The sequence below is a fragment of the Onychostruthus taczanowskii genome, unplaced genomic scaffold (assembly GCF_017590055.1).
Source record: "Onychostruthus taczanowskii isolate IOZ18803 unplaced genomic scaffold, ASM1759005v1 scaffold52, whole genome shotgun sequence".
NCBI lineage: Eukaryota > Metazoa > Chordata > Aves > Passeriformes > Passeridae > Onychostruthus > Onychostruthus taczanowskii.
In genome coordinates this window covers 6,199,699-6,271,787 of record NW_024502791.1, presented here as the reverse complement: position 1 = coordinate 6,271,787, position 72,089 = coordinate 6,199,699, and the positions used below count along the sequence as shown (strand labels likewise).

Here is a 72,089-nt window from a genome sequence, read left to right as displayed (position 1 = left end):
GCACTTTACAGATGCAAAATGATTTGCAAAGCAATTTGCATTATCTACATTGCCCAAATGATTAAGGCAAAGCAGAGAGAGACCTCACACGTACTCCTGGGTCACTTGGAATGAGCCAAAAAATGTCCTGCACATAAGCAGTAAACACTCTTAAAAGCAGAAATCTCTTTGAAGCTTAAGGGTATGCCCTTCTCTGCATATCTTGTATGCAGCATCTGTCTGTGCTGTCCCAAACATGCAAGCAAGGATTGCTTTTCTTTTGCCTGGACATGCTGTACCCGCAGCTGCTGTCCAGGACCTGGGCCCCAGGACCTTCCCTCTGGGCACAGCAGGACTCACTTCTCCCCCTGCCCTCCTGGCCAGATTGCACATGGGTGAAGCTTGGTGCCTTCTGGTCAGTCAGTGCTGCCTCTGGGGTGTCCTGCACAATACTTGTGTCATTAGGAATATTTTCTGTGGCCATGGCCACAGACATACACACAGCCAGGCCCTTTGCTGGGCAGGAGCAGTAGATATAGAGGGCATCCCAGAAAATGGTTTGTGATTTCTGTCAAAATAATGCTAATAACAGTAAGTAGGAAATCCTATGAATCTGTGTAGACCAGATCAGATAGTTTCTGTTTGGTATCAGGAGCTGCTGGTTGTTTTTTGGTCCTAGAAAGAAAGGCAATAGTGCTATTAGGAAAGTTAACCATGTTATTAATATCCCACAAAAGGAATCGCAATAGCAAGAAAAAAAAAAAAAAAAGAGAGAGAATGTTTGTAGAAAACATGCTGCTTCACTTCAAGATAAAGTCAGGCGCATTATTTCAGCATCATGGCTGGTAACCAACAGGTGATTCCTATAGACTCTTTGGTTTGACAAAGAGTCAATTGGCTGCATTTATTGTATGGAAAGCATGAGGCACAGCCCCAAAGCCAAGTCATGTGTAGTACAGCAGGGCTCAGCACAGGCCTGCACTGCTCTGCTCAACTGCACATGGATCGTGTTCTCCTCCAAGTGCAAGAGCCTGCCCTGTAGGACCCCCAGGGCTGTTGTTCAGGTGGTTGTTGTTGCCTGTGGAATAAAGGGGGTAGCAGGCTGTGTACATCTGATGAAGTCATCATGTTGTCCATGTGCCTTTCCACTACATGTTTCTTCAAGCCTGCAGGCTGACCGGCTCTCTTAGCATGCCGAAATTCAGCTCAAGGTACAATGGACATCTTATTTCAACAGCACATCCTGCATCAGACTCTGAAATCCTGCCAAGCCTTATCAGTGAAGTGAGCCAAGAATCTCCAGAAGCATCAGCAGCTATGATAAGGCCAAAATTCTGCTCATTTGGCTTCATACAAGTTAGTGCACTGAAGGGTGTAAAGGCAAATGCTTTCACTTGGTTGGTGCTCACACCTAGCATAGTAAGTATGCTTCACTGGGGATTGTTACCTGTTTAATGTGGGATATACCAAGATGTATTGGGTTGTGAATATTCTTTAAAAATGCATGTATTTCCCATATTTATCTGTTGACCCATAAAACTTTAAAGAAGTTTCCTTAGAACACTGATACCTCGGGAGGGTTATTGCTTAGATGGTTGTCTCCAAATGTACAAAATGCATTCCAACACAAGCTAGAAATCTTCAAGAAAGGGATATTTTCAGTAAATGGCAACTGAGATGTGAGTTCTGCTTATTGTAACTCACTTGAGTAGTTCTAGATTTTAAATTTTTTTGTACTGCAAAACTAAAAGTAAAATCCAATATACTGTTTGATAGACAGATTTAAATATTTGAAATCACACAGATGGAATTTGTTGCCATTCACAACCTGACTGCTGTAATTCATAGATAAATTCAATCAGGTATTTTCCCCAAAGCTTATTAATTGATCTGAGTTAATGAATGTGAGCTTTTGAAGTGTTTTTCTAGGTCAGGGTCTGAGTGCACTTAAATAGTTCATTATTTGTCCTAGCTGAAAGGGTACCTGAAGGGGCACCTGCAAGGATCAAATAGTCATGTTTTCGCCAAGGTAGTCTAACAGACCAGTCTTATCTTGTCCTCAAGGTGACACCTTGCAAATTAATTTCTGTGAGATTATTAACGTTTTGAAAAATAATGAATTAAGGTTGTTTTATAAAATTTATGCCAGGGGAAAAAAAAAAAAAGCTGACTATTTTAGGGAAACAGTTTATGAGAGATTTTCAGATAGGTCTTCAAACATACCATGGGAGACTTAGTAATTTTGAAATCCCAGAAAAGAAAAAGACTGTGTGAGGTTTAGATACCATCAGCCTAATTTTTTTACTCAAAATTTAAAGATAACTTTATGCAGAAAGGTCAAACTCTGCAAGAATTTTTCAAAAGCCATTTCTTTCCTGAAATAATTAAATGTAAATTTTAAAACAGGTCACTGGGGCAAGCTATGAATCCAGATTGCAGAAACAAGAGTTTGGGAAGGGCTGGTAAAATTCAAGTGTTTAATTTGTTAAAGCTTTTGCAAATCTACCAAATGGTTGGATGGAGGTGTTACCCATACAGGGGTCACATACAAAATGAGCATTATACCACCTCAGATAATGCCTGCTTGAAGGAAGAGATTCCATATTAAAAATATATTCAAATGCCATCTATGACTGGTCTTTATACAGTAAAGCAAAGGTAGCATTCGGTTCCTGAGGAGAGCAGGTGGAGAGATGCTCTGGTAAAGCTGCTGAAGAAGAAAGAGTGGTTCAGTCAGTGAGACCTGAAAAAGCCCCATCTCCTGAATCAAATTTCTTTCCATGAGGATTGCTTTAGTAGCAGTTCTTGCTCATACAGTTCTGTAAGAGCAATAAATAGAATATAAATGTTCTGTAAATAGAATTGTCAGAGCAAATTCCTGGTAGTGGGAACAGCACTGTTAACATTTAGTCCTAGTGCTGCAATGAAAGATGAAAACCCCTGATACTTTGTGGAGCTTGTTATTGAGATATAATTTCCCTAATCCTAAAATGAAGAAAAGAAAAAGACAAACGAATGAGATAGGAATGACTTAACGCATTATATTCTTCAGGATTTGTGAACTTCTGAAAGATGTCATCAGAAACTGCTTTGGTATGAATATATAGGCAAACATCAAAGTGACTGCATTATCATTTATTTCCACGTATTGTTAAAACTTTCAAGCTTCATTGAAAGACTATGACAAAACTGATGATTTCTGCTTCTGAAGTACATGGTAGTTTTCTGGGGCAATAAAAGATTTCTGGCCCATAAGGATCATGAAGGGCAAGCAGAACAGATAAGCTTGGATGCAGACATTTTATTTCAAGGGAAAAACAGATTTTTTCAAGAGAGAACAGCTGGATGAATGGTCCATTAATAAAACCTGTAATATGATAATTTTGTTCTATAGGGCTAATAATCACATCCTAGATAATTTTTAATTACACAAAGCATGCATTTATGAAAAGGTTACAAGAAAAATGTAGATACTTTATAAATATCATGGATTCTAGCTGTTTATGGGTTTAATAAGTTTTTCTCTCCCAAAGTTCAAGACATGGCATTAAAGGAACAAATATTATTCTGGGCCGGTTTTGAGAGCCATATTTAACATTGCTTATACTGACTGATCGGTGACATTGGCACAGTCTGATACAAGAAAAATTATGTGCTTTTCAGAGTAATTTACTTTAGAGAGATGTCACAGTCTGGTCCTTAGATTAAATGAATGGGCATTAGCTGTGCTTCTGCATATTGTCTTCCAGCTTCGTTTCAGCTATGAGGAAACCAGAGGATGTGTTTGAGACCACTCCACATGACGAACCAAAGCACAGCCAGTCAGAGGAGGGGGAGAGTTGCTTTCAATTTTAGTTGCTCTATATCTACAGAAATATGCTGTTGTAGATATAACCCGTGACAAGAAATGGGTTAGGGGCTTTTTGCTCTAAAAATGTTCAGGTGCACATAGCATGACAAATCTGAGGAATGATGTCTATCTGCTGGACATAAATTGCTGAAGCAGAGCAGCAATTAAGGTATTGTCTCTGGTGGAATATTTTTAGCTTTACCTTATTCCTTTGTTTTCAAGGACATGGCATTTTATTTAGCTGAGCTGGACATCAGTCACTAATAGCTTGTTTGGACTTGCTCCAAATGTTTAAGAAAGTGCAAAACCTTCTGGAACTGTAGCTACCAAGGGACTTCCACATCATGTTACCTGCTTTGATGGAAACAGAGTGAAATTATTCTGTGATTGATAGTTGTTCACACCATGACTAGAAACACCTGAAATGCTGACATACATTCTGAGTCCTTGGGTTTGTCCAGATTGAAACTAGAAGTTTAAAAAGTCTGAGTGATTGAATCCATCAGATCACACCCCATATTCAGTACAATAAACATAAAAAATTCAAATATTTAAATTTTGTTAAAGAGATAGAGAATGCAACCTTGTGTAGAAAGTTTTGTAACATAAATTGTAGCCCTCTCTATTGCCAGACAGAAGTGAGTAGTATTTCAAATAATATTAATATTTCTAATCTTTTGGTAGATCAGAGGAACCTGAGACGATTTAAAGAATCACTCTTTGGACTTGAATACTTGCAAATATTTTCAAGGTATGTAAATTTACTTTTCAGAGGGAGCAGCATAATGGGTGGGTATTTAAACTGCAGGTGTAATGTTAGCACCAAATTCAGCAAAGAGATCCAAAATAATCTCTCCCCACTCTGAAATGCACCTCTGGCATCTCAGATTTTGAAGGAAAGACATCTTGTGCAGGGATACACATTTCCTCAGCTGACAGACCATCTCTGTGATGAACTCCTCTCCAAGGCTATCAGGGAGCAAGAATCTCTGTAGTGTCATGTTTTTGTCCCTTTGCTTCTGTGCACTTGCTGCACTTTGACTGCATTTTAGAAAAGCAGTGTGGTGGTAGACTTTTCTTTTCTTTTTTTTTTTTTTTTTTTTTTTTCCCCTTGGGCCCAACCTCCTTCCCCTTCATCCTTCCCATCTGACAGTCACAGAGCTGTCTTAAGGAGGAAGAATTGTTCTGTGGAAATCCCTCCTGGGGTGGTTTGTCACACTCAGTGACTCAAGCTCTGTGTGGATCGCGAAGAGGGAGTTGTGCCGTTCTTTGTGGGACGGTACACTCTTATTTTTCCTAAAAGAATTACAGTTGCCTAAAATAAATCATTAACATACATGAAGTTATTCAAATTTTCATGTAGAAGGGCAGACTTAACTATTTGAGCAGTTGGGTTTTTTTTCACCAAAAAAAACCTGATTCAAACTTGCTGCTTAACAGAGGTAGGAAAAGATGCCCTTCCCCTTATTTCAGTCCAGGCTGAGCATTTGAAGTCAGTAGCAGAGCTGATGAGATAGTTGAGTTGTGGGGACAGGAATGTAGTTCCCGCCTCTGCACATGGATATGACAACACTCAGCTCTCAGAAGCCAAGGGCACAGAATATTCTGAATTTTTCCTGAGCAGCTACTTCTTCTTCCCTTTGTACTGAGTAATCTAATATGACATATTTACTGGCTCGGTAACAGCAGTGGGAGTTGTTTACTTTCCCATTCCGTACAAACATTTTCAAGATGAAAAATTAAAATGTTTAATTTCAAAATTGCCACAACAAAATGTTTTCACTCATTCAAATTTTTATCTTCAGCATCTTTTAGCTTACTGAACAAGGTTCATTAACCTGATATGCTGTTAAAAATTCTGAATACTTAACCAAATACTCAGCTGCTACAGTAACCAGGTTCACTCCCATAAATTTTCAGTTCAGAAAACATTAGGGAAGTCACACTGAAACAGAATCTGAAAGCAGTTCCACTGTATTTGCACTCTGAGGGAGGAGTCTTTGTGCTTATCTGTTTTCCATGTGCACAGGACAGTATTTTCATGCTATTAAAAATATTATGTATTGCTGATGTAATCAGACAGGTTTGAACATGACCTACAGTTGGATGAAAATGGGTTTAAGGATTGCTTTGTGTGAGGGGCAGGTTTATGGCAACAGGAGTGTCACAGCAGAATTGCTTTAAGCAGAAAATAAAAAGGAATGTAGGAGATTTTTATCTTGAGCTGACTTCTGCATTTTTTCTGGATATGAGGTTAGTATTGCAAATTCTGCTACAAAATAAGATGTCATGAAGTAATATTTCTGAGCTTGTCTTCTCTACCCTATTTTGATAAGTACTCATCATTTGGATTGGGAAAAGTATATGCCAGGCTAAAGCAGGAAGTGCCTCATGTGACCCATACATCTGCAATTTACAGGTGATCCTGGGTTTCATGGACATGAGCTATGAGATGAAACTAGAAATGATAGCCCAGACAGTGCAGACATTGCATGCCCTTAAATGTGACAGGTTTTAAATAAAGAAAAAATCTGACAGCAGATTTAAAACCCAGAAATTGTGGAGCTTAGTTCAATTAGAGGCAGATTTCAAACAGTATTTAGAGCCTTAAATTTATCTGGGCTTATGGAAGCATTTGATAGATGCCAGTGCAATTCACTTTGGAACATCTTGAAGGTCTATTGCATGCCAACAAAAATCATGAACCTCATCAAAGTTTTATGCCAAGGTTCTGCTTGAACAGTTAAAGTAAAAGGGAACTTGCATAAATGGGCTAATGAAACTCTCCTGTCAACCATACACTCATGCAAAATCCCACTGTCAGACACTGACTTTATTACAATAAAAAAGAGGAGTTAATATTATATTAAACAAGTATGGAAAACCAGAAAACACTGTACCAGAATACTAAAAGGATACTGTCAGCACTAGCCTTCCAAATTACTAGACAAAAGCTTTGAGGACTGTCCCTCCCTACAAAAAAAAGACAAAGATACCGCCAATATAATATCATCCAAAAATGGACCTACTGAGCAACTGCTCCCGCTGTATCACAACAGGAGATAATGACATCCAGACAATAGCATCTCACTAACTCACAGGAGGATGCCAAGCGAGGGCAGACACCTGAAGCAAAGAATGTCATCAAGTACCAAAGCAGTACCTGGCCTTCAGCATCTTAAACAAATTTTCATCACCAATAGCCTAGACTATAAGTGTCCCAGGTTGTCCCTACATCCAGGAAGAGGTGTGCTTCATAATGTATCATGTACTTTTCTCTTCCTATCTCTGGGGACCTGCTGGAGGGCACCAATCATCCCTATCTGTTGGCAGTTCCAGAGTTCCTCACAGTGGGAACTCAGTGGTGTGCAGATGTAGTGGCACCCAAATCTTTACTCCTCCTAATGCATTCAGGATATGACCATGGAGTTGCCATGAAGAGAAGACCATACTACAGACCAAAGTGTGGCTCTCAGAACATGCCTCCAAGCCCTCTGTTCAAATGCAGGTGTTGGGAACACACTGATGGCAGAAGCACGTGTCTAAATGACCTTGAAAGCAAATGCTTCAGTAAAGATCTGGAATTGGACAGATTAACTGTACAAAGAACACTGAGACTAAAAGGAAATAGCAATAAGTGACTCAGAAAAAAAGTAAAGAAGTGTACTGTAACTGTATCACAGATAAAGACACAGCAGCTGCTAGAAAAGGAATGGATGGGACAAATAGACGCTACATTGGCACATAGCATGCAATTCTTAATCCAAACAGCCAGCCAGAGACTAAAGTTTTGTAGATTACTCCAGATAACTGGAGAACCTAATGTTTGTGTCCAGCATTTTTCTTGCTCTGCAAGCTTTAGTTCATAAGAATGGACAAGTTATTCTTTTCTTGTCCACAACAAAGGTTGTCTCAGCCACAGTAAATATTTTTATTTTCTCAGTACAAGGAGAAAAGGAGTTCCTGGCTAAGGAGTTCTCTTGGCCAGAAGCTACAAAGACTGTTGCTGACTCTTTTTCTCATCCAACAATACTGCCTTTGCATTGTTGCATTGCCCTACAAGCTTTCTCATACCACCCAGTTCTCCCTCCCCCCACCATCTCCCACTCACACACAGAGAAACCTGCCTGCGTAGGACCATGCTCAGCAAAATTTGTATTTCCAAGTGCTTTGAAATTCCTGACTTGCCTTTGCCTTTCATGCAAAAATAGTGATTGGTGGTTAAAGAGTACTATTTGCCTTCAAACTTTCAGGGAAGAATTTAATGGCTTCTCATAATCACTTTATATAAAGTGGTGGTGCCCAACAGCTTCAGAAAGTTGTAACACAGACTGCAATAGCAGATAGAGTTGACCTTGTCTGAGATATAAGGATATCTGATAGTGCAGAATTTCACTACAATTCATCTGTCTAAACATGCAGATAGGTATCAGGTGGGATCGACAAAAATGCTGGCACCTACATTACTTTACAAAGCTACCCCTGAGGACCTGATTCAAAGCCATTGTAGTCACAGAGAAAGTACTATTGACTTTATTAGGATTCAGTTGAGATTAACGTTGCACACTTCTTTGCCACCCTTTGCTGTCTCCGTTCCTGTGATTTGAATTGTTCCCTCAAGGCATTGCAAAAAAAGGGATGGAAATGTTAGCAGCAATGCATGGGAAGTTGAATACTTATCCTCCTCCTTTGGACAGTATCAGTTTAACACAAAAAGAAAAGTACTGTTTTAAAACTAGAATTGTTCTGTTCATACCATTTAAGTGCTGTTACATCTTTGAAAAATATCTAAACCAATAATGAAATATTTCAACTTGCTGGAAAAGGAATAAACATGTATACCGCTTACTTGCAACCTAAATAACTGGAGAGTAGGGTGACTGAAAATCTTTCCCGTATTCCTGCAGCAAATATCATGTCCATGGAAATCATGTGCAAGTATTTGATTTCCTCAAGACTGCAGAATATATAAAACCTGCCTTCAGTAAATATTTCCCAATATATCAAAATGCCTGATGACAAGAAGTTTATGTCAAAATCTCCTTTTCTAGCTGTCCTAGGCACCAAACCAAATACATTAATTAAAACCTAACTGTATCAAGCCACCTCAATAAATAAGGGGACAAGTTTTTTGTTGGGTTGGCTTTTGGGTTTCCTTTGTAATTTTTTAAAATTGATTTGTTGGTTGGATTTTTTTAAGGGTATGTGACTGGAAAATGTCTGAATTGGGCAGAGAAAAAAAGATTAAAAGGAAGACAGTATGAAAAACTAAGAAACAGGAGCCAGTTACTTTATAATTTTGTAGTGTTGGAGAGAGGAGAAGGATGATAAATTGAAAGCAAGTGTAGAGGTGCATGACTGGTCTGCAAAGGAGAAGGCATGATGTTGGACTTCAAAAGCTTAAACAGGTTGGTTAAAGAGGAATACTGTGTACAGAATTGCTCGGTATCAGACCTAATGTCTGTCCCAAGCTCATTGCTATGAAATCTTACCCACAATGTCACTAATGTGATTGAAGACTTATTTCCAGCATCATCTCTGCAGAAACTCTGATCAGAACATGCTAGCGATATTTTGATACTTGGTTTTCTACTTTCAGATGGAAAGGTAATCTGCCTTTTCCTCATATATTTAAGAAAAAAATAGAGTTTCCATTGTGGAAATATCTAATTTTCTTTCAGTGATAGATCTACGAGGTTATTAAATTACTCAAAAATAGATATGTCAGCTTTTCTAAAGCTTTCACCATTATCAAGATCATTTAGCATTCACCCCTAAGAGTGAATAGAAGTTTTTACATTCTTTGGTTTGCTCTTTGACATATGTTATGACAAAATTATGACTTCCTCTATATACAATGATTGTAGGGATTTTAAGTGTTGAGAATGGTTTCAATACCATGGCTGGATTTTCCTCTGGTAATTGAAAAATAAATCCTGCTCTTCCAGAGCAGATGAACTCTGTACAACCTCTCCAGAAGCTATGATCTCCCTGAGGAAATCAGATGCAGAAGGGATTCACTCACAGTTCTGGCAGTTTTGGAAAGCATAAACAGGTATTTTGTGGAGTCAGAATTAAAGTCTTCTTTTTTAAGGATGTATTTGAACACAAGATTTTCCAGAGCAAAGTTCAAGTGGAGAAGTGCAATTGAGGCACTCAGATCAAGGTGCTGCAGAGATACAGGTATGGAGGCTCACACCCAGGCCAGGTTACTGGGAGACAGAAACAACATGGTCAGACTGGTGAGAGCAGGACAGCCCTAAGTTCTGCAGGAAGGTATTTTCCATAGAGTTCACTAAAGTCCCAGTTCTAACCCTCACTAATTTCCTTCAAGGCTGAGAAGGTGTTGTAAAGGAAAAGATGCTGATGGGCATGAGACCTAATCAGTCAAAGTAGGTGAAGGGCCTCTAGGTACTGTCTCCATTAGGATGTAAATCCTTCAACTTTTTTAAATGTGAGAAAATTGCATTTAATTGATACATAGGCTGAAGACCTTTCCTGGTGACAGTCTTTGCACTTAATGTGCCAATTTCAGTCCAGTATCAAAATCTAAAGTTTCTCAAATCTGCTAAAATCCTCTTAAAAAGTCATGATTTTAGGATCACTCTTTCTTTAGCTATCCCATGGCCTGACTTGAAGTCAAAGTTTGTTGATTCTACTTTTTACGTACTAAAATAAGGTATTAATCCTGTAGTACAGATCAAGCAGTGTGCTCATAGTCTGTATTAAAGTGACCAAGGTGAAATTTGATTGCACTCTGATCATTTACTTCAGGGCAAACACCTTCACGTGAATAGAACATGTAGAAACTGTTGGCATTAGCTGTTAAAAACATTCAAATTCCCTCCAGTAGGTTAAAAATTGGCCTGAAGGAGAAGCTTAAATGATGAAAATGTTTTGAATTGCTCTACACTGATAATTCAATATTTATTCACACTAACAGCTGGATCACATGCAGCAACAGATCTGAAACACAATGCAATTCTCTAGCACAAGTATTCCTACAAAACACTGTGACACATAACCATGAAAATGAAAAATTACTCAAACCACTTATATAATTAAGAAAAAAATTGTAACTATGAATTTGTGCTGAAGGAGATAACTGTTTATTTGTTGAAATGAGAAAGAAATGCTGGCAGCTAATACAGTGATTTTATTGGAGTTAGATGAAGAAATGTGTCTGGATATGCCATACAGGTATGTGTCATCAGCCTCACTGTAGACTGACACGAAGTGTTTCCTGGATATGCTTTTATTTAATGCATATTCACACAAAATATCTCATACTGGATAGCTAGCATGAGTTATTTTGTCATCTAATCATGAGAATATTGACATTTGAGATCAATGTTGAGTCAGCTTGTTTGCTCTGCAGTTCCCTCATAATGTACAAAGTGAAAGTGAAATAAGGGAGGAGAAAACAAAATGTGTTATGAAAAATAACAAGTAAAATCGTTATGTACAAGTGATGGGTGGGCAGGTATGTGGTGATGAGCAGACAGGAATGTGAGGATTCAGGAAGAACTAACTGTCTCAAAAATACTCTTCCTCACGAATTTAATACATCAATCTCAATCTTCCAATCATAGAATAGAATGGCTTACGTTGGAAGAGGCTTTATAGATAAAATAGTTCCAACCCCTGCCATGGGCAGGGACACCTTCCACTAGACCAAGTTCCTCAGGGTCTCATCCAATCTGGCCTTGAACACTTCCAGGGATGAGGCAACCACAACTTCTCTGGGCAGCCTGTTCCAATGTCTCAGCACCCTCACAGAAAGGATTTCTTCCTATCATCTAACCTAAAGCTGCTCTCTTTCACTTTGAAGACACTCTCCCTTGTCCTCCTTGAAGAGGAACTTGTAAGAAGTTCCTCTTCATCTTTCTTGTAGGCTCCCTTCAGGGCCTCAAAGGTCACAATTAGGTCATCCCAAAGCCTTCTCTTCTCCAGGCTGAAAAATACCAGTTATTTCAGCATTTCCTCATAGGAGAGGCACTCCATCCCTCTGATTGTCTTGGTGGCCTCCTCTGTACTTGCTCTAACAGGTCCACATCCTTACTGTGCTGGGGATCCCAGAGCTGGATGCAGTGCTCTGGGTGGGGTCTCACCAGAGTGGAGCAGAGGGGTAGAATCCCCACCCTCACCCTGTTGGCCACGCTGCTTTGGATACAGCACAGGGGGTGTTTGGTTTTCTGGGCTGAAAGTCTGTAACATCAGCTTGGGGGGTAGTGGGTTAGAGAGAGAGACCACTCACCCCAGTGTTCACGTGGCAACAGGGAGAGTTTGTCCTCAAGCCCTTCCTTAAAAAAGGCATTGGAAAAGCCTGGTCTGGATATTTCCATTGGTCTGATATCTATGCCCCTTTAGGTTCTGGCCAGTGAAGTATCCGCAGCCTTGGGAGGGATGTGATTGGGCAAAGCCCCTGTCAGTCAGCCCAGGGGCTGGTTAGTTTGCCAAGCACAAGCCAGCTTGTGCTATGATGTGTGACAACACGAGTCTGCATGGCCAGGTCATGTCAAGGCTGGCTCATCCATCAGCACCCCCAAGTCCTTCTTGGAGGGCTGCTGTCCATCTGTTTATTCCCCATCCTGTGTTGGTACTGGGAGTTGCCCTGACCCAGATGCAGCATCTTGCACTTGGTCTTACTAAACAAAAGATATTCCCATGGGCCCATTTCTTGAGCCTGTCCAGATCCTTCTGGATGAATCGTGTTTTCAGGAGCATCAACTGCACTACTCAACTGCTGCTGACATCTGAAAATTTGCCAAGGGTGCACCCAATCCCTTCATCTCATGCTCCAGTTTGTAGTGTTTCATTCAGCCAACATGCATTTTCCGTTCATTTACACTACAAAAGAGTTTCATATTCTGAAAAACAGTTGTATTGTATAACTACTGTGCTCTGCTGTAGGCATGACAACATATTGCCATGGAGAGACAAGACACAGAGGGAGAGGGAGAGAAGGAGACAGAAGTTATAAATTATTTTAGTTATCAGGAATTTATTATCAGGAATTTATAAATTAATACAATTTTAGAATAATTTTCCCCTGAACAATATTCAGTATATAACAAATCACAAAAGATCAGAGTTAAGAATACTTAGAGGAAGACTCAGAAATTGGAGGGAAAAAACCCTAAAAACTTCACAAGGCAATGAGGTATTAAGTTCTCTTTGTGTGCTATCCTGATTAGTTTATCTTTCATTTCAATGGTCTTTGGTTCTGGAGAATTTCCCTTGTCATTCAGTCACTGTCTTTGGTCATCCTTCTCAAGCTTACACTTAGTGAAATGTCAACTCTACCTCCAGACCAAGAGGACTAGTTAGGAGGATTGCCAATGAGGCTTAGGCTCTCTTATGCCAAGTTTGCCTTTAAAGTCCTGTCTGAGCCCTCTGCCCTGTAGCAGAATCAGAAAAAAAAAAGTGTAGGTAGGTATGAGAACATGATTGAGCTTTTATTTTTCTTTTTGAAAAGAAGAACTGCCCTATCCAAGAGAATGAAACATTTTTTCATTATACATTGGTAATCACTCATTGTGTGTAAAATTACTAATGCAAGATTTTTTAAGAACATTGCGAGACTGGAATTGTCAATTAATTCTTTTTGTTCCTAACAATAGAATACAGCTTTGAGGAATTATTTATTTTGTGCTCTTAGGTTCCTCTTTCTTTGGATCTAGTTGCCAACCTTTACAAAACTTTGAGTTATCCTTCAAAGTTCAGTGTGTCCCTCTCCCAGAAATCACTGGGCTGAGTCAACATGCAAAATACCAAATCTAGCCGTGGCCTGTTACAATTTCTTTAAGGAAGTAGCAATTGATGCAGAACATTCTTTTGTCATCACAATGGGTGTTTTTACTACATCAGATGCTTTGATGTCCATGTGACATGGTTATTTAAGACCAACTTGCTGCACATGTAAGACTGGAGCAGCAATCACCTTGCCTTACTGAAAGTATTTTCAATGCAAACACCTACAGAGTTAATGGAGTAAAATCCTAAATTTGGATTGCAATTAAAATAATTGCACCTTGCATCCCTCTTAAACTCCTGCATTAGGGTGAGATATTCATAAAATGTCTCTGTGATCTCACGTCTGAAGGGAGAATGACACATAGACTTGTTAATGCAGCTGTAGAAGTCCACTTTTAAATTGGCCAAAAATCCATAGTTCCTCCTCCTAGCTGCCCTCACACCAGATCACAAGCTATACCATCACAACACCCTGATATACAGAAACCTCAGAACTCTTCAGTAGTTTGTAATTTGGACACAGCTATACCAACCAGGCAAGCAAGATCCAAGCTCTGCCAGAGAGAAGTGCCCAAGTGAGGGGGCACAGCTGTGACAGCTGACCTGAACAGCCCATAGTGATATCTTGTGCCATAGAATTTCAAGCCTAGTATATAAACTGGTGGAATAACACAGAAAGGGATCTGATTGTGGTTTGGAGATGGGTTGTGCATCAGTAAGCAGGTGGTGAGCTATTAATTGTGCTTCATTTGGTATTCATGGGTTTTCTTTCTCCCCCTCTGTCTCTCTCTTCCTTTTTTCTTACTATTTTTTGTTGTTGCAATATTATATTTTACTTCATTTCAACTACCGAACTGTCCTTATCTCAACCAGAAAGTGCTAGATTTCTTTACTGATTCATCTTCCCCATCCCACCAGGGTGGGGAAAAGTGAGTGAGTGATTGTGTGGTGCTTAGTTGCCAGTTGGGGTTAAACCACAACATCCTCCCAAGTCACCCAGCCTTGCTTTCACTGGCCATACTCTTTCTTTTATCTGCTTTAGCTCCAGAGAAAAATCCCTGGTCAGCCAAGCCAGCCTTCTGCCTCACCAGTTTGACTTCCAGCATTTTGGAATTATGGAATTATTTGGAATGCTCCCCTGCTCTGAGAAGGTGGTGTCTAAATTTTGACCACAATGGTAGATCCCAGCATCTTCAAAACCATTTTCTCAAGGGGCCTTACAAACTACTTCCCTGAGCAGTCTGAAGTCTACTCTTCTCACATTCAGAATTTTCCTGGCTATTTTTCTCCTGTAACTAGGTATTTTAAATTCAACTGCTTCATGATCCGAAATGTCCACCAATCACCAATTCACACATAAGACCTTCTTGTTAGTAAGCAACAAATCAAGGAGGATACCTTTCCCAGTCACCTCCCTTAATTTTTACTCATTGCTACTCATCTCATATCCATCCTCTGCATGCTTCTCAATGGAAGAGGAAAAAATACCTCTCCTCTCAACCTCAGAAAGGCTAAGTGACCTGGAGTTCCTGCCCTTGTCAGTGAGGCTGAGAAAGAGGATCTGCTCCAAATAGATGTTTTGTGGGGAAGCAGGGAGAGATGGTGTGGGAGTAACTGTGGGATAGAGGTTCCTGTTTCAAGTATTACCTTATGGACAGAGTCACATTACAGTTCATGTTGTATTTAGACATACAGATTGTTTTGGCTTACAAACAAAACCACCAGAAATACACATTATTAAAATATAACTCTAAAACTCTATAATAAAACTCTAAAATAAAACTCTAGAACTCCCTTTTTAACGAGGCCCACATCTTTTTCCTACTTTTGTATTCAATCAATAAAAATGTTGTGAAAAATTGCGAAAAACCCTTCTTATCTGTTATATTATTAAATAAAGTTTCTTTTCTTGTGTTTCTTTGTTTTTCTGTCTTGTTGCCAAAAGAAAAGATCAGCCAGAACACTTAGGTAAGGAAATGGAAGTGACATCTGAAATAAAGAAGTTTAAAGCAGTTAACAATGACAACATCAGCCAGAGATGTCAACAAGACTAGTTGCCAGAACAGAAAAAGAGCTTTGATCAAGAGGGGAGAAGCTGCCCAGACTGCTGCAGACAGAAGCACCCAGCAAGGTGAAAATGTGCTGCTTCTCCAAAAACAGACATAATCACATCAAGCAGAGAACCTGCCTGTGGCATACTCAGAGGTTTAGGCTGCCATTACAAAAGGTTTCACTTGAAATACTCTCCTGTGTTCAATGAGTCTGTACTGTGAAACAGAGTGGGGAACAGGCACAAGTGTTTATTTTTCTTCACTTCTTCAGGATGTCCCTAAAGCCAGACCCATTCCTATCTCAAGTGTTTAGTAGTGTCCCATCAGCTGCTGTGGAAGAGGGACCTGCCTGGGGAACAAGGAGATGAAGAAGAGCTTAAGGCTTCTCTGGAGAACCACAACACAGTTAAAGAAACAGTGGGAATAATGCTTTCCTTGTGTGACTTCATCTTACATGCTTTTCACTTGCAAATTCTGTTTAAATTTTCTTCTGGGGACAAGTGGTATTCCTCAGGCTCCAGGCCTGGCTAGAGCAGCTAACACCCAAGATACAGAAAGGGTGGTCACTCCGGGATTGGGTGGAAAAGGTCCTCAAACTGATACTACAAAATTAGAGAGGAGCCCTAAAGTCTTCAGGGAGGAGCCAGCTCAGCCAAAAGCCCAGGAGGCAGATGAAAGGCAAAGTGAGAAAACTATTTGGAAATTAGCAGTAAATGCATCTGAACCTGCTATGCACTAGTGTAGCCACATGTCCCTCCTTTCTTAGCACCTTTTCCAATTTCTCTTTTTTTCTTTTCCCTTCCTTTCGTTGTATAGTCTCTGGATTTTCCCCATCTGCCTTGTGCCTATTCCTCTGCCTCTCTGCTGCCCTGCTCCCCCTCCTTGCTTTCACAAAGTAGCCTGCAAGCTCTACAGAACCTGATCTCACATACCTTCCCATTTTAGCACCTGCCCTTCCAGTGCAGAGATCAGTGCAAAGCAAAGTACATGACAACTAAATATTTGTCATGGCAACAATTTCTATTCAATTTTGTATTACTGGATTTCAAAGTAATAGTGCCTTTCATCTTGGGGTATAACATCAAAGAGGTATAATTTCCAGGCTTTGACAGTTTCTGCAGATGAAGTTCAGGATCTTTTGTTTGGGGTCATTTGATCTTGTGCTTCATAACAATATTGACAGGGAGAGCAGAGCTAAACAGTTTCTTGGAGAAGCTTGTTTTGTCAGGGCCGCAAAACTGCCATTCTCAATTTTCAGTGGGCTGGAGCACACATGATTTTTGGGCCCCAGTTTCACAGGCACACAGTTACACCTGAAGTCAATCTCCTGGAGGTTTTCAAGATGATCAAAGGATGTTGGGTAGATGTGGGGAATATGGTTAATGCTCAGGGTAAGGTTGGTAGCGTTTCCCGGGATCCCTCTGGGGATTTCTGTAAGGCGCCGGTCGGTGCAGTCCACTGTCACAGTATCTTCTGAAGGTTTGACATCACAGGGTAAAGTTTTGGGAAACCAAGCCCCTGACAGCAGCATTGGGAATATGAAGAGCAAGATAAATGGCAATGCCTTTGACATCTTTGCACAAGGTACCTAAAACCAAGGAGAAATGGAGGTATTAGTTTCATGCAATCAGAATATTTCATCTATACACTGGGTCAGGCCAACTTTACAGCTAAATTCTGGTTTTTGTCTCACACTGACCAAGAATGGATGTGCAAGTAGGATTAGAAGTTTGAAGAGGCATACACTGGTATTTCCTTTCTTTTTTGTTTCCCCCTGAGGACACAGCATTTTATGCATGTAAAGAACGTCATGAGACTAATGAAAGTGTGTCTAACCTAGCCAAATGGCCCATGATATCCCAGCATTTGCCTGTCTCCATCTTTTATTGCAAAGCAATGTACCCCAGGGTCAAGAAGATTAACCAAGGCAGGTGCCCATGGAGCATAGCAGAGATCTGATAGGGAAGCCATAGAGACTCCTTGCAGTGCAAGACATTTTGCTCCATCACAAGGGTACCCTTTACTGTACATCTGATGATACCCACCACCATAGACCATGAAGTGCTGGTGGTCACCAGCCATGGACACAGAACCTGCAGTCAGAGAGGGCAAGTCGGAGCGGGCAGCCACTGCACATCAAAGTCCACCTTTAAAACAAGGAAGTTGTAGGAATGAGGCCTACAGTCATGAGATATGCTGTTATATATGTGGTAAAGGGATTTTCCTGAGATCTGAGGGTGAGGGATTACTCTGGGCATGATGGTGTGCTGAAGTGTGATATGTTATCAGGCAGAAATGGGTAACCCTTTTACCCTCAGTGAGCCAGGTAGAAGAGGAAGTGATGCTAAAGTTTCACAATTCTGTACTTTCCTTGTGGAAGACCTAAAGTCTTTGCAATTGCTTTGTTGCTCTTGATATCCCTCATTTACATATAAGTGGCTTCTCTCTGTCCCCCATTAAAGACGGCAGTAACAGAACATTTGATCACAGTATTGCTTCCGCTTCTCACAAAAGTATAAACTGGCATTTGAAACCTTTATTGGTAGAGTTTGAGAATACAGCCATTTCACGGACTAGTCAATGGAGTTATTTCTCTCTCTTCACAAAACTTAAAGGATGCTTATTTTGGTAAGATTTACACTGGGAGCACTTACATAGCACTGTACATTTGTATGTTGCAAGTCTAGTGTATTTATCAATTAGCCAATAAATTGCATTGTTGGTGAATCTGTGTTCATGGAAGTTCTTATTGAACTAAACCAGACTTGCAGTGACAAATCAGTAATACTCACAACTGGTGAGTCTGTTCAGGAATGAGATGAGTCTTGTAGTGTAAATCAGACTATTGCATCTGGCAACCTGACCAGACTTAGTAGTACTTAGTTGGCTCAAATCAGAAACTAAGCCCAAACACACCCAGCCCCTCTGATTTCTGTGGACCAGCTGGAAAGCAATGGAGGTTATTTTATGCCAAATTGCTGCATACTTAATGCAACAGGAGGAAAAGCTAATTAGATTCAACCTTTAAAGTTGTGATAAACCAAAATAAACACTGTCCAAGCATTAGAGGATGACATGGGCAAGGCATGATTGCAGTCTAGATTGAAGACACGAACTTTCTACATGAACTTGAATGCAGCCATTGCACTCAGACCCTTAATTTTAGGTGCTTACCCAAGTTTCTCACTTTATTGTCATTAACCTAGGCTGCTTAGCACTGAAGATGGAGAGAGCTCTGGCTTACTACACACCAAACAGAGAGTAACACTGCACATTTAGGTGCCTGGAACTTGGTGCAAAGAATCTGGGGTTTGAAAGTCTTCATGAATATGCCTATATGTTTCTCATGTAGTTCAGGTTTTTTTAGGGACCTAAGTGTGGTTGCAGAGCCAGCCTAGCTCTTTGTGCTTTACTTCTTTGTATATTCTTCCCTTTCCTGATTATCTTTGTAATGCATTTGCTATTTGAACTGTAAAGAGTTACATTCTGGTGCTGTATCTGGCTATTTACATGTGTGAAACCTCACGTCCATTAGAGTACCAGAACAAACAAAAAGACTTCTAAATAAGAGGAAAAAGCAATGCTGTCTTGTGCAATGTCTTTGCAATGAGAGGCTTGCTTAATAGTACAGCTAGAGCATGGGAGCTGTTCTTTTCTCTGTGATCTATGCTTGCCTTTATAAGTTGGAAAAGAACTAATCTACTGGTCTTAACTGGCATGTGCATAAACTCATAATGATTTAGGGTGTTCTTCAAATATTCAGCAACAGTACAGCTATGTGTTTCTGAAGGAAGGTTTTCTGCTGGGGTTCCATATATTTGTTCATGGGGGAAAGGCTAGAGGAACACCTCAGAAGTTACAGCAAGTAGAAAATATATTACACTCATTCTGAAGTACAGGAATACAGATAAATCCTTTCCTTTCATAATTTTCTGCAGCTTCTAACCATAACAGTAAACTGAACCATTTGGAAAACAGAGAAGCAGAATATTTTCTTGAATATCTTCCACAACAGTTCCAGTCAAAAACGTCTAAGAGCAAATTTAAAATAAAAGTTTAAACATACCATATTCTTTGTGCTTCCAGGTGTGACTGATTAGGTTCTGGAAGAAACCACAAACTGGAGCAGAAGAGAACAGCATCAAAGTGGTTTCCAGTGGTTCAGCTGAGGTGTAGGGGAGAACGTAACATGACATAACCCACTCAAGACAATATTAATCTACACTGTATCTTCTTTCTTTTCATCTGAGCACCAAAGGAACACAACTTCAAAATCCTCAGTGAGAGAGTATGAGATTAATCAGCTAGGAGACAAAGGCATTAGGAAAGGGTAATACTCATGTGATCAACAAAGATTGCAGAAGCTCAAGTTCCTTTTTTTTTTTCCTTTTTCAAATGTAAGCTGCATGAAGGGAGACAAAAATTGTTAACTGACAAGGAAGTTTAGTAATTTTTATAATTACTGTTTGGGATTTATTTCTGCAGTTACTAGCTTCAAGGATTCAGATCTTTCTAAGAATCACTTGTGCGCTAATATGAGCAGACAAATCTCTTAAGCGGAAAACTTCATGTAGAAGTCTGGAAAAAACATCTATTAGGTGAAGGGAACTTGGGGAAGGGAACCAAAACCAAGACAAAAAGGATAAGAGCATAGGTAACTGAACACAAAGAAGTGAGAACTGTGTGGAAGAGTGTACACAAGTTGGATTGTGAATTATTTCTTCAAGTAACTGGGCACATCCCTGGTACATGTCACTGGAATAGGAGATGCTTAGTGTCCACTTTGCTTGCATGAAGGTTTTCTAAAACACAACATCCAGGCCCCCAACCTTGTAATTTTTGACAGGTGCTCCCTCACAGTCTATAACTACAAACTGTGGAAATTTTAATAGATTTACCAACACTTAGCAGTTTCTTTTGCTCTCAGGTTGATATTTTTGTTTGTTCGTTGGTTTTAATTTTAGGAACTTGTTGTCAGCCAGCTAAGAGCTCAAGGAGTTTCAATTCTATGTAAAATGAAACTGCAGCTTTAGCTGAGTACTAGTAAAATGCAGACCTCTTCTTATCTTTATTTAGTTTTTACCTATGAAATGTGGAAAGAAAAATACTCAAGGCAGGGTAAATGGAGGGGAGTTTTCAGAAATCCAGGACTTCTGAACTGTAACTTGAGTTTTAGAGGCACAGGGAGTTACTGGTTTACTGATTTTAAAAGTTCCGTTTCCCTCAGAAGTTGCACAAAATCCTTTGCCTCCTCTGAAAGACAAAGTAACTGAAAGAAAAGTGCTTCCTACAACATCACGTGTTGGGGAGGGCCTACTGGTAACAACAGATATATATATTATGGCTGCTGTGAGTGAGGAAAATAATTTAAAATAAAGCAGGAGTCCTTAATTGTCTTAATCCTACATCTATAAATTTGGTTGACAGTTGACTTGTAATTAGATTTCCTTTTTTTTTTTTTCCTTTTCTCTACAGGAGTTTGCTTTATCACATTTATTAAAATCAAGATTCCACTGTGTTTATTTTAAATCTTGATAAGCTTACAGGTCTAAAGTCTTGCTGCAATGTCTTCTCTAAAATGCTGAGCCTGATTTCAAGAATTCTACAACTCCATCTATTCATAGCTAATATGCTATGAATAGCATTCAGTTACATGGCATAATTTGCCCACAAAATTATTCAAGAAAGCCAGTTATCTTGCTCAGTTTTTGAAATACATAAGCTGAATTTTCAAACGGAAGTTGCTGATAGGTGTTGCAGAAATGTGTTTGTGGTCACTAAAAATAACAAAAAAAAAAAAATTGAAGACAGCACGGGAGGAGACTGGCCAACAAGAAGGGCAGAGGAAGCACTTAGGGAAGGCCTGGTGAGGGAGGACACGCTGACAGATCTGCACTAAGAGCCTGCCCAAACTGCCCAGGGTGCTGAGATATGGCCTAATACCACAGAAACAGACACTGCCTTTTCTGAAAACTCAGGCTGCCCCAGGCTACCTCAGTACCAGGACTGACTGTTTGGTTTACAACAGGTTAAAATTGTTTGCTCAAAGCAAACGTGCCCAGCACTCTTGTTTTTGAAAGTGAGTTACCTTCAAGGGAAACAGAAAGCATCCTGAAATGGCTGAAATAAGATGGAGCTATTTTCCAAGTTCTCCAAGGTCAGCACTGCAACTGTGTCCCTTCTGCTTGCCCCTTCCTCATGGGCAGATAAGACAGAGTAGCCACAGACATTATTCCTTCTGTTCTCTGAGGGATGATGAGGAGAAGTGCCAAGGCAGTAATGCTGGAAGTGATGGAGCACAGCAATGGAGAAAGTGGTGGCAAATCATAAAACTGGCAGGTTCAGAAGAAGTTTGGCACCTGTAAGTGGGATATCCTCAAATCCTGCTTCTTGGTGATGACATTGCCAGCCTTTTTTCATATTTCACGTAGGCAATCCTGCCATGGTTTATGAAGTCATCTTCAGGCAAGAGAACTGAGGGAGCACTGGAACAGCCCCTGCAGGACAACATGGAACTCTGACACTGCTGGACCCAAACAAATCACATAGCAGGAAATCAGCTCCATATGAAATAAAGGCTAAAGATTATGGCAGGCAAGCTACTGTAACATAGCTCACATTAGAAATGCATGCATGCCAATTTATGGAGTTTTAAAGACAATAAGACATATTGTTTTCATTTATTTTGGACCTTGATACTGTCTATTTGACAACTGTGCATGACATATCTCTCTGTGAGGGCTACTATTCAATAGAAATTATTTTGATTCTAATGTCATGAACTGCACTTGAAAAGGATTGATTTCTTGTCTCCCTCTATGTTTGTATATTTATACATGCAAAACACCTATATGCAATAGGAATGTATTTTGTATAGTGTATATATATTGTATATTGTCTATATAGTTGCAGATACATAATAGCACAAATGTTTTTACTTGTTTAACCAAGTCCAGAGCCCTGCCATTTACAGTGGTGCAGGCTTCCACTCCCAGCCTTGTGACCTTCCTCCCTGGTTGATCTGGAGCCTGTCCTGGAGCCAGATTTTCCCTTTGGTTTCACACCACTGTTCTCTGAACCTTACTCCTGCAAGCCTTGGTGGGATCAGGGGTCTCTTCAGAGCTGAGCGACACTGGCACATGCCTCATTCTTGCCTTCCCTGAAAAGTCACTCTAGAAATGAAGTGTTGATGTGTGCCACTGCCACCAGTACACACTGTTTCAATCCCTGCTCATGGATTTCGTTAATGCCAGTTCATGAGGCAAGCAGCCATCACCTGTCATTGAGTGGATCACATCTTCATTACCCATCACCTCGTTCTCAGGCCCTAAAGGTTGTGTGAACCCAGAAGAAAACCCAGACAAACCATTTTTTCTCCTCCCTCCCATCCTCAAGGTTCCTGGGCACAAGGTGACTGCTCCCCTCTTTAATGTCCTGGAGGGTCCCAGGCCCCTGGCCCACCAGGACCCCATGGAAGAGGGAGGTGAAGTGCAGAAGCCCACGGTCTAGAGATCCAACCAGTTATGAGGCATAAGGGGGGGACCTGAACCAGAGCTGCTGCTGGACAGACAGTGAAACCCATCAACTTCCAGCAGCAGGGATGCTCCACCATTGTTTGCTTCCTCTGAGGATGGAGGGAGTGACTTATTATTTTATATGTTTTGAGAGATTAATTATAGTTGCTATATTGATAGAGCAAAGCATGGACTAAGATTTGACTTGAGATCTACACAGGGTTCAAGTCACTAAATTTATTACAAATTCTGTATTACACTACTTACAGCTTGCACAATGTTAATTTGTTTTGTAGAAATCCTGCGGCATTTTAATAATAATAATTGATGTGCTATACTAATCACAATATCCTATCAAAAATGCTTTCACTGTAACCACAATATAGCACCAGCATCATTTTGCCAAAGACTAGCTCTTCCCTTAGTGTCAGATGAATACCATCCACTATGAATCCTGCTAATAAGAGTAGATATTTATGTGTATGCACATGTGTGGAGGCACAACACCTAACCTGAGCAGGGAATTCAGCAAGTTGCTATGATTTGTCCATTCTGTACAATTTATTTTATTTTTTGCCCTTTTTAACATTTTCTTACAAGTATAGCTCAACACAGGCCCGGAAAAGTCAGACATGAGTATGCACAATCACACTTCATTTGTCACCACAACCATACAGTCTGGGTCTGGCTGGGTTGGGCCCCGTTTTTCCACAGCAGCCCTGTGGTACCCTGGTACAGATTGGTGACCAAAGCAGTGTGGATTACACACCAGCATGATGCCTGTGGGGGAACTTGCAGAGCCTCAAGGCCTTCTCCACTCCTCACACTGGTGAGCAGGCTGTGGGTCTGCCAGAGTCTCGGAGGGGGCACAGCCACAATTATGGAGCTCAGCTGACTAAAGGCATAACTCATGTCATTAAAGTTCTATGCGTGGCAATAAAACTGGGGAGGAGTGGCAGGATGTGGATTTAGCTAAAGCAGCCATCACTCAGAGGCTAGCTGGGCACTGGTCTGCTGCCAGGAGGTGGTGTGTGATCACTTCTGCATCATTTGCCTTTTTCTTTTTCCCTTCTCTTATTAACCTGGCGTTATCTCTGCCCAGGAGCTTTATCTGCAACCAAGAGCTGCTCTGAACCTGCCTTCCTGATCCTCCCCTCAGCCCGGATGGGTGGGCCTTGGCTGCCAGACAGGCACAGCTGCCACTCAGCACAGGAGAGACCACAGAGCACCAGCACTGACAACAGACACCTGACAAAGGACTGCGAGAGGGACCTCTACAGTGAAACACAGTCAGGTTTCACTGCCTCAGAAACAGCCTCTGAATGTTTGACATTTAAAACCCCTGGGAGTCTATGACAAGAGCTTCCAGCAAAGCTGCAAACATCAAATACTCTTACAAAAAAATCAAAAAATGTGTACTTGCACTAGGGCAGTGGAATGATTAAAAGTAAGGCTTACAGACTAAATGAGCTAAATCCTCCAATTTCTGCAAAGCAATGGGGTATATTTTCAGTTATCTCAAAAGAATGCTGCAGAGACAGGAATGTTTCCCACCAGGCTGAACTGACAGATCTTCAGATGAGAATCCAGGTAGGGACCAGGGAGCATAGAGAATTAAACACCAAAGCTCTCACCATTTTCTGTTCCCATGGCTTTAAATTCTGTCAAAATGGAGGCAATTTTCACAGAGCTGTTGGAAGTCACCTGTAACTCTTCATTAGCATTTTGGTTACACATACAGTAAGATTAGTTCTGCAATTTTACTTCTGCTCTTTCCCCTATCTCATCAAATGCAGTTGAGTGGGTTTGCTTCCAACAATCTGAGAAATGCAAATTTCAACTGCTCATGAAACGTAACTCAGACTCCCAAGGAAATTTAAACATTGTGTCCCTTCTGTCAGACCACAAAAAAAAGAGAAGGATGATCTTATTATGAAGATGTTTACCAATCTGGTGTGATTAACAGTTCATCCTTATGTTCAAGACAGCTGGAGCATGATTTACGAACAAGGTTTGTATGACAGTCAGTGTTCTATTTGACTTGTTTTGATATTTCTCTATTTGACTTGTGCAGGCCACAATCTGCGTAAGAAGAGTTTCAAAAGAATAGAAGGCCAAGCAACCTCTTGGCACAAGTAATTTTGAAGCTTTATTTACAGTACTTGTGCACAGGGAAGGCAAATAATTCAGCACTTTATTTGAAACAAAGATCTGATATATAAAGCAACTGAACTGATACAGTGCATTAAATGCCTTTAGTGTAGTGCTCATGTGTAAACTTTGGCATAATTATGTGGCCACAGACTTCAGGGTTATTAACAACTTAACTGCAAAGTAATGTGGGTTAGATCTTGCTTTTAAGAAATATCTTTACTAAATAAAACAATACTGCTGATTCATTGTGTTATTGTGTTATAACATAGTTATAGGCTCGTCAGGAAGAATAGGCAGTGCAGGGAAGTCAGGGGATGGCTCTTTATATGAGGGAGGGGTTGGTGATGGTGTGGTTGAGAGTCTCTGGAAAGGATGAAGATGTGTGTTGTTGTGGGAGTATGCTATCAACCACCCATCTGGGACCATGACACTAAGGAATTATTCCAAAAGGAATTAAGAAAATATCTCTAGGTCAGCTGTCCTTGTCCTTATAGGTGATCTTAACTTCCTACACCTCAATTAAGAACATTATACAATGGACACAAGCAGTCTTGTACCATGTTGAAGATGATTTCTTGGTGGAGATTTTAAGGGAACCGACTAGGGAATGTGCCCACCTAGATTTGTTGTTTGGAAGCAGAGAGGGATTCATTGGCAAAATGGTGACTGGTGGCTGTCTCAGTCACAATCAGCACAAAGTAGTTGAACTTCAAATCATTGGTTTAAAAACACAACCATAAGAAATCACAGCATCATAAAATAATTAAGGTTGGAAAGACTTCAAGATTGTCAAGTCTAATCATCAACCAAGCACCATGACCATATTCAACATTAAAACATATCAAGTGCCATATCCATATGTTTTTTAAACAATTGTGGGGATGTTGACTTTACCACTTCCCTGGATAGACTGTTCCATTGCTTGACAACCCTTTCCATGACTTTTTTTTTCCCCTAATATCTAATATAAACCTCCTCTGGTGCAATTCCAATCCATTTCCTTTCATCCTGTCACTTTCTACATGAGAGAGAAGACTGAATCTGTACTGAGTACAGCCTCCTTTCAGGTGGTGGTAGAGAGTGATAAGGTGTCCCTGAGCTGCCTTTTCTCCTGGCTAAACAATGCTATGGAGAATTATGTAAAAGGCTTTATTAAACTCTAGATAGACAACATTCACAGCCTTTCCCTCATCCACTAAGCAGGTCATTTTGTCACAGAAGGAGACCAGGCAGATCAAGGAAGACCTGCCTTTCATAAACCCATGCCAGGTGGACTTTATACCTTGGTTTTCCTGTACTTCTTTCGTGATGGCATTCAAGATGATCGGCCCCATGACCTTCACTGGCACTGATGTCAGGCTGACAAGCCTTCAGTTCCCCAGATGTTCCTTCCTATATTAAAATAAAATCAAAACATCCACTCTTCTAAACAGGCCCTGATCTTTCTCCTGCTTCTGTTGTAAATCAATAACACCACTATGATAATTTGGAGGGAAAAAAATCCTTATTGCTTGTAATATTATATGAGCATTTGTTTTCTTGTTTGTTTTTGTGTTCTTGTCTGCCTGTCTACCAAACTAAATCAAAAAGGGACTATTTAAAGAAAGGACCAGACAGAAGACCTAGGCAAGGAACTGCCAGAGGCGGCCGAGATCACAGAATCATAGAATGGTTTGGGTTGGAAGGGATCTGGAATATATCTAGTTCTTTGTCTCTTTGGTTTAACTGAATTTCTCCATCTGCCTTGTGCCTCTCCCTCTACTGCTCATCTACTGTGCTCTCCTTCTTGCACCCATGCACAAGAAATCCCTTTATCTTATAACTCCTTTTCACCTACAGCCTACAAGATCTTCTGAACTCATATCTCCATTACAGTCCACACAGATACTTCCAAGTCTCTTCAGATTTGTGAACTTTTTGACTGCACAACAATGGGAGAGAGTTCCTGTACCAGACCCAAGCCCTGACATTAGTCCCACAGAATTTGCTTTCCCCAGTTTCCCCACTCAGGCAGAAGTGGTAGACTCAGAAGCTATAAGCCTAAGACAAAAAGATAACAAATCTTTTATTTTCCCAACTCCTAAGATCAAAGAACGACCTTTACTAAAGCTATTTCTGGACACAAATGCGTCAGCGATTTATTTTCTTGATTTTCATAAATACAGCATATAAACTATACATTTTTATTAAAATTCCATTTATTCCAACAGTGTCTGAACAGCAGCAACCTTAGGCATGGTACAACAACTCCATCACTCTGCGTACTTAGCGTGTTGACCAAGTGTTTAACTCACACCTGACCCAACCATAGGAGATGCTGCAGGCCTATAGTGAACTGAAAGTGGTGATTTTCTGTAACAGTGACTTCCAGGGCGTAGTGCATCATTTCTTGCTGCACACTAAAAAGTGCCAAGCAAGGTGCATGTGTATCATAACAATATTTAAGGAAAAGGCCAGAACTAAACAGTTTCTTGGAGAAGCTTGTTGTAAGCCAGAGAATTGCTCGTAGCTATGGCATTTTTCAGGCACTGCCAGAAGTAGGGCTGAGACTGAGGATTAGTTGGCCATTCCAGGACTGAACTTCTGCACAGCCTCTTCCTCAGACGGACATAGCGGGACTTTTGCAAAACCTTCTCAAGAAATATCAAGATAATGACATCCATTTTTTCATCCAGAAGCCGCTGATGAGCCATATAAAATGTTGTCTTGAAGCGGCCACTTTTAATGTACCTGTTGGTCAGCACAAATATGGTCTTTTTGCTCAGCTGAATGCTCTGGGAAAGGTTGTCAAAGACTGGCTGTCCTGGGAGCCAGTCCCTTCCTTCCAGGCATAAATTGAACTGCCTGGCTTTTTGGTTTTCCAGCCTTTCAACCAGCTCTTGCAGCACCCACTCATTCACAGCTGGGTCTTCAGTGTCGTAGGCAATAAAGGCATCGTAGCAAGAAGCAGGCGAAGGCAAGCGCCGATAGCCCTTCAGCCGGGCAGTGCAGTAATGGTAGCTGTACCACACATCCCAGAAGTAGAGATGGCTCATCACTGTGAACACCATCAAGGCAAGGATGGCTGAAGATGACAGAGCATACAGAATAAAATATGATGTGTTCAGCTCACAGGTGTAGAGATCCAAGAAAACCACGCTCCTTCCCTTATGTGCCCCTGGGCCAGCACAGGTGACATCAGTGGCCAGAAGAGGAATAGTCACCTGCGTCTGATTGATCCACCAGACAAACCACACAGCCTCACAGTTACACTTAAAAGGATTGCCATGCAAAAGCAGCATCTTCAGGTTGTTAATGACATTTTCAGGGAAGCTAGATTTCTTAATTATCTCAATCTTGTTTGAGCTGAGGTCCAAGTATCTCAGTTTAAAAGCACCTCTGAGAAAATATTTAGTCAACCTCTGAATGCGATTGTTTCGGAGCATCAGTTCTTGGAGAGATGAAGTGCAATTGGACAGTTCTCGGGGAACATTAGTCAAAAGGTTATTGCTCAGGTCTAGAGTCACTAGGTTCTTCAGAGAGGGGAGGTTTCCCCAGATAAAACTCTTCAGTCGATTATTGGTTAAGTTGAGAATCTTGAGACTGGGAGGCATTTCTTCAAAAACATCACGAGGCAAAAAAGTGAGTGAGTTGAAGGAAATATCCAGTTCTTCCAGGCTGGTCAGGTTCTTGAAGAAGGACAAGTATCTAGCATTGCCATCCATCCATAAAGCATCTAAACGATTTCCTCTGAATTCTAAAATTCGAAGAGATTGACTTTCCATTCCCGTATCAATAGTGGTAGAAATGTCATTGTCATTCATCATCAGCTTCCTCAAATGGACTAGGTTTTTCAGAAAACTAAGCACATGAGTAACACCTTCTGCCAGAAAATAATATTGGTTATTGCTCAGATCTAGAATTTCTAAAAGTTTTAGTTCTTTGAAAGCAGTTTGGTATAGCAAATCAACCCTGTTGTTAGAAAAATCCAGATATTTCAATTCAGACAAGTAAGAGAATTCACTTCCATTTAAAGTTTGACTTATTGCATTATCTGACAAGTTGAGACATTTGAGGGAGCGAAGTCCCTGGAAGTCTGATGGGTTAACAAAAAATATATTGTTTCTGCTTAAATCCAGAGTTTTTCCGTAGTTAAGGCAATCTTCCTTAACTAAAGACTGGTAGGAAGAAGCCTCTATGTCTTTTGAACGACAACTTCTCTCATACTCATCATACCTAAAATAATGCATTTCTTGTTGTAGTTGCCTGCTGTACTGCTCAACTGAAATGCCAGGATTAGAGCAAAATCCACAGAAGTTGCTTTCCCCTGAAGAAGGAGAAATTTTATTCACGGAGAGGTCAATGAACTTAAGAGCTGGGAATTCTTCAAACACTGTCATGTCTGCAACTTTAATAAAATTAGTCCCGAGGTCCAACATGGTTAGATTCTGAAGACTGAGCAGTGGATATAGATCTTGTGCCCTCAGTTCTTTAAAGACATACCCCTTGAGCCTCAGGGTTTCCAGGTTAGAGAGGGAAGAAAATGTTGTGGAAAGATGCAAGAAAGGAGAATACACCTTCAGCTCAAAGTTAAAGGACAGATCAAGCTGCACAAGGCTGGGGAGAAATGTCAAGAACTGAGCATCTCCAATCTCTCTCACGAGGAAATTTTGGGAGAGGTCAAGTTCTTTGAGATTCTTGATGTTTTTAAACCAGCTGCTGGGTATGCTCTGAAGAGAGTTACTGTGAAGCCGCAAAATCCTTAAATTTTCCAAGGAGTCAAAAGCCTTTGAATGTATGTGAATTGAGCTCTTGGGACAGGGAATGCAAGGATATGGGGCATTATAGCAACGTGGACAATTGCCACTTAGGTCGAGAATTTCTATGTTGGGAAGGCCACTTAAATCCTGTTCTTGAATCTCTTGAATCCTGTTGTTGTAAATATACAATTCCTTTAAAGTAGATGATAAATTGGGTGGGACTCGTGTTAAGTTGTTGGACTTCAGGGATAGTATTGTTAACTTTTTCAGTCCCAGGAAGGCTGTTTCCTCAATTTCAAATGAAACATTGCATGGGTTGCGGTAGTAACAGTTCTGTCCAAGATACAATACCTCTATGTTTCCTAGCTCTGAGAAGCTGGCTTTTTGGATAGAAAAGATATGGTTTGCTTCCAGGCTCAGCAAGGTTAAAGTAGCAGGAAGACCTTGAGGTATTCCTGCCAGCTGGTTTGCATCCAAATACAATGACTTCAATCTTGTCAGGGCCGCAAAACTGCCATTCTCAATTTTCAGTGGGCTGGAGCACACATTGTCTTTGGGCCCCATTTTGACAGGCACACAGTTACATCTGAAGTCAATCTCCTGGAGGTTTTCAAGATGATCAAAGGATGTTGGGTAGATGTGGGGAATATGGTTAATGCTCAGGGTAAGGTTGGTAGCGTTTCCCGGGATCCCTCTGGGGATTTCTGTAAGGCGCCGGTCGGTGCAGTCCACTGTCACAGTATCTTCTGAAGGTTTGACATCACAGGGTAAAGTTTTGGGAAACCAAGCCCCTGACAGCAGCATTGGGAATATGAAGAGCAAGATAAATGGCAATGCCTTTGACATCTTTGCACAAGGTACCTAAAACCAAGGAGAAATGGAGGTATTAGTTTCATGCAATCAGAATATTTCATCTATACACTGGGTCAGGCCAACTTTACAGCTAAATTCTGGTTTTTGTCTCACACTGACCAAGAATGGATGTGCAAGTAGGATTATAAGTTTCGGAAGGCATGTGTTGGTTTTTCTGCTCAAATGCTTTTTTGTTATCTCCAAGAATTCTTGTATTAATTTAAACACCACTCTCTAAAAAATGAGTTATTAAAAAAATATCTCCTGAAAAAGTGAAAAGGGGTGAATAAAGTCTATGTCTCTGTGAACATTGTCTTTTACAGGAAAGTAAGAGGTATTAAATATCCTGCAGATTGCCATTGTATAATAGCAGAGATGAGCACAGGTACATTTTGAAATTGTATGCAAGATAGATAAAATCTATATTCACTTAAAAGCTGGTGTAAACTTTCAAAACTTCACTAACAATTGACTGAGTTCCTAATTCAAATTTAACATTATCATAAGTACTCTTCCTCTAGTAAGTGTCAGAACGGATGTAGAGTTGACTTAAGCCAGTCAATGTCTTTATTTCCATAAAGTTTAATACCAGTTTGCATTTTCTATGCCCAATAAGGAAGAAGGATAGAAAAAACACGTATCAATGTGAGGTGGGCACATGAAAATCAAAGGCAAGTTTAACACTGGGCATGTTCCATAAAAGACAAATAATCAGACTTCATAACCAGAGCCAAAATCCCACAGGCATGTTAAGAATCTTCTGTTTGTCAAGTCTTTGCTGACTTCATAGATTTGTGTGTATTATGGAAAAAGTTTTTAATATTTCACAACTTACTAGTTACTTCCGCAGCAGCAGTCAGTGTCAAGGAAACTCTGGCTGGCAGGCTGCCAGTCTTGGCTTGTGTGGCACAGGCAGAGGGGCCCTGACCATCTTGCTGCCTTGCCGAGCATCTTAACTGCTTGTGTCTGGTACTGATCAAGAGTTTTGAAGACAAGACACCCCAAGAAAATCAACAGCCTCATTTCTCCCTTGAAAACTCAGTGGTGGAGGCTTGCATGACACATCGAGGGCTCTTAAACAATGAGGATTGGTTACGTGTGGCATAATATTGATTTAATGTCAAAACCTAGTTAAGCATTAAAAATTAGATGATTAGGTAAAATGTTCAAGATACATGGAAATGTTTTTAATTCTTTAGCTGGGACACAAGAACATACAGAGACCTGCCAAGCACTCTGTGTGAACCCTGTTGAGTGCTGTCAAAGCTGTACCTTGCAGGTGACATGGACTTGGAGGTGAAGTGAGGCTTCCTGTTGTTCACCCTGTTTACTTTAAGCACTCTGTCCCCTGTACAAATTTGTGGTTTTTTGTTACCTTAGAGGACTACGCTGATCTACCTCTGCATCTGTGTATCTGTCTGGAAGAGCACTCTGGTTACTTGCAGGGCAGCAAATGTGAGAGAAGTTAGATCAGGTCTCACACAGCACTGCACTTCTGCTACCTTGACTCAACATCCAAATGGCATCACTTTGGTAATTCCTTCAGTCATCTTTGGAATTACAGAGCTCCAGTATAGAAGGAAAAATGTAAAAGTCCACTGCAGACCTTGACTTCAGTGTAACCTGATATAGTGACACTGCTACAGTGCTACGAGTTTCTTTGCCCATTCCCTGGCAGTGCTGCAGTGCTTTCTTCTTTTCCACAGATCCTCTGGGAAAAGACAAGGTAGCTAAATACCATGGCTGGCAGCCACAGCTGTCATTCATACAACTATTCAGGGAAGGCTCATATGGACTAACCGGGCCATGCCTGTGTATTCATATTTTATTATCTCCAACTCTTGTGTTTTCATTTGCTAGGTATCAAATTAACCATCATTTGGCTTATTGGAGTTCACTTAGGAAACCCACCCAGAGTTCACTGGGTAAGAAAGTTCACCAGTGTTTTCAGTACAGTCTAGCCAATCTGTTTTAGAGCAGGATTAAGTTTTTTGATCTCCTGATGTAGAAAAGCACTTGGATAAAAATGATAGATCTTACTAATCAGAGTAAGTGGGGAATGAATTTGGAAAAGATAAAAGGCATTAATTTCCTCTCACCACCCAAGCTTTTCAGTAGAATCATTTTTTCTCCAGTAATGTGGTCAGGGATGTGGGAGGAGAAGGAAGGACTCTGCCACTGCTATTAAATCCCATGGAAAATTGAAGGTCTTTCTTAGAGCGACAAGAGACACTGCCAAAGAAAAATCTGGATATATTATTGAAAAAATTTGCCTTCCTTAATTCTTTCCCAGGGGACACAACATATTATACATGTAAAGGATGTTAGGAGACTAATGGAATACCAAACAATGCCTATGCTACCATAGTCTGTAATGTCAGTGCAGCTGCCTGCCTCCATTTCCTGCATTAGCAGACTGATGGACCCCAGAACTAGTCTGGTTACCCAAGGCAAGTGCCCATGGAGCACAGCACCACTAAAATTGGAGTGGGAGAGAGAGAGAGGCCTCTCTGCAGGAACTGCTGGGTTTGAAGATTGAGGGAGAGCTGCCTGAGCAAACACCAAGCAGAGATTAATGCTGCACATTTAGGTGCCTGAAATTAGGTGCTCTGAATCTGGGGTTTGAAAGTCTTCGTTGAATATTTTTTTGAATATGCTTCTTAAGAAAAGATTCTTGAGTCTTTTACAATGCTCAGGTTTTCAACTCTCACATATTTCAGTATTTTTAGGAGCCTAAGAGTTGTTGCAGAGCCAGCCTAGCTACTACCATCTTTGTGCTTCATTTCTTTATATGTTCTTCCCTTTCCTTTTTAATCTTTTTAAAGCATTAGCTATTTGAACTGTAAAGAGTTACATTCTGGTGCAGTATCTGGCTATTTACGTGTGTGAAACTTCACGTCCATTACAGTACCAGAACAAACAAAAAGTCTTCTAAATAAGAGGAAAAAGCAATGCTGTCTTGTGCAATGTCTTTGCAATGAGAGACCTGCTTAAAAGTATGGGAGGGAGCTGTTCTTTTCTTTGCGATCTACTCTTGGCTTTAGAAGAAGTTTGAAATTAATTAATCTGCTGGTCTTGACTGGCATGTGCATAAACTCTTAATGATTTAGGGTATTCTTCAAATATTGAGCAACAGTACAGCTATATGTTTCTGAAGGAAGGTTTTCTGTAGATGTTCCACACACATTTTATGTTATGACAGGAGGAAAGGGTAAAGAAAAATAAACACCGAAGAACTTAGAGCATTTCGATAAGACATTCATCGCTCATTCTGTAGCACTGCTGTACAATGAGTTTTAATGCAAATTAATACTTTCCTTTCTGGTCATGATGCATCGCAATTTCTAACCATAACAGTACACCGTACCATTTACAAAACAGAAAAGCAGAATATGTTCATAAAAGTCTTCTACAACAGTTCCAGTCAAAGATACCTAAGAGCAATTTTAAAATGAAAGTTTAACATACCATTTTCTTTGTGCTTCCAGGTCTGGCAGATTTGGTGCTGGAAGAGACTATAAAACAGAGCAGAAGAAAACAGCATCAAAGTGGTTTCCAGTGGTTCAGCTGAGGTGCAGAAGAGAATGTAACATGACATAACTCACTCACGACAACAGCAGAAATCACTACTCTATCACTATTTTTCACCTTGATTGCAGCTTGAGAAATAATTGAATGTGAAACATCTGCTGCAACCTACTTCCTCAAACATTTGTATTTTAAACAACAGCACCTCATCTGCTGCTCCACCCCCACAGAAATAACTGAGTACTCTTATTTTTCCCCTTTTAAACAAATTCTTACGTTACTCATACATCCATGTGCTTTTATTCTCATATCCTGCAATTTGCATAGAAGACTATGCTACTTTTGAACAGAGTTTTAATTTCAAACTCTGTTTTACCTAGATACAGTGCCACACCATAAAAAACTGTGAAAAGTTTAACATCCAAGCTATGGGGAATTCCAAAAGAAATATTTGGCCACGAAGTTTAAGATCAATCAGCAAGGAGAAAAATGTGCTACATAAGCATAAGTCAGTCACTTCAGGCTAAAGTAAGATTTGAAGAAGCTCAAGTTCCTCCTTTCCCTCTCCCCCTGTTTTTAGCATAAGCTGCATGAAAAGGGAGACAGAAGTTGGTTATTGATGTTAACAATAGTTCAGTTTTAAAAGTTTAGTCATTCTTATTATTATTTGGCGTCCACTACTGACGAAAATAGTTTCAAGAACAGGGAAGGTTCTAAGTTGAATACTCTATGGAAGAAATGCCTATTAAGTGAATGGGACTGTGGGGAAGGAAACAAACCCAATAAGGATAAAAAAGATAGTGGCAAGGGCACAGGAAATGGCACAGAACAAGGTCAAAACTGTGTGGGAGAGTGCAGAAGGGCCAAAGCTTAAAACTACATGCATAGACACATGCTGATGACAATCCAGCATTTCACATGACATGGTTTCTTTCAGACAGTTTCATACTTACAAGCCTCCATGCTCACCGAACAGACTGCTTTGATTTTTAGGATGTTTATTAGGGGGAGTTTGTGGGTTTTTTTCATGCCTTCCTTCTCCACATATTTTTCTTTACATTTGCAATTGCAATTTATAACTTTTTCTGACTATGGTGGAGCTGAGAAATTAATTTCAGGTGATAGGAACTTGAAGAATAAAGAGGGAAAGAATTTGTAATCATACTTTCAAATTACCTGTGTTTAGTGTCTGAGTCATATAGACATAAACAGGGAAGTTGTACAACATCATTGCCATTTCAATCAAGGCCTAGAAAAGGACTTATTAATTCCCAAATATATTAATTCAGGACTATATTTCTCACCTTCGTGCCTGAATATTAGAAGTAATGAAATGCAGAATGATTCTTCTTCTCTTTACTGATAACCGGATTTTTCTTTTCAAAAAACACTGAAGTTTTCATTGGGTACTCCATAACTAATGCAAAAGTCTTACTAAAATCCTGCTGTGTGTTGAAAGACCATTCAAGACATTTCTGGTAGGAGGAAAACCTTGGCTCTACACTAGCAAACATTACACTAGCTATTCTGCTCTGGATATTTCACTGTGTATGTCACAACAAAGGAAAGTTAGCTTCCACTCATATTATTGACCCTATAGCAAAGATAATGTGCTTAGCTTATTATGAAAGAAGAGAGTCATTTGACACAAGCTGGACTGTGTTGATTTCTCCAGGTACCCAGCCATGTCCCTGCTATGCGACATCAGAACATGAGATGCTTAATATCTACTTGTTTTGGTTGCAGGTGGGTTTCTTAACGCATGTCCAATGACCCAAACCAGTAATTTTTTGCAAGTGCACAGGGTCTTTGGAAATCTTCCTTGCAGTCTAAACCCACAAACTTCAGATATTTTAATACCTAGGCAGGCACTCATAATTTTATTTTGAAATAAGGCTGATCCTTCTTTATATTAGAAACTTGCTGTTACCCATCTAAGAGCACAGGAGTTTCAATTCTGTATAGAGTGAAACTGCAGGTTTAGCTAAACATTAATAGAAACACAGAGCATGCTTTTGCTGCTTTTTTATCCTTAAACCTATGAAATGTGGAAAGCAAAATACAGCAATATTTCCCTTCAAAAGTGGTGAAAGCAAATGCACTGCAGTCCAGAACTCTTGAATATAGTTTGATTTTTGGAGGCACAGGGAGTTACTGGTTTACTGATTTTAAAAGTTCAGTTTCCCTCAGAAGCTGCACATAATCTCTTGCCTCCTCTGAAACACAAAGTAACCAAAAACCAAAAAAGTACTTCCTACTACATCACGTGTTAGGGGAGGACCCACTGGTAAGAGGAAACGTATATTGCTGCTGCTGTGAGTGAAGAATGTACTTTAAAATAAAGCAGGAACCTGTAATTGCTTTAGTCCTTCATCTGTGAGTTTTGTCATCAGCTGGCTTGTAATCAGATTGGTGAATTCACACTTCCTTTTTTCCCCCTCTGTCTTCTAAAAGGAAACTTAAAGCAACTTGCTTTAACTTATTTATCAAAATCAGGATTCCACTGTGTTCGTCTTAAATCTGGGTAGTTTATTTGCAGTCCTAAGGTCTTGCAGCAATGCCTTCTTTCTAAAGTGCTGACCCTCATTTCAAGAATGAGGATACAACCCCATCTACTCATAGTTAATACAACATTCAGTGTAACATTGCGTAATTTACCCATGCAATTATTCAAGAAAAGCAGTTACCTTGCTCAGTTTTTCAAATACATAAGTTGATTCTGCTAACTGATGTAGACAGATGTACAAAAAGAACTAAAAAGAGAAATGGGCTGCAAAATTGAGGAAATGACAACAAAATCACTTGCAGATGCCTTAAAGCTTCTGTATGTATGATCTGTGTATATAGTGTAAGATCCTTGGTGATAACTGTTGCAAAAATGTATTTGCAGGCACTAAAACTAACCAAAACAATAAACAGAAGACAGCATTGGAGGAGACTGGCCTATAACAAGAGCAGAGGAAGCACTCAGGGCCTTGGTGAGCATGGAGAAAATGACAGGGTCTAAAGACCAAAGAGAAATTAAGCTGGCTACTACAGAAAAAGAGAATAAAGTATTCCTATAAAAGCATTAATAACCAAAGAAGGGATAAGGAGAATCTTTATCGCAGTTCAGTTTGGGACTCTTCATACAAGAAAGACATTGAGGTTTCACTTCCCACAGTCCAACCCCTCAGCACCAGACTCTTAGCATTTGACATTTAAAACCCCTGGGAGTCTATGACAAGAGCTTTCAGCAAAGCTGCAAACATCAGATACACTTACCAAGAAATCAAAAAATGTGTATGTGCACTAGGGCAGTGGAACAAGTCAATATAAAGTTTATGTACAAATATGAGCTAAATCCTCCAACTTCTGCAATGCGGTAATTTTTTTGTTATCTAAAAAGAATGCTGCAGGGACAGGAGTGTTTCCCACCAAGCTGAACTGACAGATCTTCAGACCAGAATCCAGGCATGGACCAGGGAGCATAGAGAATTAAACACCAAAGCCCTCACCATTTTCTGTTCCCATGGCTTTAAATTCTGTCAAAATGGAGGCAATTTTCACAGAGCTGTTGGAAGTCACCTGTAACTCTTCAGAAGTATTTTGGGTGCACAAGCTGCAGCACATACAGTAAGATTAGTTCTGCAATTTTACTTCTGCTCTTTCCCCCCATCTCATCCTGTTAAATGCAGTTGAGTGGGTTTGCTTCCAACAATCTGATGCATAAAGCAAGTGAATTAATACAGTGCATTAATTGTATTGCATGCCTTTTGTGTAGTATTTGGGTGTAAACTTGGTATAATTACATAGCCCCAGACTTGGGGTCTAACAACATAATTGCAAAATAATGTGATTATCTGATATTACATTTAATAAATTTCTTTACCAAATATTGTAAATTCATTTCCACTGTTGTAACATAATTCTGAAAATTCAACTCTGATGAGGAACTTCTCTGAGAATAAGCAGCTGAACTGAATTCTCACAAGAGTTTATATAATCTATTTTTGTATTCATCACTGAAAGCACTACAGGTGAAATTCTACTTTATAGAATTGCTTCACAGAAGCAATAGAAAGTTACTGGGTAAAAAAAAATAAAGAGCAATTAGATTTATTCTCAGAGGAAAAAAAAATCCTTTCTGAAGACTGTCTTAACTGGAATGAAAAAAATCACTTTATAATACATCATTGTATTATTATAAATATATCCCCAAATAAGCAAGATTGGATGAAATAAGGGGTTTTATATGCAGCACTATAGCAAGGAAGCACCTCTCAACTATGACAATGCTTTTGTAATTAAAAACTGCAATTTCAGGTAGGAGATTTGAGTTCCTGTGATCTAGGTTCAGGGATAGCATTTTAATACACATTACTCTTGTAATAGAAAGACTGAAACCAGTTCATAATAGGATTCAAAGACAATTACAAAATTATAATTTTGAGTCCTGACCCCCACCCACCCTAATACATTACTGACTGCATTACCAATATTTAACCATAAGCTGTCCCATATTACAACAGCAAGAATTGTTTTCATAACGATTTTAATTTTCTAATGTTAAAAGAAATGTTTCTCTTGTTTTCTAATGTAAATTCAAGATCAGTTCACTCACTGCACAGTCAAGTAATGTGGTATTTTGTAACAGAAATTTGGAGAAGATCCATTGACTGTGCAGTTTGAAAAACCCTGTATTTTTAGATACTTTTCAACCATGGTACAGACCAGTCTGCGTGTTTAATTTTCTGTTTGGACTTGGCACAATAAATCTTTACAATATTAACAGGAAAGCTTTTATAAAATTTTTCCTATCATCACAATCAGGGAATTTATAAAACTACAGAGAAAAAAAAAGAAATTTACACCAAACTGCTCATGATTAAAGCTTAGTCAAGCTTTGTTTAGACATTAGCAATACTGGGAATACTGAAACATCAATCTTACCAGACAGCAACTTTATAGAATAGATGTTAAGCAAACAATTTAATATTAAGAGAGTTTTACAAAAGAAAACAGCAGCCCCAAATATCTTGTGGGGAAAAAAGTGAACACTAAGTGTATCAAACAGGTCATGCTATGTGTATGTCAACATTTCCTCAAAATTAACATGACCTTTACATATGGTTAGGGCTTACAAAATACTGTTCATGGTACTTAAACAAAAAACCCCAGTTGTTTGCCCAACAGATTAGTAGATACAAGAAACTCAGGTCTATAGCATTTAGCTTAACACAGAGAATGACCTTACACTTATACATCCTGTTAACTTTTGTGAACAGTTTGTAGTTCTGTATAGAAAAATGGATCTGACACAGCAGTCCACCAAATGTGAAAACAGGCACATAGAAAAACTTGCACAACACACAAGACTTCCAGACTCTCAAGAGAATTCTTAGGGTTTCTGCAAGATGGAGATTTATTGCCCATTTACAAAGAACAAATGGTAATTACAAGACAAATATGATAATTAAACATACAAGCTCTCAAATTGTACAAAGATAATAATTTCTCATGGTTGATGTGCATAGTTAAAAACAGTGCTAGCTTAAGAGACCTTTGCAAAGATGCAGTGTAATCCCCTGCAGTTACAAGGGGACGTGACTGAACAGGTAAGACACTGATTCACCATTGTGTGTTCTTCGAATTGCCTCTGCCAGAATCATGGAAATGTCAATAAACTGAAAGAAAAATTAAGAAGAAAAATGTGATGGCATGCCAAGAGCAATAAACTACACAGTTTAGAACCATATAAACATTCCATCTACCTTGGTAGCTTTTATTTCTAGAAAGTAATAAAACACTAAAGCTTAGACATTTAATATACACATAAGAACTGCAATAATACCAAATCAAAATTCAAAAATGGAGTAAGAAAGCATTGACTAGGATCACTGAACAGTCATATTCTTGAGTACTTCTGACAAGGCATGTTGTCAAAAAGCCTCACTATTCTTGCCATCAGATGGCAGTGTCTGCTTGACATAAATACAATTTAAAGGAAGCACATCTTTTTAAGTGCTTGCCCTGTTTCAATAAATACCAAATGTTAAGCTTTTCAAAAATCCAGTAATGCATTTAAAACCTCAATCTTTTATGCTTTGCTCCACTGTGTACTAAGGAAAACCTCCAAAAGGGACACGTGACTTTTCAGAACAATTCCATTTGTGCTTTTCAAGAAAAAATAATGTCACCCAAGATTTTTGTGACCTCCTCAACAGAATAACTAAGGTCCTACATGCAAATATTGTATGAATAATATTGAAAAGATAATATTAAAAAAAAGAAAAACCCAGTCAATTTTACATTTGTCACTCTTTCACAATCAAGCATACTCAAGGTGTGGTAAATACCAAATATTTTGAAGTGCCCTATTATATTACCAGAATCCCCTTAAAGCAGTTCTTCTGCATGTTTGCAAAACATTTTGCTAAGACAATGTATTTAAGAGTATTAATTTTGTCTCAAGGCACAAATTCTAGCACCAGTGAGCAGGAAAATACAAATACTGAGATTAAAGGAATGACATAAAAACACCACTGTACCTGTATTTTTGGGCAATGTTTCATTTTCTCCTCTTGGGGGATTGTGTTGGTTACCACAACAGCCTCAAATGATGCATTATTAATCCGAGAGAGGGCAGGACCAGAAAAGATGCCATGAGTCAGAATGGCATAAACTTTAGTAGCTCCAGCAGACATTAACCTGTAGAACACACAAAAATAGCATGCTGTGATGCATGTATACATGCATGGCTATAGATGAAGCTGGATACAAATCTCTAAAATACATTTTACTTACAAAGTCCTACATATAAAATATCTACAAAATAATTCCGATATTTGTATAACCTGAAGAAGTTTGAATTGTCTCAGAAAAATTCCCAACAAAAATTATAATTCAATTAAAAAGTTCTTATTTGCAGCAGTGATACTAATCTACAATGCTGCACTTTTGACCACACCAGCACAACATAAAAATGAACTCCAGTACAAGCTTTCTATCTTAACCAGGCAAAAAATTAAGTAGGTTGGATTGTAGAATTCACAACTCTGTTGTGCCTCCATTATAGTCCACGTTTATTTTCATTTGCAATTCAAACAGTTCTGCTTGGAAGGAGTTTCTGAGGAAGAAGAAATGTTAATGATTAAAGGCTAGCTTACTACAAGGTTGTGGGAAGACATGCTGCTGATCCAAGCACTCAGTGAAGTGATGCATGAGGAGGAAAAAAAAGTATAAATCAAAGAACTAGAACACCTTGTGAATGAGTCAAAATATCCTAATTTAGTTTCTAATGGCCTCAATGCCTCTAGATGCTCAGCTGTGTCCTACCTGCTTCTCTAGCCTTAGAAACAGAGGCCCTGAGGGATGGCATTTTATCAGATCATCAAAAAGGCACAAGAGGAAGCATAAAAGAGAGAAAAAAAAAAAGATGAAACCGCAGAAACATCATCTCATTTTGAATTATTTAATAGAATTTAAGTTTTCTGGTCATTTTCAGCACTACATTTAGTACCTGCAACCTATAAGGTGTATCCATTACAACATGGTGAGTGTGTACCAAGTGTGTCTACTTGAGTTTGTACTTAAGTAAGCTGATTTATTGTATCTGAAAATATGTTCCTTAGTTCATTTCCTTGATATGCATCTAGTTTACTGAGACAAAAATACATATAGGGAGTATTTTGATGCACGAGTCTTATTATACACAAAGTACATCCCACCTGGATTTGACATAAATGAAAAGCACTTGTTCATGCCAAGAACATGACACAAGGCAGCATCACTGAAGCAAAAGTATCTTTCTTAGTGAACACTGCAGATACATTGAAGGTGACTGACAATTTTAGCATTTGGTTTATTTCGTCTCTAGAAATGTACCGCAGGCAAATGAAGAGTGCTTCTTTCAAAACAGGAAAAAAATTAATGTTTTTGACAGGAAATAACTTCCTCTATGCACACGAGTACTAAAAAAATGTTAGCTAGGCAATTTCTGATTTTGATCTGCAAGGGGCACAGCCTAAAGAATACTTTGAGGTATGATGCAGATAGCAAACAACTACATAACATCTCTGCAAAATTTCATCAAATTTCCATGAAAATTGTAAGAAACACAAGGCTATATGTCAGTTTTGACATCCTTTATGTAGGTGCAAACAGCAAGTCTGCAACTAAAGACTGTAAACTTGTGAAATTAACTTTACTTCAAACCACCAAGAACAATGTCTAACTCACTTGTTGCTTTCATACCATTTCCCACAGCAGTCCCCTGTGGAAATTTGCATCACGTAGCTTGTACAGGTATACTTCTCACTGGGTAAAAAACAGGTTAGATGGCTGGACCCAGAAAGTGGTAGTGAATGGAGTTATATCCAGCTGGCAGCCAGTCACTAGTGGGGTTCCCCTTGGGCCAAACCCATTTGACATCTTCATCAGGGATCTGGACAAGCAGACTGGGGGCTCCCTCAATTAGGTTTGCAGGTGACACCAAGCTGGGTGGGAGTGTCAATGTGCCTGAGGGCAGGAAGGCTCTGCAGAGGGATCTGGACAGGCTGGATCAATGGGCTGAGGCCGTTTGTATGAGGTTCAATAAGGCCAAGTCCTAGGTCCTGCACTTTGGTCACAACAACCTCATGAAGTGCTACAGGCTCAGGGAAGAGAAGCTGAAAAGTTGTCTGGTAGAAAAGGACCTGGGGGTGCTGGTTGAGAACCAGATGAACACGAGCTAGCCTTACTACTAACCTGAAAAGAACTGGCATAAAGGCACCTGGAAAACCATAAATAATCCTTTCTACTTAGCACCACTAGAGCCTTAGTTAGGATAGTGGGTCTACATTCACAAGCTCCTCTTCAAGAAGTAGAACAGCTGGAAGGAATCCAGAAGGCATCACAATTGAGCAGAAGTCTACAAACCTTGTGGAAAGACTGAACAAACTGAAGTTACTCAAGTCAAGAGGGAAATGAGTTCAACCAGCTTTCAGACAGAAGACAGGAAAACTTATGCTCACCTCCCCAGATGAAAAGGACACGCTGTTTTATGCTTGAGATGTACAGTGAAAAGTAATATTACATTTGCATTGGACACTATGGTGAAAATACTTTACAGTGTTAAATCCAGTAAAGCTTTGTTAAAGATTGCCTAAGGAGAGTGGAAAGGCTCCATGATGAGGTTCAAGGAGGGAATGATTTCTGAGCTGTTGATTCTGCCTTGGAACTGTAAAGTGCACTAGATGGCCCAAGCCCTTTTCCAGTTATGACATTTTATTTATTCTGTGCTCTTCCTAGGTATAGATCATATATTTCTGTAAATATTTTCTCAGTTTCCTGTTCTCAAGAAGGACACAGCTGAATCACAGAACTGTGACCTGTCAATTCAAGGGTCAGAATGACTTCATAATATAGAGGTCAGGTTGGGTTATAGGCTTTGAGGACAACTGTATTCATCAGCTGTGCAGCGAGTGAGAACACTACAGTGAGACAGATCATAATAACACTTACTTGTCTGCTGCATGACATATTGTGCCACATGTGTCAGCCATATCATCGACAAGAATTGCTACTCTGTCTTTCACATCACCAACCAAGACCATTCTGTCCACTTCATTTGCCTTCTTTCTTTCCTTATGAATGAGAGCAAATTCCACATTCAGTCTGTCAGCAATTGAAGTAACCCTAAGTTACAGGAAGAAATACACCATATGTTTAGAGAACCATTTTAAAAGGAAAAACAGTCATATAAATGCTTTTGTCACAAAACACAGTTTTTGTCTTCTGGCTTTCAAATCACCACAGCAAAAACTTTTTCAAGGAATGAGACAGTTGGAAGCAATCTTAATTCATTGCTAATTATGAACCAGAATGTCTTAAGCTATGCCCCAAAAATTGGTTTTTTAATTGAGTTGACTTTGGTTTTTTGTCATTAAATGCCTGGCTTTGAAAACATTTCAGCTATTCACAAGCTTTTATTAATCTGCTGCAATACCAGTCACACTAGGTAATTTAAAGTAGGGGGAAGTAAATTCTAAGCCTACGGGAATGTGCACTTTTACACTCTAACTGGAAAATACTATTGCAGGGTTTGAAACCAAGCCAAAGGGAGAAAAAACCCAAACAAGTTAACAGTGATTAATAATTCTTTTCACAGTACTTGACTAGTAATCAAGTAGCTTACTTCATTAATAATTCCCATAGCATACATCTGCTTAACAAAGATCTTCTAAAACTCTTCAGGGTGACCTCTGGTGGCCAAACTTCTAATAATAAACTTGTTACAGACTTCTGATTGCTTTCTCCCAGTTTGTTTAAAATAGTAGAGCTCTTAGGTATAAAGAGACAGGAATAAACAATTCCATGTTTTTTTCTAAATGCTAATGCAACCTTTTAGCCTGCCTTTTTAGACTATGTCTAGAATGTTGTTTACAAGATTGTTAGCATGCATGGTTAATAGAGAATACAGTTTTGTTTCTTTACCACTTAAATATGGAAGTTTTAGTTACTGTATTTCAACAAATGGATGATAAACAAAAAAATCCAAATTTTTTGGCATATTTTATGGATAGTGTAATTTCATAGCAAGTCTCAATACTTCAGAGGAATTAAGATATCAATAGAATTTCCATGCCTTATTTCAGTTGCTAGGGAAAAACCAAGTGAGTGGTAAGAAACAAAAGAGAATTCAAGTTTTTTAAATGAGTACAAGAAAATGGATTTATTTTAAATCAATACTTAACAGATTTAAATTTTAAGACAATTCATGTTCAATTTTCACGTTCCATTAATTTTTTATTAGGTTTCATTTTGAAGTTCTACACAGAACTTCATTTTAAGCGGAAAGGCCAAACAATATTATTTACATTTTGTTACTGGAGGTGAAGGAGAAGCTATGCATTTATTGAGAACAACTTCTACCCCTACTTCACTAGAAACTGGTTGGTTGCACTACAACAGAAAGATACTAAAGATAGACTGTACTATCTATATTAAATACAGTAAGAGTGATCTTTGAAAAATAAACTTGTATGATTCATTTGATAATGCAAAAATATTTGGTAGGGGAAAAATGCTGTCTTCTGACTTGAATTCTAAGCAAAGATTGTATTTTGTGTTAAAAACAAAACCAACAAAAAAATCAAATGCAAAAATAAAAGTATTCTGATAGGAACAAACAAAGAAATTTAACTAAGTGATTTTTTAGAATGGTTTCTATGTTCTTCACATCCTTAACTTGATTAATTAAAAAAAAATAATCCAAACAACTAGGAGTTCCACTCAATCTTATTTCCCTAAAAATCATTACAACATGAACACTCACAACAGACTCAAGGACTTCAATTAAAATCAAATTATGACAGTCTTTCACACTTCTCCCCATACTACATTTCAGACATTTAAATTGCTGTGGGCTTACAGGAGCCTTACTTCATTTGTCTTTGTTCCCTCTGCAGCAGCAGCATGAGCAATAAAACCTGAGAATAAGCATTTTGCCTCAATGGCATGCTTTATGACCTCACCAGCCAGTCTGCTTTTGAGCTTTGGCATTGGTTTATGCTCAATCAATACCAAATAAAACAGAGTCTGCTAAATGAATAACACATGCTGTGAATGAAGAAAGCCTCCAATGAACTAAGTTTTCTATTTGTACCCTTTGCCACTCAAACTTTCATTCCCTTTTTCTAGTATTTATAGTGCAAAACTTGGGGTCAGCAGGTTTACATCTGGAACACAATAATGCGGAGAAAAAAGAAATGAGTCCAGCAAGCTCTTACCTAAATGCCAGCAGGTACAGTGAGAATAGGCCATATGCTTTGACAGAGAAGGGAAGCTTAGGCAATTCCAGAGCGAAGCAGGAAGAGGTGCAGCAACTTGACTAAAGAAGCAAGCAGCAGGAAAAATCTCTTCCCTCTGGTGGAGGGATTCAGCTAATGAGGCCATATCCAGGGAGAGAAAAATATCTTCTTTAGAGTATAGAAAGCTCCTGAATGTTTTCAAGCATAAACAGCATTGGAAGAACTAGTTGTTCTCTTTTCACAATACAGTTGGATCCATCAGTGATGTACCCTATATCTCGCACAATTCATAGAGGAATATAGAAGACTAGACAAATTAGATCATTAACAACTAACTACATGTACTTCTAATTGGTTTAGGCTTGTATAGTACCTTTTTGCACCACCTGCATCAGGTGAGACTATGATACAGTTTCTCCACTCTGGAATGTTCTCTTTAATCCACTGCAGGACTGCAGGTTCTGCATACAGGTTATCTACTGGAATGTCAAAGAAACCCTAGTCCAAAAGAGAAAGAGTTTCATGAATATGTGTTTGTATCTTACCTGGAACGAAGACAAAGGGAAAGAATCAAGCCTTTGCCTTTCATGAATGGCAGAGCTTCATTAGTATTTTACACTGGTTTAATTCTGCTTTTCATACTACTGTCAAATGTTGCTGAAGTCAAATAAACATTAAGGTCTTGAAAAATATCACCCAAGAATAGTGAAAAAGGAAACAGGTGTTCTCAATTGATGTAAAAATCAGAAAAGATGATCACCTTCAGGCACTCATGTAAATTCATGCTAGTGAAAAGCTCTCAAAACATCCAGGGAATAATACTCAACTTCCATAAATTTCAACTGCTTGACATTAACAGCAGTATTTCAACATGGGGAGGACTCAAACTAAAATGGAATCCTTGTACAAGTTGTAAAACCAAGCAATCTGGTTTAGACCTTTTTATTTATGTGACAGCCATCTAGCATAATAAGAAATTCTGATTAAATGGAGCGCCAGAACTGAATGATATGGCATTTTCTGTAAAAGATAAGTTCTCTTAAAACAAGGTACACATGAGAATGACAAATTATGTCTGCTCTGTGTCTGAGGCAAAGGTTTTGTGATTTGTTGGATTCAGCAGTAAGCCAGATAAGGGTTGCCAGGCTCCATCTCCACTTCTTTTAAGAAAATATTACACCCTTGGCTGTAACAACAAAACTCTACCTAGGGCAGCACTGCAATCTCTGACAAGGCTAAGATTAAGAGAACTTGCCCCAAGCCAGTATATTTTATATTCTGGAAGCTCTTACATTAGACTTGGCAAATTCTACCAAAGACTCCAATGCACAAATATTTGAAGTAACTGCAAAATCACCCCATAAAATCGAGACTGATCTCTTTCTAAAATTGAGTTTCATTAGAAACAGGTAGCAAGACTTTCTTTGAACCCTCACAGTTCTGTACATAGCCTTTCAAAATTATGACCAAAGCCACAGAGAATTACTATCAGCTTATCACATTAATTCAGTAGAGCTTCTAGGACAGCAGGTAAGAACCAACAGTTACCTGGATCTGAGAAGCATGCAAGTCCATGGTGATGATGTGGTCAGCCCCTGCAACTGACAGCATGTTGGCAACAAGTTTTGCAGAGATTGGTGCACGGCTCTGAGAAATAAAGCACAAACATTTACATTTAAAAAATATTTTGACAGATGCAAAGAATCAGAAGATTAGCTATTTTTTCTTGGTTTTTTCCTTCACAATATTTGGAATCTAGACATGAAAATCTTCAGAATTTCAGTCAAGCTCGCCTGTCAATCTTGTTACTGGGGTTTTGAAACTCAGTAAAGCATTTAGAAAGATCTAAATCAGTTTGCACAGTCTGCCTAATAATGCTTTATATTAAAGAGATAAAATTTGGGATATAGTTTTTCAATACTTGTACTTAAAAGTTTGAGCTAACTTCACTTCTCTACTCCACAGAAACACTCAATTCTATCTTGTTCTAAGAAACATTGCAAAACCCAAAGATCGAAGGCAAAATGAACCCAACTTTTGAGAACACTGCTTTAAAACAATGTTAGTATCAAGCATTTCTTCATAACACAGTAAAGCTTGTAGCAGATCCTTGTTGGCAGGGGTCTTTTACCCTGACCTTTTTTTTTTTTGAATCTATGTTTAATTCCTGGATGCAATTAGGAGTCTAGAACTCCCAAAAGGTACAGGGGAGGATGAAGAAATCCTAAGTAGAAAGAGTGAAATAAAAATCTTATTAGCAAAGTTAATGCCAATGTCAAGAGTTTTTAAAAGCATCAAGGATGCAGACCAAACAAACAAGCAAAAAAAGGAAACTATGACTGAAGGATACCTCACTTTTTTTTAGTTACTCCAAAATTTTTCATTTTTTTAAGCTCTGTAAAAACCTGTGTTTCCCTAGACAGCTTTCTCTACACTAGACAAAAGCTCCTGCTTTCTTTTGCTAATCTTTAAATAAGGCTAATAGCTGGCAATAACATTAGCACGAAGGCAGAACTGCAAGTGAGAGTTTCCATCTCAATATCAGACTGCTTTCTGCTGGCACAGTATTCTCTCCTGCTACGTCTCTTTATCAAACAGCCTCATTTCATCTCCCAGGAACTTCCTCTCCTTCCAGCCCATACACACAATTACAGAGTACCTCTGCTTTCCTTCCATTGGTGCTCAAGGGCATAAGTGACAATGAGCTGTATCACTGACAATTTAGCCTGGATGCTTTTCCATCTGTGTCTTATCAAGAAGCCAATATTTCCATCAAAACTCTTCCTGGTCTAGGTGGACACAGGGCATTTCTCTGTTTTAATCTGCAGATTGATAACACACTTCCAGAATAGAAACTGAGATACTGCAGCCTCATTTTATGGCGAGATCAAGTTTATCACCATCATTACTGAAATTCTTCATTTTGGAAGCCATCCCTTTTGGGTGTTGTGTTTCACAGAACATCACCACCATTTCGTCTGTGTAAGACACACAGAAAGCAGATGCAACAGCCAGCACTTCCCTAGATCTCTGCAATTCAGGTTCATGTCGCTTCCAGAAGAGTTCATCATCATTACTGCTTCAGCACATTTGATTTTCCACTTACTGAGAACAACACTGCTCTTCATTTAAGTTCTGTTCTGCAAGTTGTCCTTTCTGGATATTTCTATTATTAGTGGCAAATTTTTGTTCATGCCATTTGAATTCCTCTTCAGCTCATTTTAGCATCTGACAATTTTAAGCTAGACTTCAAAGTACTCTCAAATCTCTGTCAACATCTAACAAAAAAAATATTAGTATCTACTCTTTTCATTCTGTGGCAGTGTTCTCTTACCAGCTCTTTGCAAAGCTCTAGTTTAAAGCTGGACTAACAGGGAAATCTGAAATGAGAGGTTTGCTCTCCTGTTTGTACTATCTATCTTTCCAAGCTGGACACATTCCTTCATGGGAACCTCATTTAACCTGACCTCATTATTCAGAAACTTGGATTGCAAAGGTAAATGAGAACTCGTGATTTTCCTCATAATGTCATTTGTAAGGTTCCCTTCTGAAGAGAGAGGTAAGAGCGCAGATTCACAGTATTCATTGTTCAATTCCTTGATGCCATTTTAGATTATTTTCAGAATTATTAGTGTGAAATGCAGCATTAGATTATGTACAGAAACTAAATTGTTAAAAAAAAATCACTTGAATTACCAGTGGCAGGGGGAACCCACAAAGCTAATATAAACAACATCACAAGAGTAACTGTGCGAAGGACACATAGCTGAAAGTAAAAGTTGTCCATTAAGATCAAAGCTCTATTGCCTTAAAGCATCTTAGTACATTGTCTTGCTCAATATTCATTACATGCACACTGAACAGAAAAAAAAAATAAATAAAAGAAAAAGAAAGGAAATCAAAGAAAGCCCAAAGATTCATAACTGGAACTTTCACTTCCAAGAAAGCCAGTTGTGAAGTGTATGGATACTGAATGTTCACTAATGTATTACCCAAATTCATAATTTCAAAAATGAGATTTGCTTTGAAGCCTCAGAAATTGACAGCCATTATCTTGAATATCCAAATAATTTTAAAACTAGAATCTAGGGGTTTTCTTGTAGCAATTATTCCACAGGTTTACTGTCATGGCCTAGGTGAAACACAACTGAAATCAAGAAGTGAAACTGAAAATGTTCCTAGTTATACATAATGTAACCCAGGAAGTTTCACCCTCTAAGGCCATATTAATGGAAATGCGTAGTGTTAGATTAAAAAAAAAAAAAGATACCTACCCAACGCTCCACGGACCCCTTCTACAAATCAAAAAAACAAAGTTACATGAGCTGTAGAACACCAAACTCATCTGTCACTGTACTTCTAACTTATCTCTGCAGGACCCTACATAAATGTTTCCTGCCCACAGCTTGGAAGGTTGGCATAATTAGAGGATGCAAAAGTGCAGTTATAGTCAAAGCACAGAAACATCAGAGCTATTTTTAAGTTTAGCTAGCTTGTGCATCAGAAATATTCTACTTTAGGGCAGCATTTGACTGAATCTCAATTAATTTACTGACTTTTTTTTATCATTCGCAGTAAGCCTTTGTTGTCTTTTTTTTTTTTATCTGTTTCTCATTTAAAGATAGTCTAGGTTTAGTGCTAAAATTTTGAGTGCTAAAATTTTCAGAGTAGATTAGATTGTTCAGACAGATTTTTACTACAAGGCCCTTTCCTTACATGACTAAATGAAGAGCACTTTCATTGTTCACAGAAATCATAATTGCACCAGAAGTATGACAAATACATGGTTATTTTAAGTAGCAAGGACTCAGTCTATTTATCTCATAACGAATTAAAGTCACTAACTTAAATCCAAACTAGAAAACAACATCCATGTACTGAAGATTATACTGCTTCAGTTCATAGTCAAGCAAACTACAGCAACGTCTTCCACCACAGAAGAAAATCTGTGTGCGATCATGGGAAGAAAATGGCTGGCACTTTACTGACACTTCAGGCAGCACACAAAGCTTGTGCACTCATGATGGGTCAAAGACCAAGTGATCTGATGCAAGCAGGAGGGAAGATGTCCCTGTCAATAAGCTGCCCAATGTTGACAGCTGTATTATAGCTTATTTTGCAACGTGGAGGTCAACTACCAAGGTTAATTTCCAAAGATGTCAAACATTTTCTCAATTGCAAAACAGAGGGGGAAAAAAACCCCACAAACAACAGCAACAAAAAATATATGCCTACAATTGTGGAACTCAGTGACAAACAGAGAACAGTCTAGAAAAAAAATCCCAAAATCTCCATTAATCAAAATCTCTATTAATCAAAATTGCTTTCCTAGGCTATTCATTTTCAGATGGCATTTCTGAAATACAAAATGCTCCTGCATGGCATGCACTATGCCACCACACTGGGGGGTTAAAATGTCTCTGGAAGTCTGCCACATGAAATTTGGGTACCCTTGACAAGACAATTTAGATGCGTGGAAATTTCAGAATATACTCATCCTTTTCCCACACCAAGAACTTAGAGGATGGTACAGCAGAACTTCCCAACATGAAGCAGGAAATCAAAACATAGTGAGATGCTTTCCATTCTTATCAACAAAATGCTTATTGGTACCCTTTCAAAGTCTTTTGATATAAAGTATTTCAGCCCTTCTGATCAAGGGAAAGCATCATCCACTACAAAACACAGTAAAAATTAAGTACCAAGAGACATAGGCAAAGAATAGGGTCTTACTTTTTAATTCCTGAATTCCATTTTTGGAAGTATAACAAGTAGACTTTCATTGTAGTATTATGGTATTACAGAGCCTGCACTTAAAGAACTAATATACCCGAAAATAAGTTTTTATTTTCTTCTTAGATATCATAGGCTGACTATTACATATTTTGTAATAACTGTTATTATTTTTAGCTTCTCCATTACTTCATTCCTGTTAGGATTTTTATCTAAAAATATAAAGACCAACAGAAGGCTTGCAGAATGGTTTGCTTGATACCCAAATTGAAAGGGCAGTCCATTTACAAGAAGTAGAGAGACAATTTTCCAAAAATACAACCATTGCAATCCAATGCAATCGTTAAAACCAAATCTTTAAAACCAAATTCACATTTCTTATTACTTCTTTTTCAAATGAGCTTAGGTAAAAGTACCATCCCTATAACCTCTCAACGTTGTTTTTTTTTTTTTTTTTTTTGTATATATAGTGAAGTCCAGTTTTCTCTTTTTTAAAATCAGTCTCACTTCCCACAGAGGGTTTGTTACTGTGTTACCAACTTGGCTGAACTGATATATTCATCAGTTATGACAGATAAAATTCAGGAAAAGGGCAATAAAATCAGTAGAGCATTTATGGGGTTTCCATACAATTTCTTGTCTTCATAAATCAAAATAATTATTACAGATAGAATTTTTTTTAATCTGTCTGGCAGCATAAATTTTTTTTAATTTTTAATTTAATAATTTAATTTTTAATTTAATTTTTGTTCTGTATTGTGGATTTTATCAGCTCCTTCCATTTTGCTCTGTTTAACCATCTAGGATAAAACCTACCAACATAATTGTTACAGCATTTTGAATTTAGTATTTAATTCCTTGCTATTAAAATGTTTAAAAAGGTGTTCTCTCCACATGAATAGGGATTAAAAAAGACAAAAAACTTTGAAAAAGCAAGATAAACAATCCCATAAAATGCAGTTTGCTAGCAAAGTACTCTGCAATAGACCACACACATAGAATATATCTACTTTTGCAAAATGGAGGCATGTCATTTATCAAAACACATGCAAAAAAATAATTTCTTGTCTCACTTCATTCCTTGTGGATAAAATAATTGAACATTTTAGCAAGAGAAAAGGATGAGGGGAGGATAAAATCTTTTAAATCACTTAATTGTTTATGAAAATTGTTAATCTCCAAAAATTTAAGTGAGCAAGCTGAACAGAAGCCTTCCAAAATGACACAATTCTTACCTACCTTGTCTTTCTTATCTTGCCTGGCATATGGAAAACATGGAATTACAGCAGTCACTCTGGAGGATGATGCAATCTTGCAAGCGTTGATCATGATGAGCAGTTCCATTAAGTTGTCATTTATTTCTCCACAGCCACTCTGGATAATATACACATCTTCCCCTCTCACACTTTCACCAATCTCTACACTGAAAGAGCAGGAGATGATAATTTCAACACTTAAATTACTGGAAAGGCATGACTAAATTTTTTTTTTTTTAAATCCCGTTGTGTTTTAACAAACTACCATGGGTCTTCTGTAAATTTCCCATTTAGAGTAGGATTATTTTTACAGTGATTTCTCTAACAGCCTCCTTGACAATTTCAATATAAGTCAGTATGGTCTTCTTCAGGTCAGCACCAACCAACAGCTATAAAATCTACACCATGATGTCCAAGTAAAGTGTTTTTAAAAGACGAAAATCTTGCAGAAAAGCTAAGAAGGCTGCTAATCAACAGCTTACCATGGCTCAACTCTCATGTTGTGTCAGTTGTTCTATTTCCTCTGATTGTGCTTACATGCTTTGGTTCCTTATGTCAGTATCTAAGTTTTTTTGTTCTTCCACAGATTTCAAGACAAATTTTGAGTTCAATCACTGCTCACACCACAGAATTCAAAAATTAAATTGAACTTAAAAACAAACAGAAAAAATAAATCTGCTGAATGCATAGTTCTTTCTCAATTCTAGATCTAAGCAAAAGACACCTACTGCTGAACCGCACTAAATTTTCACCTATTACTCCAAAAATGACATACAAATATAACAGAAAACCTTAGTTTTTCCCTAAATTCATGTACAATGTACACAAAACATACAGACTTCCTAAATAATTAAGTGCTCAGATCTTACAAACCCATGCTCTACTATGCTAGTCTCAGATATTAAATGCTAGAACATATTGAACCCTTATTTAAAAGGTTGTATCTTTACCTAAGACACAAATAAGCAGAAGTTTGACTGGAAACCATCCAAATAGCCCAGATGTGGGTAGAATAATTTCTCTAATTCAATGCCTTCAATGCTGAGGCTTGCTCTAGTCAAACACAGTCCTAACAAGTTTTGTTTATCAGCTCTCAGGGCACCATGCAAGACTCATGAGCTTTCTACAGAAAGGAATTTACTGCTTTTGACCATCTTAATGATAAGCACACATTTGATTTATCACTATCAAGATAGTTGAGTACATGCTCTCAGCTGCCCTATTTGAGTTCTCTGCAGCCCCAAACAAACTATATAAAGATCCTGTATTAATTTTTCTCCTCAAATGAATACAATTTTTTGCCTAAGTACGCTACTAGCAGGATTTCTTAAGGTCAAAAGAAAGCAAATCATCAAACATCAGGTCTCTGGAAAGACAGAGGTGGTCAGGGACAGCATCATCTGCAGATATGTCAGAAAACCTTTGGGAGGCTTTCACCATTCCACAAAGACACAATTTTTTAGTCACAGAATTGTTATTTCCCTCTCTAAGTTTTTGATCAATGAAATAAGGCTATTCAGAGAATTCTGTTTTGACTGAAATATTTTCTTTGTTTGTTTCCCTCTTTGAAGCTGGACAAGTTTTGGTCAACATAACATTTTTTCAGCAAGATACTAAGTGGAGTACATGATTGGAAAAAGCTAGCCAGGCTTAAGTAGGAGCCCTCCTGAACACAAACCCAGCTCCATGTGAAGAATCTACTCACAAGCTTACAGATGTGGCTGCAATCATTATTACAGCTTTGTGGTTATCGTGAGGGCTTAAAAAAAATTCTAATTGCACTCTGACTCAGCAGTTACACAGACCTGCTTTATAATGAGTTTTGTCTCACACCACACCTTTGGAATATGCCCAAAGAAAAATTATTTTATTACTTAGGGGGAACAAAAAAAGGAACAGCTAATTTAAACATTACATACTAGGAAAAAAATTGGCTGAGTGACAAAAGTATATGATCTTAATGTTCACTATATACTGAAAGAACACTTGGGAGTTGTTTTACTCTTTTTAAAAACTGTCTCTTCTATGCACATCATTAAAAAAATAACAGTTTTCACAAGGTCAAGGAATATACTTTCAGATAAATATAGGTCCGGTTAACATTGTGTACCTGATGCGATGATTTTTCCATTGTCATTAATTATATTTTTTTCTTATGATCTTGGGCTACCAATCAACTTGTAAACAACTTAGAAATCAAACATGTTACTTCTTTCTCTCTTAGTGCATTTGAAAAAGAAGCGTAGCTATGTTTTTAAGGCTAGAATGACATACTTGTCACACAGAAATGTGAGCAGTCACATTTCCCAGTCAACAAGACAGAGCTGTGCAACAGATCAGTATCTCTTACTATCTACCTTTCCAAAGACTGGTGTTGAGGTATTGTGTGGACTCAACCAACAGATACACACAGAGCTGCCTATTTCTCCTTCTCCAAGCCCGAGAGTGAAAGATAACCAGTCATTGTGTTGCAAGTGTTCCATCAGATACAGCCTGGACTAACCACACTGGTGGGCTCGTGGGGGTTTGGGTGGGTGGTGGCTTCTTTTTTTTTTTTTTTGGGTTTTTTTTTTTTCTTTTTTTTTTTTTTTCTTTTTTTTCTTTTTTTTTTTTTTTGTTGTTGTTGTTGTTATTGTTGTTTTTGTTTGGTTTTTTTCTGGAGGGAGGATGGGGAATTGTCAGTTAGGGTTTGTTTTGGTTTGTGTTTTTTTGCCCCATCCCTTTCTCTTTTTTTCATATTCAGGCAACCAATAAAAGACTACACTATAGAATCAGGTATTTGAATGTTGTATTTCAAATATCTATTAGACAACACTAAGCTAACTGCAGTCACACTCTGTGACAGTTATCTTATTAACATTGCTACTAAATTCCCCCATCTATATCATGACCTTATTAACTGTTTACGAGGTTATTTAAACAATTTCACATAGTCAGGACACAGAGGAAGGACACAAAAACAAGCTCTTGCCTCAAGATTACAAGCTCTGTTTGTTTTATGCAATTTAATCAAATTCAGCTATTTGGTAACAGTTTAAATAAATTTCTGTTCAAGAAGAGTCAACAGAACCTGTACATTAAAAGCCCTGACACCACATAATTTTGTTTAAAAGGGAAATTTACAAAAATCAATACCAAACAAAAGTAATTAACTCTGAGCCAGTTGCTTGGCATCCAGAAGCACAAGGCTCTAGCTGGGAAAGATACACATAAGACAGGACATGATGAATACCAAGTTTAAGTGTTGGTATCTGCCTTCAACTTGCACAGGCTGATTTGAGTGTTCCAATTAATAAGTACAAACTTGGACAGACTAACAACCATGAATTAAGGATACAGCATAAAACCCACTTAGGTTACAAACATATTTCAGTGGCTAAAGCATCCATTAAGAAAAAATCAGAATCAGGAGTAATAGCAGATTGAGATCCTTTTGAGCTAGATTTATAGTGCAGTCCCAGCTGAACTTAGTGATGGGAATTACGAATTTGTATGTCCTAACTAAAAACCAAGCAGCTGTGGGGAAACAGGGAATTAAGTATGTAGAGCCAGACTACAAAGGTAAATAGTAAATAATGTAAATACATAACTAGGATGTACAAATTATACACTTAAAAGGGCTCGATGTATTTTTAAAAATAATTACAGCAGTTTAAATTGCTAGCCATGCTTATAAAAAGTAAGGTCCCTCAAGCAAATTAGATGCAAATAAAGTAGATATGTACTTCAGGCCAGTCCAACACCCAGAGAAGAGGCCAAAAATGAAGGTCTAGAGTCCTCATACAGTGTGCAAATGAATCGATAACTCAAAAGTGATCAAACAAATCCACATGCTGAGTTTGCAACTCATTGAAACTCAGCCAATGGCAAGCACTGAGCAGCAGGGTGTGTTTGACCTCTTACCTTTGGGAACACATTTCCCAGAGTAAAGTCTTTCAACCCACGAGTTTCAACTTACTGGGCAAATATTTCAGCTGATGTGATGTAACATAATAAAGTGGGTGCCAGCAAAGCCCAAAGCAACAAAAAAACACTAAAAATGCCAGAGTTGGCTTTAAGGCTACAGGGATCCCATATCTCCTGGCACCCATTGTGTCCCCTCAGCTCTAGGCTTTTCCACTCTGACTAATAGTTCCAAGACAACCCCCCACAATATCGCCATTAACAATTGCCCAGCTCTAATGCAGAGCACTGGTATGACAAACAGCAGAAGATAGGAAATATCTTGTTACCCTCCACCCTGGCACACAGCCTGCCACAGCAAGAGGAAAACACCTTTTCTTGAGCAAGTTTGGGTTTAACAACATGTCACCCAAAAACCACCCCCAAAAAATTGGAAACAAATGTCTAACAAGCCTGAACATGTGCAAAAACTCTTCGAAGGCTGAGTACCAAACTCTGCACCTCAGGACACCTGGGACTGTCAGCCATTATCTACATGTATCACGGGTTTTGTTTGGCTTGCCTTTTTTTTTCTTTGGAGGAGGGGTTGGTGGTGTTGTGGTTTTTATGGTTTTGTTTGAGTTTTTTGAGGGTGGGGGCTGTTTTTTAATTTCAAGTATTTATCATCTACACAAAGATAAAAGTGCACCTTATATGGGAAGGTCAAATAAGTGGAAGTCTCAAACCAAAAGCTTTAAAGGATTTGGGTCCTTTTCCAATTCAAAGAAATGAACAGTGCAATAAATGGCCATATTTGCTGTGTCTTCAATTTCCTGTACAAACAAAACACTGTTGTGGCTTTAACACACAGTATGCAGTCCAAAAACAATTTTCACCTTCTCCAGCCAAGCTGGTAAAATCTGTTTCTCCAACCACCTCTAGCTCATGACAGTGTAAGCAAGCTGGGAGAGAGGGAAACTGCTGCACCCCCTGAGAGGCAGACCACAACCAGCCCAGCTGGGAATCACCTGCTCAGCAGCTGGGCAGTATGAAGAAACACTTCACATCATCGTGTGTCCCTGGTCTCTACTGTCTTCAGCTGCTCTAACACCAGTTTGTGACCTGAGCTTGCTCATTCCATGGTTAGGGATCTGCAAACACCAAAGCATCTACTCAGTGAGGGTGATACAGCTCATGGCTCCACACCAGCTGAACACAAAGGAGCCAGGTTACATGAGATGCAGTGGAATTATGTCCCATTTGAGACAACTGCAGTACAAGGATGCTGATGGGGAGGTAAGAAGGAAGTCTTAAAGCCAGGTACAAATTGTAAATCCCCAAGGACATAAATTTCCAGGTTTGCTCTTCATTTTTTCAGTTACTTTCTTCATGGAACAAACTGGGTTCATTTTGCCACTTTTTGTGAAATACAGACTCAAACCCATCCTGGATTCTCCAGGGAAACATCAGATACTTTTTCCTAACTTCCAAGATCAAATATCAGCCAGTTTAATTTACTCAGAAAAAAAGTGGCTCTCATATCAACAGCACAGCTTTTCCCATACAGCAGACAATGTCCCTTTGCAGTCACTCCATATTTCCTTCTGCAAAAGCTAAATGACATTCACTTTAATTTGATGTTTCTGAAACAGTCCAACTTCAGCCGTTGAATAAGGCTGTGGGGGTAGGAAGCCTTCAAACTCACATGCACCAGGCAGGACTTCAATTCCTTTCCTCTTGCTTTAAGAAAATCTACAAGACTCACTTCAGCCAGTGAATCTGACAGCAAGAAGCCAGGAACCTCACAGGAATGGGTGGCAGCACTAATCATCTTTCACCAGGAAAAATGTGTGCAAAAGAATCCCATCTATGAGTAGTTTCTCCATTTTGAGAATAACAAGTATATCAAGGGCAGAGTTAAAATAAATAGTCTTTAGAGAAGGAAGAATACCCTATCTTGTAAGAAAATAAAATTATTTACAAAGTGAAAATTTTAATAATATCTTTCAATTGACTCACCAAAAATATCTGCACTGGGGTTTAATTGTACAGCAACTCTAATTAAATGCCACCTCAGTGTATTTGAAGACAATTTTGCAAAAAGCTTCAGAGTGTTTAATATCTGTATGCATCATGTTGACTGACATGCCAGTCAAACAGTTTCATGATGCTGAGGCTACAACAGCCATTCCTGTTCAAGGACTTCCATTCCTTTCTTTTTCTTTCAGCCTCAAAACTGCTGATGACAGTTGGTTTGTGGGGTTTGAAGAAGATAAACTGACTAGGTCCCCACTGCAGTCCTTATCCTTTTGCCAGATAAATAAGTTGGTGCCACCCAAGCTCCTACCGTGCCACTGTGGCTGGCACTTAACTGACACACAGGCTATGCACACTAACCGAGTTATCATCCACAACCAGAGTTTATTGAGGAGCTCTGGTGCTGCATTTGGTAGGGTTGCCTGACTTTAGTAGCCAGTTGAAGGAAAGCATTTCCATACAGTTTAAAGGGAAGGGGGGAAAAAATGGAGCAGTGATTGAGTCTGGCAATTTCCCCCACTTTCTCAGCACAGGCTTTACATTACCAGCTACAGAACCTGAAAGAATATTGATTGCCTAAATCAGAAGAGGACTGTGAAACTGTTGCTAGATACACCAGTCTCTGTACAGATAAAAATGAGAACATTTTAACTGTTCTGGAGCTGTAAACATACAGGCACTGTCTGTTTAGCCACAGCGCTTGTCAATGGTGGTCCTATCCCTGGCTAACCTCAGCATCAGTTTCTCAAACCCACTTACAGCTGCTGAGAACTGGGAATGAAACCTAAAGGCTGTTTGACTTGAAATATAATGCAAAATATTTAATAACTCTTCCCTCCACTCTATTCTGCAAGCCAGACTAATTACAACTCTCAAGTGAAAGTCTTCCAGCTAGGACTTTTTGCAAGGATTTAAGCCCAGGACTGCACACAGTTGTCAATTTACCCATCATTTATATTTAAGAGAATGCAAAAAATAGCAAAACAGAGTTTTGAACAAAAGGTAAATCTTCTCTGCAACTTGCTGACTTAACAGATCTGACAAAACAAGAGTTTGACCCTCAGGCCCAGGCTTATCTGTTTGCATGAGGGGATTGCTGGAGTGCCACTGGAAGGTTTAAGGTTCTTTGAGCTTTTTAACTATCAGGTTTTAGTATTCTGCAATACTGCAAGTGTATTTCATAATGCCAATACACTTGTTTATAAATTTAAAAATGGAAGAAAAAATTTTAAAAAGCACTGTGCTGGAGTCACTGTATATAGGAAGAAATATTTTTTTGCTTACATACACACACAAATTAAGAGTATAGAAAGACTGAAAATACAGATCCTCAGGAAAGAACCCCTCTGCATAAGTATCAACTTTACTGGTAGCTTAATTTCCAAAACATTGTTGAGGAATTCTCTTACTATTCTTGCTGGGGATTTCTTTATTAAGAACATTAGTCTAGAAAACTGGAAAGTCAACATCCTTAAGTAAGTTGCTAATAATATTGAAAAAATGACTTGAAATATTATATAGTGGATACAACTTTACTTGCTGAAGGGGAAACAAGGAATTCAGATTAGACTCTCAAGAGAAGGAAGTTGTAAAAAAAAACCAAAAAAACCCAAATAAAATCCAAACACTTAAAAGTTTAAAATATTAAGCCATATTAGTTCAGGGAATAAAATAAAAAAGATAATGTCAGTCTTGCCATATTGCAACAGAAGCAACCAGAAATAATGTTTCTAATAAATACGTTTTGCATATGTGTACATCGCTACGTGCCTAAAAAAATAAACTGGCACTACTGGATTAGCCAAACCACTGATATACTCAGTCACCACTGCTTTCTTTTTAATGGTAGAGAGACTATCCCATACCTGGAAAAATAGGTGCATCCTGAGGCCCAGAATTTAATTAACTTATAAAACAAATATGCAAATTGTGGAGATAAATTTCTACCTTGAACAAAATCCAAATTAATTTAGTTCTGCTGTTTGCTATGTTTCAAGCACAGATTAAGATAAGTGTCTCTGGAGAAGAAACATTAAAAAAAAATTAGACAGGTTAGCAAGGAAGTCATGCAACCAAATACACAAGTTAAGTTTTATCATGCAGAATGGAGATCAAAGAGCAATAAAGTGAGTATGGGGCTGGAAAGAATTGAGAGAAGATTTGATCAGGAATGAATAGAAGAGTTAGAGTGTGCAAACATTAGATTGCATAAACACCAATGGAAGAGGGTTTATAGTAATGCCAGTGAGCATAACTAGAACAAGAACAACTGCACTGAGAATGCAAAAATGTAGACAGAAAAGGAAAAGCTTTGTGGGAGCAATTTTAGAACACATATTAATCTTTCAAAGGAAGCAAAGAAAACATGCTTTTTCAGGAGATTCAGAAAAAGAACAGATAAAAATAAACACACAAGAACCTCAGAGACTAGCCAGCTATTTAACAGCAGGAACTTGTGTTTCAGAATCAGCTGGCAGCCTAGCTCACATACCTATACAGAGAAGAAGTTGCAGTCTTACCAGCTCATGGGGTGAACATACCACTGCCACCTCAATTTAAAATTCTTCATTAAAACTGAACAAATTAAATAGTGGGTCAGAAAGGTAAGATGACACGCTAGTAAAGAGAGGCAATATTGCTAGAAAAAGCACTGGCAAGCACATTCCCAGACTCCAGGTGAGCACGCTGTCCTCATGGTTTCACACAGGATTTTTTTTGCACTGTTACCAGTTACTTTCAGTGTTTGGCTGGCTAGGAATCTGGTATGACTGCACTTTCAGGAGCAAGCCAAGGCCATCGCAACAACCTGTATCACACTCATGCATGACCATCAGTCTTGGACTAGGGAGTGGAGCCTTACAGGAGCTGCAACGGGTCCACCACACACACACACACCTGGCTGCTAATGCAAAATAAAGACCAGTTGCAACAAATTCTGCAAGTGTAATTTGACTTAGATGCTTTTTAAAATCTAATTCAGCACCCTGTTTTTATATCTGCCTGTATGCAGACCTACTTACAAAACTGCATGGCATACTGTAGTTTATAAGACTATTTTTTTATCTTTCGGTAGATAAAGCTGATCAGCTGTGCAGTTAGTTATCTGCGAGCGGCGGGATGCACCTGACGCCGCACACACGGGGCTGCCTGTGCAAACACCATTCCCACCGCACAGGAGGGAGGATGCTCTTCACCTGGCCAAGGCTGTGCCAGCCTTCCTCCGGCCAAGGAGATCCCGAGCTGGGCGGGCACAAGCCAGCCGGGACACCTGCGGTGCGGTGCCCGTGCTCCGCAGGTAGGGGAAGGGAGGGGGCACAACCAGGAACGACTGCCGGGCAGGACACACCGCGCCAGGCGGGGCTCCCGCGGCTGCACCTGCACCGAGCCATCCCTTCGCGGGTCGCTCGGGATGCGAGCCGCCCTGGCAGGACCCGCCGCCAGCCCGGGTGACACCGGAGCGGGACCGGCCGCCAGCCCGGGTGACAGCGGAGCGGGTGACACCGGAGCGAGACCGGCCGCCAGCCCGGGTGACACCGGAGCGGGACCGGCCGCCAGCCCGGGTGACACCGGAGCGGGACCGGCCGCCAGCCCGGGTGACACCGGAGCGGGACCGGCCGCCAGCCCGGGTGACAGCGGGGCGGGTCCCGCCGCTGCAGCCGCCGGGCGCGGGGGTGTGTCCGGGGTGCGCCCGTGACGCCAGCGGGGCGTGGGAACGGGACAGGCGGCGAGGGCCGGGGCAGAGGCACGCACCTGGTCTCCTGGTTGCTGAACTTCTTGGTGACCACCTTGCCCAGCTCCAGCCCGAGCCGGTCCGCCACCCGCTGGGACAGGTCGTGGTGGGAGCTGCCGCTGAAGAGCACAATGTTCGGCATGGCGGGGGCGAGCGCGGCGGGCGGGCGGGCGAGGTCGGGGCTGCGGCGAGAGCGGCAGAGGAGCGCGGGGAGCGCGGTGCGGGGTCAAATAGCGCGGAGCGGGCCCTCCCCGCCCCCGGGAGCGGGAGGGACCGGGGCGGGGCGAGCCGGGGGCGCCGCGGGGCACAGGTGGGGCCGGGCGCCCTTCGCGGGGGTGGCTGCCACCGCCTTCTCCTCCTCCGCGTGCCGAGCCCGGCGCGGCCCGTGCCCCCAGCCGCCGCTGGAGCAGCGCTCGGGCCGCTCCTCAGGCGGGCAGGGCTCCCGCACCTGGAGAGAGGCACGAACGGGAGATCCTCACGGGGGCTCGGCTGCCTATGGGATATGTGGTTCAGGTGACACCGGCACTTAAAAAAAGCCGAATACAGCTAGGTTGATGTGGGGTTAGAGATCTTACTAGTTTTACTTGGCAAAGCTGTCCTTAAATAACCCGCGACCGATTCTGTGTAAACGCTACACATTTTCCATTAGCTTGGTTTTGTCGATTGTTGCTTAGAAATATGCTCATAAGCAAAGTGCTGTCTGAAAACCGATTAAGATAAAAAGGTCGTAGCTTTCAGGTAGAGCTGTTTTAACTTGTATGTATACAAATAAATAGATTGCATTGGATAGGTGACTTCAGAACCACCTCAGTTCTCCTGTCTTAAGCATTTCTTCAAAGAGCAGGGTCTTGAACACATGGTTATTTGTGTTCTGTCCATAGGATAATTCATGACTAAATAAACTCCATTGTTGATTAGAAATTTTTCAACTGAACCTGAAGTCCCGTAAGGAGCTTCCTCAAAAAAAAAACCAAACCAACAACAACAACAACAACAAAAAAAAAAAAACCCAATCAAACAAACCAAACTAAATTGAATGTTTTAGTCAACAACTCAGTAATAAATGTTTTGGGTTGGAGAATGGGGGTTAATAGGTTGGGTTGCTGTCATTCTCATTCTTATGTGATCCAGATGCTTGCACAAATTATAGACACTTCTTGCTAAGTATCTCATCATTGTAAAGGGAATATAAATAAGGGGTTCACCTTATGGACAAGAATGGAAAATATAAGTATTTTGACTTACCACAGCATAACTCTAGAATCTGTTCCAGTATTTGATGCATTGCCAATACCTCAGCATACAAAGACTGTTTTTTGGCCCGCTCACCCACTTGCCCTCTTTGTATTTTCTTTTTATACAATGAAAAAGAAATATGTTTAACTGTCAGCACCATAGGCTCATAAAGCATCTCAAAGTCAAATCTGTCATTCTTCCAATTAATTCATCTTCTTTAAAGACTAATTTTGTAGGATACATTTTATTCTGAGTTTCTTGGAATTCCAATTTTTGCCCACTGTCCTGATTTTGTTGTGATTGTTAGTACTGATTAGTCTAAAATCTTTAGACTCTGTGACAGGACATCACAGCTGCCAATAAGACTGCAAGTTTCAAATCTGTGAAAAAGGAAATTTGTTAATATGACCTCAGGTTTATCAGAACTAAAAACATTGCTAGACAGAAAAAGGCAATTTAACTTCAAAATAACATAGTAAAGGAAAACCATACTTCATTGTCCACTCAGCAACACCAGAACTTTTAAAATGGTCTGCAGGACCAGAAAAAAGACAAAAAACCAACTTGGACTGCCCACAGTTTTTTAAATATATATTTGCCAGTACTGAGCCTTACAATGAAATTGGTGAATGTCTTGATCCACTCTTTTTTCCCTAATGCATCCAGTTAAAACTCTTGTCCTCATAATAATTATATATTCTTTTATTTGCTGGCTTAGCAGGATATCCGGACATTTCTTTTTGGCCCATTAAGACTTTTGTGCCCAAGAGCTAATTAGTGTTTATCCAGTAGCTACAATATAGAAACTGCATATTAAAAGTAGTCATGGAGGCTGTCATGCAAAAGAAATAATGGTGACTGACATGCTAAGTGTGATTGTCTTTCCCTTGGTGGTCATAGACTATAGCAGACCAGAACTGAAAAGCTGAGCGCTATCCCCACATGTACTTTGCTAAAGAAAATAAAAAAACCACTATTTCGATAAATGAAAATAATAAGGGAGGTACCTGCCAAACAAGAGAAATTAAAACTCAGCCAGAAATTGCTTTCCTCCTTTTATCATCTCATTGTGGTTAGAAACAGTTTTGCCTGTTGTGTAGGCTGTAATAATCAGCCAAGAACAAGAAGATGCTCTTTTCTGGTAACTAGTTGTATCAAAGTGTTGGTCAGTTTAGCCAGGAAAAAGACTGAAACAGCTACGAGTCAGCTGGACCTGAGGAAACATATGTGAATCAGTTTCTGCAACAGGAAGCACTTCCAGCAAAGGTTTGAGAGACAAGGAACAATAAGAGACTTCTAAATATCAGAAGCAGAAATCAGAAATTCTCTGATTTACATACAACTGAAAAATTTTTGCCCATCTTGATTTCTTTGCACTGCAGTTGTGCAAATCTTAGCATACAGCTCGCTTTATGATTCTCCTTGCAGTTCCCATACTAAAAAATGTTACACCATGAAAAAAGTCAAAGTAACTCAGGGCTTTAGTAGTTTTTGTATCACAATGCCTTCTGACAGTTTGGTGTGGGGTTTTTGTTTGTTCGATTTTTTCCCTTCCAATTATAAAATATCTATGTGGGAAAACATCTGTTTGGAAAAAATCAAATCACAGACTTAAAAGAACTGACAAAAATCCCTGTTGGATCTCTAGAAATACAATCTGAATATCAAGATAATTAGTTCCTTCATTTTACTGTCATAATTTGCAAGAGTCCATTGACCAATTTCTGCCCTCAGTTACATCATTTAGTTATCAAATGTTAGCAAATCATGGCTCTGGTCTTGAAATAGTCGTGAAAAATCCGAGATTTAAAAAAATTAGTTGCTGGCTGTTTTTGTTGTGTGTATTTTGAACTGTTAGTGTATTTTTTTGTCATGATTTCAAGATCTTCTCTGAATCTCCCTTAAAAACCAAAAAAGCAGCTAATATTTGCTTCTAATCACTTGTCTTCACAGGCTTTGGCTTGAAGAATAAAAAGCAAATATTAAAGGCCTTGATATGGAATAGCAGCAGCTGACAACGTTACAGTCACATCTGTCCAAACCTATTATCTCTGCATTTTGAGACCTGTGATTCTATTGTTTTCAAATGCTGATCTGGTTCTTCCAAAGCTTATTCTATCCTGCAAGTATAAAAACATAAAAAGTTGTTAAATTAATAACCCTACTGAGAAAGCATAAATTTTTGTCATAAAACCCCATGAGATGTTCCTACCATTCCATAGCTTAGGATTTTTTTCGTGATCTTGGCCACCCACAGTTTCCAAATTCCCCTCAATGTTCCTAATTTCCACATAGCTCCAGTAATCTCACTCCCAGCTTCCAAATTCCCAATGCTTCCTGGTTCTGCTCTATGGCTTCCCATGACCATTTCTAATGTTACCTCTGGATATTTTCTGAATACTGAATATTTCAGTTGCTGCTTCTATTTCAGATCCACAGCTCTGTGATGTCCTATTCAGCTGCTATTGAAAGCTCTTTGATCACTTAGCTCCACTCTTTTGTCAGCAGATTCGACTCCTACTGTGTCACCGACTTTATTCTGGAAAGCAGCTCATTGCCCTTCCTACATTTATTCTGAAGGAAGATGCTAAGCCAAACTCTCTTCATAAATTTCTCCTAATGTGCATCATAACACATCTTTCTTGACTCTAATCCTCATCTAACAAGTGCATCTTGTATAATGGAGTGCATCACGATCAATGGAGAGAAAAAAAAACAATTTTCAAACTGCAAGTTATGTAAATTTAACTGTTCACTTCATGCTTTGCTATCTGGACATTTTCACATCAATGTTCCAGACTGTTCTTAGCCCCCTATCTATCTACACAGGGATGCTTTCTGCTTCTCTACCCAATTTTCTGTTCACCTGCCTTTACTTGAGCAACAGAAAATTGTATTTTGGTGATGAGAAACGCAGAAAACTCATCATTATTTTTCCAGTCTGATCTTTGGTGGGTGTGTTTCAACTGCAGGAAGCAATCACTCATTATTCTTGTAGCTAGGACAAGTTACAAAACTTATGCATATGTGTCACCTCATAATGCTGCAGTTTTCCCAGACAGCGTACAATGTACCTTTCAGGCTTCTTATATCTAAAGAAATACTATCTGAAATCTGTAGTTTGTCCTGAGCAAAACTTCTTTGCCAAAAAACCATAACTAAAATGGTCAGCTGTAGGTAATGTGGGTATTGTTATTGTTTTGTCCTAGCGGTTTAGACCAGGATCCTTCCATTAGGGTTTCCTGGTGAATCATGAAACATTTTAATTTTTTCAGATTTAGTTCCTACTACTAGATCATTTCTCAACTTTTTCTATGCTGGGGTTTTTTTCCCCCAAAAGTTTACTTCCAGTTTCTGTAATACCTCTTTCTTAGATCCCTTTTCACTGGGGTTTTTTTGTTTTCCTTTCTTCCTTGATTTTGCCTGCTTGAACTACAAAGTAGCTCATAATCTTCATCCTTGAATGATGCATCTCTAACCTAGCATCAGGACTTTTACCTCTGTTTGCCCCAGTGAGTCAACCACCAGTCTTCAACATCTTTGTTACCACATGCCTGAGTAAATAAAGGCAAGACAGCAGACTGATCTTGGAATTAAACATTTCTTTGTAAGTCTGTGTATAAACAGATTGGAGTTGATTTGTAGAAAACAAGCTCTAGGGATCTGTTACTGGAGAAGGGATCATCTCAGTGGCAAGGTACGATGGAAGGATGGAGAAAATTGTTAATATCATCCATTCAGGTATCAGAGGCAAAAGACCAAGACTCTTCAGAAGACTTTTCTACCCCTTAAAAATTAGCCTTGTTCAAGGTAAAGGATCAAAGATTTCAATTTATTTTATAAGGCTGAATCTTGTGCATTCTGCTTCAGGCTAATTTAGAAAATTTTAGCATGTCTTTTATGCATCTTGATTCTCTGTCTAGACAGCCATAGGACTCCAGCTCAGCCTGCAAGCCTGTTTTCTGCTTTCTCTTTAATCTTCTACTAAATGAACACATCACCATGCTGTGTCTCTGTGCTGTCAAATCACATTTTCCAAAGGAAAACCATTCTGCAGGGACATTTTTGACTGGGAAAAGATAAGGAAAGAAAAGCAAACAAGAGAAGCAAGGAGATCACAATCTGAGACTGCACTCTTTCAAATCATTCTTGCACAACCACAAGCACCTGTTTTTGACTCCGGTCAGAGGTGGAATGTCAGGTATCTCTCTCAGATATATTCTGAGATGGTGTGGCCTTTCTGATGTTTTATACCTGTGTTCTGACAGCATAAAGTGCCAAGCCAAAATAAGAAAAGTCTCCATGAAAGTAGACAGCCCTTAGTCTATTTTTTAAGTCACAAGGTAAACTTCTGTGATGTCTGTGATGCTCATTCTCCAGTTTTGAGCAAAACTTGCCTTGCAAAGTTTGTAGGAATTGTCTTGTGGTTTCTTTGGCTGTGGTTGTGCAGTGAGACCCAAGAAGTCTTCCTTGCTTCCACATCTGAGAGAATATCCCAGAGGATATTCGGGATACTCGGTCAGGATAAGATATGCAAGTGGTCAATTATTTACCAACTACCTCTTGATTACAAAAACCAAGCACACTGAAAGGAAGAGATCTGAAGTACCGCTATAGAAACAAAATAGAACTGAAAAAGAGCCCATGTATTACTGAGTCAAAACTTCCCTTCTCCTTCATGTTCCTATACGAAAATTCCCATTAAGTGCTGCTAGTTCCTTTAGAAATTGGCATAGAATCTTCATTTAACAATAGACAAAAATACATGAGCAAAATAAATACATTAACAATGTAAAACTGAATTTCCTGAATCTGAAATTAGGTATCCCTACAACATTGCTACAAACACAAAGATAATAGATACACCAAACTCAAAAGAAGCAAATTTTTTGATATTTATAAAAGTCCTCCATTGAAGATTCTTTAAAACTTTAAAAACTATTTATGGTGAAAGAAAACCCCAGAAAATACTTTTTGTTTATATATGTCTATTTTTCTAATTGATAAGTATTTGGAGTTATTTTTTAATTGAACAAAGGATTTGGCAAAGAGTGGAGAAATATTTTCCCATATTTCTGAAGAAGGTTTAATCAACTCCACTGTAGTGCTATTATATGAGACAGCTTTATAAGTTGTGTGTTTTATTCAAATCTGGTATGAAAAATATTTTCTTCACTAAAAAGAATGCAAATCAAATTTCACTAACACCAGCATAACAAATACCAAGACATAAAAATTTGATGAAATATAACAAGACTCGATACCTCAAGTTCATCATAAGTCACTCCATCTTCAAAATGCTTCTTCATATTTGCTGCCTTTGTATATAAATCAGACCAAATGCCTTACAGACAAAAGCAATTCTCAATCACCAAGGTCATGCAAAGATTTTAGATAACTTAGCATATTAAAAAATCGGCACCTTTACCAGAAAAAAAAAAAAAAAAAAAAAAAAAAAAAAAGAAAGAAAATAAAGGTAACAAATGGGTGAAAAAAGTATGTGTGCACAAGCCTGCTTCAAACTAGCCACATATGAATGTTCACTTCTATTATGAAGCTAAGAAGAGAGGAATAAATAAATATTAAAGAAATATAATAAGACAGTGACTTCTTCCTTCTGAAATAGTTTTAAAATAGTCCTCAGTAATTTTGTTTCAACATAATAGTATAATAATAAAAGACCCTAAAAATATTACATGGGTTTAATTTCTGATCTTATCTTGTATCCTGACTTTAAATTACTCAAGAAATTTTGCCCTAATATTGTGTGTAACATATCAGTGACTAAAATTACTCATAAATAAAATACATAATAATGCATCCATTGAGGAACAATGATTTGGATGAAGATATCTTTGTATGTGTGTATACTTGTTCTGTTGAGGTCAAGAACCATTTTCATCAAATCATTCTCCAGGATCCTTGTATTATTTTTATCAAAACAGGACTCTGCATTTTAAAATCTTCTTTGAAATATTTAAATCCTTAAAAATCTTTATATATTTTAATTTTTCCTTCTTCAAGTCCTATAAGCGTTTTCCTGTTTTCTGCTCATTTTTATGGAACTATCTTACAAAGGAAAAGGAAAATAAGGTGCATATGTTTTTAAAAAGAAACATATGAAAAACCTCAAGCCAATTCTTGCATTTGAGACAATCAAAATGAAAAAAATCTCACTTGCTGTGAAAGACACTGGGAGTCAGCTCTCCACTAATGGTTATGGCTAAAAGGTCCTTTTGCCTGGGAAAAACGTAGATGCATCCTATTGACTAAGCAGCAAAAATGCTAGTCAGTGGAAATAGTGCTAAGGTTCATGCCAAGAAATTATATAGTCTTTGTGAAGCTCAAGAGATGAGATCCAGGCTTTTTTAGCCACAAAAATCTGTGACATATTAACCAGGAGGAGGAGGGGTTTTTTCTTTCAGATTGACAGCTGAAGCCTACAAAAGACAGAATCTAATGATAGACAGAGTAATCAAATTTTTTGGAAAAGCAAATTTACACAGTACAGCAATCTTACATACCAGTGAATAAAACATGTTTAAGAATTTTCCTTTGCACTGAGGCAAAGTAGTATATAGTTAGATAAAATCTCTTGGCTCCAAATCAGTGTCTGTGTGCAAGCTACCTATTGGCAATGACCCCCAGATGAGCTGAACTGCCCCCAAGAAGTATCTGGGGAAAGCTCTGGCTAGGAAGGGCCAGGCTCAAAAAAAGGCACAGTTTAATGGTTTGTATGGTTTGTTAGCATAAAGGATTATCCTCTAAAGGTCAGCAGTACCCTCAGACATGCTGAAATCTCCTAGTAAAGGCACAGTTATTCCAGGAAATTTTTCTGGTAATGATTTCTCCCTTGCCCTATCCCCCTTCCAACCCTCTGTTTTCCCAGCCATGCAAATTAGTTGCTGGTGAAGTGGCTGTTCTCAGTTTGATTGGCACTAGAACATGTCTGCAAACATAAAGGTGGGAAGCAAGCCTGGTGAAATTGAATGAGAAGAATTCATTATCATAAGGAGAGGAAGGAGTCAAGGGATTAGAAGAAATAACAAACTGTAACACACTCAAGGACCTGGCAGATGGAGTCTTCTGGAAACTTAATTTAAATGACAGAAGACTGCCAGGAAGATAGCATTAACTGAAGAGGTTTATAAATGGAGAGAGAACAGCAAACATCTCTGATGTTAGACAGAAAGCAAAGACAAGAAATTACTGTGGCTGTATCAAGAGTTTTAAAACAATGTGAGAATTAAGGAAAAATCAGGCAAGGAACAATGACATCTCTCCATATGTATGAAGAAAACAATACTAGAGATTAGCAAGGGGATAAAATAAAAGAGCTAACAGACATAACAGGGATTTAAATTAAATAATTTCTTACCAGCAAATAATTCTTGGAGTTAATTCTGCTCTTGGCAAACTGATTTACCTCTGGAAGTGCCTATATCCACTAACACACAAGGAAACCAAAGGCAAAAAGGCATATATGTTCAATGTCAGGGCTCATAGTTCATTTTCATGGTTAAAACCTATTGCTCTACACAGAAAGAGTAGACTAGAGTGTAAAGTAGGAAATTCAAATAAACATTCCTAGAAAGTGAAATGCTTTTGACAGTCTGCTACAGTATCCTATAACCAAGATGTGCTACAGATGTGGATTATAAGGTGAGTGGAATATTGGCTTGCTTATCAGACTCAAAGGGTTGTGATCAACTGTACAAAGTTCAGCTGGCAGCTGATTACCTGCTGCATGCCTGAGGGCTTGATACTGGAGCTAATACTGTTTATTTTATTTATTAACAACCTCAGCAATGGGGCAGAGGTGCACACTCAGGAAGTTTGAACTGGGGAGAGTGGTTTGTAAGCTGGAGGACAGGGGTGGTATTCAGACAAACTTCAACAGGCTGTATAAATGCCGTCAGGAACTTCATGAAAACCTCAACAGAGGTAAATGGACTGAGAAAGCAAAAGGAACTGGAACGTGCTGGAGGCAGACCAGCTACAGCACAGCTTTACAGAAGAGG

At 39.0% G+C, this 72,089-nt stretch overlaps 2 protein-coding genes across 4 annotated transcripts; both read right to left on the bottom strand.

Moving 5' to 3' along the window:
• Window positions 1-27,746: 27,746 nt before the first annotated feature.
• TLR7 (toll like receptor 7) lies at window positions 27,747-34,481 on the bottom strand. The gene is made up of 2 exons (XM_041416491.1): window positions 34,364-34,481; window positions 27,747-30,904 (listed from the first exon to the last, which is right to left on the bottom strand). Exons 1-2 carry the CDS (start codon window positions 34,364-34,366, stop codon window positions 27,764-27,766), a joined length of 3,144 nt encoding a protein of 1,047 aa, XP_041272425.1. The 5' UTR covers window positions 34,367-34,481; the 3' UTR covers window positions 27,747-27,763.
• A 5,328-nt stretch (window positions 34,482-39,809) lies between these two features.
• On the bottom strand, window positions 39,810-63,013 carry PRPS2 (phosphoribosyl pyrophosphate synthetase 2). Of its 3 annotated transcripts, none has more exons than XM_041416466.1 (8): window positions 62,853-63,013; window positions 53,167-53,350; window positions 50,469-50,489; window positions 47,743-47,841; window positions 46,568-46,692; window positions 43,907-44,080; window positions 40,954-41,113; window positions 39,810-40,089 (listed from the first exon to the last, which is right to left on the bottom strand). In XM_041416466.1, exons 1-8 carry the CDS (start codon window positions 62,972-62,974, stop codon window positions 39,997-39,999), a joined length of 978 nt encoding a protein of 325 aa, XP_041272400.1. In that variant the 5' UTR covers window positions 62,975-63,013; the 3' UTR covers window positions 39,810-39,996. The 3 variants fall into 3 exon arrangements, with proteins under 3 accessions (XP_041272400.1, XP_041272404.1, XP_041272401.1); XM_041416470.1 differs by having other exon boundaries at window positions 53,167-53,345; window positions 62,853-62,943; XM_041416467.1 differs by lacking the exon at window positions 50,469-50,489.
• Window positions 63,014-72,089: the final 9,076 nt, after the last annotated feature.

Coding starts and splice junctions, on each gene's coding strand:
- PRPS2 (XM_041416466.1), bottom strand. CDS start 62,974: ATGCCGAACATTGTGCTCTTCAGCGGCAGCTCCCACCACGACCTGTCC. Junction 47,842..50,468: donor AGGGGTCCGTGGAGCGTTGG/GTAGGTATCTTT, acceptor TTTATTTCTCAG/AGCCGTGCACCAATCTCTGC. Junction 44,081..46,567: donor GATGCAGGTGGTGCAAAAAG/GTACTATACAAG, acceptor CCTGTAACTTAG/GGTTACTTCAATTGCTGACA.